The sequence below is a fragment of the Anabrus simplex genome, chromosome X (assembly GCF_040414725.1).
Source record: "Anabrus simplex isolate iqAnaSimp1 chromosome X, ASM4041472v1, whole genome shotgun sequence".
NCBI classification, from domain to species: domain Eukaryota; kingdom Metazoa; phylum Arthropoda; class Insecta; order Orthoptera; family Tettigoniidae; genus Anabrus; species Anabrus simplex.
This window is the reverse complement of record NC_090279.1, coordinates 83,680,951-83,753,039: the sequence shown is the minus strand read 5'-3', so window position 1 is coordinate 83,753,039 and position 72,089 is coordinate 83,680,951. Positions and strand designations below refer to the sequence as shown.

The 72,089-nt window shown below is 40.3% G+C and overlaps 1 protein-coding gene across 1 annotated transcript; it reads right to left on the bottom strand.

Moving 5' to 3' along the window:
• Positions 1-47,874: 47,874 nt before the first annotated feature.
• On the bottom strand, positions 47,875-65,890 carry LOC136886220 (zinc finger protein OZF). The gene is made up of 5 exons (XM_067158960.2): positions 65,820-65,890; positions 62,461-62,590; positions 60,521-60,616; positions 58,766-58,848; positions 47,875-49,807 (listed from the first exon to the last, which is right to left on the bottom strand). The coding sequence occupies exons 2-5, from the start codon at positions 62,524-62,526 to the stop codon at positions 49,072-49,074; spliced, it is 981 nt and encodes a 326-aa protein (XP_067015061.2). The 5' UTR covers positions 62,527-62,590; positions 65,820-65,890; the 3' UTR covers positions 47,875-49,071.
• Between the last annotated feature and the right edge of the window lie 6,199 nt (positions 65,891-72,089).

The window sequence follows — 72,089 nt, the reverse complement described above, 5'->3', positions numbered from 1 at the left end:
TGATTCGAACTCTAACAATTTTCTTAGTTGCTGGAATTTTTGAGTTTTTCAAAATTGTTCTGTCATCATGCCCGGCCCTCGCGATGTTCTCCTCCTTAACTACTTGCGCAAAGAGGAGTTGATATATGAGTTAACTATCAGAAACGTTCAATCTGGAGGCACGGTTGCAATAGACACTAACAAGCTTAGAGAGTCCCTTGATTTGCCCATTTCCATCCCCAATTTGGGAGAGAAAGAAATTGACGACTCTCTTTCCACGATTGTCGAGAATATTACTGGGCTAGCATCGGTAGTCAGCTTTTTTGATGAAAACGATCCATCTCCTAATCAAATTAAGCGTGTGCAAGGCAGGCTGTATCACTTTGCAAATAGAGTTAATGATCTATTGTCTCTAAAGGTGAATGACGTTCAGAGGAAGCAAGCTAATACGCTCCTTGAAACTATTTCTGAATTGTCTAATAAGGTCACTCAATTGCTAACCGGCGAAGCTCCTCCCAAAACTGATCAACCCGCCACGGTGAATGTAGGTAACGAGGAAGAGCCTCCTCAGGGAGAAGTCAATAGGATAACCGTTGCTGCTCAAACTATCTCTGCCCCATCGAACAACGAATCTGAACGCCGTGCGTCATTGAGTAACATCCGCTCTGAATTAACTTCCTTGCCCTTGAAACCTTTAACGACTATGACACCTGGGTTCAGCAGCTTGCCTCATCCATTGGCAATGTTGCTTAGAGGTATCTCTAAGTTTTCCGTCAACACCACCAGTGACGTAATTTCATTTTTAAGATTTCTAGTGGAATTTCAGGATCATGCCCTTGTGTTTTCTCTTTCCCCATGTCAAATTTTGCAAATTATCTATCCTTATGCTATTGGTGTTCTATCTGACAAAATAGTTAGAGCCATTGCCGAGCAATCCTCTATTGAGGATTTCCACGCCCATTTGCTAGCTAACTTCATCCCGGCTAGGGCCAGGTCCTCCCTTATTCAGAAATACTATTATCGGGTACAGCGCTTGGATGAAAACCTGGCAGACTTCATCCAAGATATTAAGTTTTATACTAGGGTGTTTGCTCTCCACTTCCCTGAGGATCAGATCGTGCAAGCTATTGTTGAAGGGATTTCACCACCCTACAGGTCATATTTGTGTTTCGCGGCGTGCCCGCAAACCTTCTCTGAACTGGAAGCATTAGCCGTCTCTGCGGAAGGAGTTAGGTATGCCGATTCCTTGCGTGTGGCGAAAGAACCCCCGCCTTCCTTTAGTAACACTCGGCCTCCACCTCGCCGACCAGTCAATCCCCGTAAATGTTATGCTTGTGGGTCGCCTGACCATCTGCGGAATAAGTGTCCTCTGATCAAGTCAAGTGGGACAAGGAATGGAGTAGGGTCATCACAAGGCTGTTTTAAGTGTGGGGCCTTCTCACATATCGCCAAGAATTGCCCAAACTCAAATAGCACCCCCTCCTGCTCAACTTCTGGTGCAAATTCCAGCTATTCCAATAATAAAAAGTGACTAGTGGCGTCGGCTGAGCCGACTAATCCATCTTCCCGAGACTTAGCCCCTAGTAAACAGGTTGTAAATGCAGAGAACGACCAGCCTTCAAATTCATCTTTTGAATGCCCTAAAGAGTGTCTTAGGATTGCGGCGGATACCCCCGCACCTGTTCCTTTTCTTAAGATTGAGTTAAATAACGAGCCTATAACAGCTCTCTTAGATTCAGGCAGTGTTTGTTCCATTATTTCGGCTGATTGGTATTCTAAATTGAAATCTGTTTGTAAACTCCCTGACTATGTCTCTTCTCCTGTTCAATATGTTTCGGCGAATTCATCTCCATTAGAAATTCTAGGTTCCATACATGTCAAAATTCGGGTTTTTAAGTTTACATGGAAGATCAAATTGTTTGTGGCCAAGCGTTTGTCTTGCCCCATCATATTGGGAGCGGACTTCATTTCTCACACTGGTCTTGTGCTCGATCTCCAGAGTAGGTCGTGCATATTCAAATTTGCGTCCAATTGTAGAATTCCCTTGTTAAAGTGTAATTCTGTATCATGTTCATCTATTTCGCCTACCCAGGATGAGATGTTGTTAGACCTTAGACATCTACCTGAGGAGCAGGCTGATAGTATTCGGAAACTGTGTCAGTCGTTTCCCGAGGTGTTCTCTGATACTCTTGGTGTTACTGACCTTATTGAATACAAAATTGAGGTCACGGATTCAATTCCTGTCCGTTTTCCACCGTATAGGCTATCTCCACCTAAAATGAAGGCTCTGAAAGAAATCATCGATCAGATGTTGAAGGATGGTATTATTAGGCCCTCTAAGTCAGCGTATTCTTCGCCTATTTTTCTAGTCCCGAAACCCCAAGGAGGCTTCAGGCCTGTCATTGATTACAGGGCTCTCAATCGGAAGGTGGTGTTGCAATCTGTGCCCCTTCCCGACCTTCATTCTTGCTTTTCATGGTTTCGTAAGGCCAAGTTCTTCACCATCTTGGACTTGAATCAGGCCTATAATCAAATTCCCCTTGCCGAAGAGTCTAAACATCTTACAGCGTTTGCCACGGACTGGAATTTATATGAATACAACCGCGTGCCTTTCGGGCTCCCCACGGGGGCAGCTGTGCTCACTAGGCTACTAGATAGGGTCTTTTCCGACATCAAATTTGAGTACTTATATCACTACTTGGATGATGTCGTCGTATTTTCCGAAACCTTTGAAGAACATCTAGATCATTTGCGAGAAGTTCTCAATCGCCTTCGTAAGGCTGGGTTAACTGTTAAGTTGTCCAAGGTTGCCTTTGCTAAGCCCTCTATGTCATTCCTAGGGCATATTGTGTCACCTGATGGTGTAGCAGTCGATCATTCTAGAACACAGGCCATCCGTGATTTTAAACCTCCTAAGGACATCAAAGGTATCGCTAGATTCATTGGTATGGTGAATTTCTTCAGGAAGTTTATTCCTAACTTCGCTAATAGAGCGGCGCCCTTAAACCTTCTTCGTAGGAAAGGCATCAAATTCGAGTGGGGACCTTCTCAACAAGCCGCTTTCGAAGATCTTAAATTAGCTCTCTGTAATGCCCCTGTACTTGCTATGCCTGATTTCTCGAAGAAATTCATCGTCCAAACGGACGCGTCGTCGTCAGCTGTAGCTGCAGTCCTTCTTCAAGAGACTGAACTAGGGAGGCGTCCCATCGCCTATGCATCTAGGACTCTATCGGTTCAAGAAGCCAAGTATTCCATCTATGAGCTCGAAGGGTTGGCAGTCTTATTCGCCTTAGAAAAGTTCCGTCTCTATCTGGAACATGTCAAATTCGACCTGGAGACAGATAATCAAGCCTTAAGCTGGGTCTTAGGTAGGCCGCGTCGTACTGGTCGTATAGCCCGTTGGGCCATCCGTATTTCTGCCTTCCAATTTGATGTACGACATATCAGAGGTACCGAAAATGTTGTTGCTGATGGACTCAGCCGTATGTTTCATAACGACGTCGAGACCCACGAACCGGTCGATAGTTCATCACCTTCCGAGTCCATACTATCTGGTGTTAATGCCATCTTAACAGATGCTCCCATGCTTTTTAGGGATATTGAGAAATACCAACGTGAAGATCCGACGCTGGCTCCTATAATGGAAACCCTTTCTTCTGGGGAACATGTTGTCCCTTATGTTCTGAGGAATGGTGTTCTATGTTGCCCTTCGAGGCATGATAAGTTGATGAAAGTTGTTGTTCCAGCGGTTCTTGTACCTATGATCTTCAAATACTATCATGAGACCCCATTGGGGGGGCATCTTGGAATCTTTAAAACTCGTGAAAAGATTCGTGAAATGTTCATATGGAAAGGTATGGACGGTGAAATTCGAGAACTTGTAAAAGCTTGTAAATCTTGTTTGATCAGTAAACCCACCATGTCCACTAAAGTAGGCCTTTTGTCTTCTCATCAAGCGTCGCGCCCCATGGAACGCCTGTATATCGATTATGTGGGACCCTTCCCCCAGTCAAAGGGTAATGCCAACAAGTTCATCTTTGTGTGTGTAGATGGTTTTACAAGATTTTCCTGGTTATTTCCGACTAAGCTGGCTACCGCTCAGTCCACCATTACTTGCCTAAATTCTATTTTTGCTTCTTTTGGTCCGTGCCAATACATTGTATCTGATAATGCTAAAGCTTTTACATCAAATCTGTTTCGTAAATTCTGTTTTGACTTGTCCATCTCTCATGTAACTACATCTGCTTATTACCCTCAACCATCTCTGGCTGAACGGGTTAACCGCAATCTCAGGTCCGCACTTATTGCCTATCATCATGAAGATCATTCTAGGTGGGACACGTCCCTGCATTGGTTAGCTTTTGCTTTGAATTCGGCGGTTCATGAATCTCACAAATTTACTCCAGCTTCTTTGATGTTTAAGTTCGTTCCCAACACGCCGCTCTCTAACCTCTGGTCTCTGAATGACATTCTGCCCGAGACAATAGATCCGGACAACATTAAAGATCTTTGGAAGAAGGCTAAAGCTAATCTTAAAGTGTCTCATGAAAAGGTTAGGGAAAGGTATGATCGTGGACGGAGACCCACCACTTTGAAGGTAGGTGACCAGGTTATGGTCAAAAATTTTGTTCCCGCGGGCAAGCTTGCCCCCAGATTTCATGGGCCTTGTATCATTCTCGATTTTCTTACGCCGGTTACCTTATTGCTAAGTAATCCAGCCACCGAGAGGATATTTAGAGTTCACCTGTCCCAGGTGAAACCGGTGTAATTTCTGTGTTAACTTGCTCCATATTATTTTGAAAGGATATGAAGGTTATATTTTTTTTGAGTTTCACTTTTATGGCATTCTGCCCCTTCTGTAATATTTTGGTTTTAGATGTAAGCCTTATGTAAAACCTGCCCCGACCCGTTAAACTGCCATCCTGTTCTTGCCACGGCCATTACCACGCTCCCGTCTCCTGCTCCACTCTACACAGTGGCTTAATGAATACCATGAATATCTGCACGCCGCTGGCCCCTCACTCTCTCTACAAGCCTGTACCCTCAAAGAAAATAATTGTCCAACACAATTCTGCCGCCTAGCTTTAATGTTTCAGCGCCCCCGCAGCCGCGCAGCGCCGTGCAGCGACTGGGGAGGGGGATGGGCCCCCTCCTCTCCAGCGAGGACGACATGTGCACGGCGAGCCGGAGCTCACCTCCCGGCCAAGGCTGATGTGCGGCGCACGACCTGCTACATGCCCGCAGCCTGTATCTGTTCACCGCGGGCGCGGCGTACTTCAACACCTCTGCTCCCCTCATAGTGCGGGCGAGCGGTATCTCAGGGTACTTGAGGGGTCCGAGCGGCCTCCGTTGGACGCAAGCTGCAACGGCCGGTCTGGCCATCCGACTCAATCTACATCAACTACATGGACAGTCACCATAAGCAATAATTACATTTGGGAATTTAACAACAATATTTGGTGGACATTGCAAAATTTTTCTTCACCTTTAAGTATTAAAAGTTTATCTTCAGAAATACAAATTCTACAAACATAAAAACTTTACTGCACCGGCAACAACAAAATTTTGAAATTGCAACCAACCAAATTACTAAAATCTTATAAATGCTTCCGCAATTAATCTTAATATCAACATCAAAACTTGGACCTTATTTTGGAAACAAAGCTTATGTTCTTCTGTGTTACCCCTTGGAGGAACTTTTGGGGGGGGAGGTCTGTACCGGGCGGTACACCTCTACTCTGTTTATTTAAAAGTTGCGCCAGTTGAAACTCCTCTTCTGGAGGAAGGTTGAACTTTATCTATTCTATTAATTCTCTACTTTCTCAGAAGATGTCACCACGTGGAAAATTTTGAGTTTTTGAACTGTGTCACTTTTGATGTGTTCTTGTTTCGCTTGAAGTAAGAAGTGTGAACTTTCTCTTCTAGAGGACACTACTGAAGATCAACAATAGTGCGACCTAGTGCGGAGTTAAAGAACTATTTTGTTGGAGAAATTTTTATTTCAAAAGTTTGTTTCTTGTTAAATTTCTTTCTGTTATTGTTTAAGTTGGCTGTATACCCCTCTTTTTCCCCTTAGTTTGGATCTAGCCAATCCCGAATTTCTTTAATTAATTTTCCACCAATAATGTGTTTCTTTTTCCTCTATGTAGGGGTTTCTTTTCCCGAACCAATAAAGATTTTGTGGGAGGGTGTTTTATTTCCCCTAACGCCTAGAATCTTCCGCGAGAGGATATAAACTGCTGATTTTGGGGTCTCCGGGCCACTTCTGTTCCATCTTTCAGTGTATTAAGTACATAGCAGGAGGCGGGAAGCGCCTCTTTCCTCGGCAGCGATCTACTACCAGGTAATGGCCTATTAATATCTTCTTTTCTTGCTAGGTCGGCAGTTTAACTCTCGCGGCGGGTTCGAAGCGTTTTCCATCATGTAACCTTTTCCTAAAATGTAACTACTCTTTTCTTCTTTTTCTTGTAAAGTCACATATTGGGATAGAGAGAGCTAACCCTCTCGAGCTCCCACTCACATTTGTTTTGAGGTGAACTTATTTTCTCAAACTTTTCTTCGTTTATGTAATGTAAAGTGTTCTTCTCTAAGTCACCTCTGTAGTATGGGATTAGCCCTTGCGTTAGTGGCCCAGAGCCAGATTAGGTTTTAAAAGCAAAGTGTATTAGGAGTGCAAGTTCGCCTCCTCTCAAGTTGTATTTTAGAGGTCATGTATTAATCTTTTCTCACCTAATAGACCTCAGTAGGTTGGGTATTTTACCCCTGTGTATATGTCCTTTGAGGACAACTTGAAAGTTGAGTTTGGTGTGGCCTGGGAGAGGCTTAACTTTAAGAGCGAGTGGCTCTTTTCTAAAACTGAGAGTTGTATGCCTCGAGGAGGCTTTGCTGTGTAATTTGGAGCAAAGGCTCCAGGGTTTGAGTGGGGTCTTCTGCCCCTTTTGTTAAAATTGGTATATCGTAAAGTTGAGCTAGTTGCTCAAGAATTGTGTTTTCAGGGCTCGAAGCCCAAATTCTTTAATCCCTGTAATTGTACATTTCAAGTTGTATTTCGGCTACTAAGTACCTGTTCTATTTGTTGTTACCTAATTTTGAAAAGAAAATATAACCTTGTTAAATTTTAAAAATTTAATTTCTCTTTAGTAGCTTGAGACCTATTCACCACCCAGCACCTTCTTTCATGCTTAACTACCACAAAAACTCGGTAACAATAATAATAACAACAACAACAACAACAACAACAAGAGTATTCAATAAAGATCAATATAGGTAATTTACAACATCAAGAGCCATTCCATAGTCACTGAATTACAAAGCAGGGAGTATGAATAAACAAACATAATAAACATGTATTTTGAAAGCATAAAGCAAAATCATGTCCGCCATTGGAAGAGTGATAGGTAAAGGCTTCCACTATCCATAACTTGGCACTTGGTGGGATAGAGTGGTTAGTTCTACATTCATCATGAACATTGGAACTTGCTCCCTGACTTGAAGCTCGCTGACCCCAAGTTCTTCCCGCCAGGTGACATTGAGTTTTAATAGCCGCAGAACATTTCTTTTCATTATTGAAACTTGGTCACAGAACTCGATCACCAGATTATCCTACTCTTTAAGACACTGAACTATGATGGATTATTGCTGGACACTATCATCAGAGGGAAGAGAATAGTGTTTTACTCTAATCACATGTTCCTTGAAGTCACAGGACAGGTTAGACACCCAGCTACAGCAGTTCTGGAAAGTAGAGGAGCTTATGTCCCCAGTCATGACAAGAGAAGAGAGAGCCACAGAAAGGCACTTTACAGAGAATACCACTAGGGATGCTTTAGGTAGATACCCCTCAAGCAGAAACCTGAGGTTCTGGGAAACTCCTTCAATCGTGAAGACTAACTCAACTAGAACGATTTTTCAGATGGGAGCCCTCACTTCAGCACGAGTACTGTAACCTTCTTCACGGGTATGAGGCCATGGAGCATATGGTTAACGACAGGGAATGAAGTTGGAAGCTTTTATCTACCCCATCATCCAGTTTTAAGCTTAGTAGCTGAACTACAAAAGCGAGGGTTGTATATAATGCGCATGTTAAACCTTCTAACAATATTTCATTGAATGATATATTAATGGTGGGAACGACAAAACAAGATGATATTTACACTATTATTCTATGATTTATAATGCATACCTTTGCCTTCACTGCAGATATTACTGATATGTAGCGGTAAGTCATGGTTCATGCAGATGATAGGAAGGTTCAGCGGATTATCCTGAGGGAATCTCCTAGACCCCACACTCTAACTACGAACTGACAACTGTAACATATGGTATAGCAGCGGCAGCAGCCTTCCTAGCTACCAGATCTCAGAAGCAGCTTGCTGAAGTAAGCGGCTGTGACAATATACAGGGTGCTCTTCAGTTGCAATCTGAAACTATTGATTTACAAGAGAGTGGAAGATTTCACCACTGGAAATGGTGTGCAAACCACCCATCATTACTGGAAGCATTTAGGACAGTCGCCCAGGTGGCAGATGTTACCCAATAAACACAACAGGAATCTAAATGAAACCTCACTGTAATAATACACATGGGAAAATATATTACATGCATATATGCCGTAAGTCAATAAGAATACAAAAGACATTTTTAGGTTAGGTTAGGTTCATAACGAAATATTTTCCTTTTTCAAATGATTCTCATTATCAGAAAATTACCATAAAAATAAAAATAAAATTAAAATTAACACCTGCCCCAGTTAATTGTGAAACTCCTGTCATAAGGTCCACATCACTACGTGTGACAACTCACCGCCTTCCTCCTTCAATACCCCGTAGCAATGTCCGAAGTAAATTTTTTGATCGAGGTAATGTTGCTTTCATTTCGCAGGAGTTCTTGATGACATTTCGTTCTCTTTAGACATCCTAATTGAATTCTGTACGTAAGCATTGGACGAAATAAAACTAAAATTAAAAAATGCTGCGTTCACACAAACTACGTTATCAAATGCCACCTGGTATTGGCCAAACAGATTTAAAATTAAACCCGCAAATGTAAGACTGGTGACTGCAGTGGCAATACGTAATTCTGACAATTCAGGAAATAAATCATGACGTGTAGTGCCAACGTGCCACACGTCGTATCGGAAAGTAGGGTCCCTAAACTGTATGGTTAGCGACACTGAATAGTTAGTCATTCAACAGTTAGATGAAAGTGAAGAAGTGAATGACAACAGGGAAACGATTCAGATTATCTGGCTGTGTAAGTGGGAAGCTCAAGTGGAAAAGATGTTAATGTTTCCATCATGTTTCTCGCCAGAGAAATGCTGTTCTCAGGTTCAAAACAGCGCAAAGGGAAAATCTTATACCATTTCATAGCCAGACTAATGTAACCACTTAGAGACTGTCGAGCAAAGTGTAAAGAGAGACTCGTGAAACCGTACGAGAATGATTATTGAAGGAATATTGGTCTCTTGGCAGCAGAGGTAAGAGAACATCACATGTTGGTAATAAACAGGTGATCCTGATAATGGGACGTTTAAAATGGTGTCATATGTTTCATATCTTAAGACAGATGGGGTATGAGTAAAAGTGTGCAGGGATGTTTTATGAACACATTGGCAATAATGAGCACATGTGCTTCTACATCTGGCATAACGCAAGAAGAAAACAGAGGAATATCCACAGTTCTGGGCCTTCAGGCAAGCAACTCGATGCTGAAATCATCCCAGAAATATGACGTACGAATTTTAAGTAAATAAAATATCACAACAAACTATGAGAATATATTCTATATTTATTTCTACAAACAGCAGCGCTTTGTTTAATCATCGTTATCCGGTCGATTAGATTAGCAGTTTGCCTTTTGCTACCACTACGAGCGCTAATGTGAGTCTATGCAGAGTTTAACTTAAGCCTTCGGTGGGGATATTTTTCAAAAAGCAAGAAAATCTCTGAGGGTATTGAACCAAGGAACACATTACAGAAAGAATATTACGGCTAGGATTTGAATAAGAAGGAAAACGCGTAATGAACTCTTCAACTGTGTCTGCAGTAATATAGTGACGTCATCAGCATAGGCTGCAACCGTAAACAGGCTCTGAGGGTTGGGAATCGTGCACATTACAAAGTGGACTTCCCAAATAAAGGGGTCAACACTTAAAGCAAAATGAGTCATTGATAGGGGACATCCTTGTTTTAATTGGAATTTGTCTGGAAAAGTGTCCATTACGAAGTATTCGAGAATGCGCCGAACTATAAAGGGTTCGAATAAGATTGCATATTGCGGTTGGGAGACGCAAGCGTTGCAGCACTGTTAACAAGTACCCATGATGCATTCTGTCGAAAGCTTTTCAGAAGTCCAGGTTTAATATCGCGGCCATTTCAGTTGGTTCTGCTTCAAAATGTAACACTGCATTTCCTACTGCTTGTAGGAAGTGGTTTCTTTTCCTGTCTGGAATAGCACATGTTTGCCCTACTTTCATGATGTTATTAAGGTAGGGTCGTATTCTTTTCGTCAGTGTTTCCATGAAGAGTTTGTAATCGGTGTTGAGGAGTATTATCGGGCGGAAATCCGATACAGTTCGTGGTGCGGAGTCTTTGTGTATAATGATTATAATTCCTTCATTAGCGCCTGTGCAATCTTGTAGATTAGCGAACAATATTTGCATCAGTGTTAAAAGCGTTCTTTTCGTGATGATCCAGTACTTTTTGTAGAAAAAAATAAGTCAGACTATCAGGGCCTGGAGCTGATGTGTTACTGGCCATTCGTAGTGTCTCGAATAGTTCAATTTCTTCAGTTGGACGGAGGATCTGCTGCCTTTCATTATCATTGAGTTGTTGTTCGCAGAAAGACAGAATGGTCGTTTGAACTAGCGGGGATTTCACACAGTCCCGGAACGTTTCTCTAAAGTATTTCTCAGTTTCATTTAGACAGTCTTTAGTAGGTAAAAGTCGTCTGTTGTCATCTGTATGAAGAGTAGATATTATTTTGCTCTCCCCGTTTCTTTTTTATATGGGCTATATGAAAAAGCTGAGCTTTTCTTATGCTAAGGGTGAATTAGAACACGAACGAACTAAAGAACCGTGTAGGATGTTCTCCTGAATGCCTGTTGTTCTTCGTTTAACTGCGGCTATGTGACAGTTTACGTTGTAACCTGCTTGTTGACGCACCATAAGGACAGTTAGTATAGTGTAGTAAGACTGCAGAGTTTTCCGTCTGTTGCTTGTTCTCTGCTGCATGTTTCTTAAAGAAGGTTTGAATCGCCAGTTTAAGCTTATGCAACAATTTGTGTACAGTTAAAGCACCCTGTTGGATGAGACGACTGAGCATATTCGACCACATCCGTTGAAAGTTCTGTTTCACTTGCTCGTCATCAAGGAACGTATTAATTAGTTTCCATATCACTTCCCGATATCAGGTTTTCTCCTAGTGGTACGAATTTTCAGTAGGACAGCGTGATGATCACTGAAGAGTATTATTTAGCACTGATGTCATGTACGTGCGGTGCTAGGTCTCTGTTTACGTAAAATCTGTCAATTCTAGAAGCCGATGCTCCTCGGAAAAATGTAAATTGTAAGAAATTGTCGTGTTTACTTTCCCATCCATCACGAAGCTCTAAGTCCTGACATATCATTTCAAGCGCTGGAGGAGGGCTGAATTCTTCTCTCTGGTCTTTTGCCCGTAAAACACAAATAAAATCTCCACCGAAAATTAACTCTTTGGAGTTATGTCGTAAAAAGAATGGTAGTTGTGTGGTCAGAAATTCCTCTCGCTCGTGACGACGATGTGTTCCAGAGTGCAGGTAGATGTTTATATACAGTGTGCTATCTTCTGTTAATATCGATGTGATCCTCCTACTAGAGTGTTTTTCACAAAGTTTCATGTGTAATCCAGATCAGTAAATAATTGCTGTACCTCTCGAGTCTTCCCCAGCATTGGCAATATATTGGTAATTGTTCCTAAGGTAAGGCAAAATAAAGACCTTAACTTCTTGTAGGAAAGTAGTATAATTGGATGGTTCGGACGCCGCCTCCGCCTCAGGGCTCCCAGGGGCCCCTCCGCCTCCGCCTCACGGGAGGCCCTCCCAGAGGCCTCCTCCGCCTCCGCCTCCCGAGGGGCCTTCCCAGAGGCCTCCTCCGCCTCCCACGGGAAATTTGAATTGGTAAACAAAGCCACGTGCTTTTTGACAGCTGTCATCGACAACAACGCATCGCTAACCTTACTGCTGCCATCTTGACGGGCCTAAACCTCAGTGGTACCAACTTAACCTAACTAGCGCGAGGTAAACAAAGCCACGTGTTTTTGACAGCCACGTGCTTTTTGACAGACAACAACGCATCGCTAACCTCACTGCTGCCATCTTGACGGGCCTAAACCTCAGTTGTACCAACTTAACCTCACAAGCGCGAGATAAACAAAGCCACGTGCGTTTTGACAGCCACGTGCTTTTTTGACAGCTGTCATCCGCCATCTTTAAACTACAGAGTACCGTGCTGCCCTCTTTATCGAAGTAGCCGCAAATTCGTCACCTGTCATCGGCAGTGCTGGTATCTTGGCGGGCCTAAACCTTAGTGCTACCAACTTAACCTCACTAGCGTGAGAATAAACAAAGCCACGTGAATTTTTGACAGCTGTCACCAGCCATCTTTAATCTATAGAGCGCAGTGCTGCCCTCTTTAGCTACTTACCTTTGAAATGTGGTGGCGGATAATTTGAAAAATGCTTTTTTGACAGCAGCCATCTTTAAGCACCGTGCTGCCCTCTTTAGCTACTTACCTTTGAAATGTGGTGGCGGTAAATTCCACGTGCTTTACAAACCTATATGCTTTTCTGAGAGCTGTCATCCGCCATCTTTAATCCAGAGAGAACCGTGCTGCAATCTTTAGTTGAAATGTGGTGGCGGCAAATTCCACGTGCTCTTGTTTGGAAACAAATCAACGTGCTTTTTTGACAGCTGTCATCCGCCATCTTTATTCAACAGAGCACCGTGCTGCCCTCTTTAGCTACTTACCTTTGAAATGTGGTGGTGGTAAATTCTACGCACTCTTGTTTGGAAACAAACCCATGTGCTTTTCTGACAGCTGTCAACCGCCATCTTGAATCCAGAGAGAACAGTGCTGCACTCTTTAGTTGAAATGTGGTGGCAGCAAATTCCACGTGCTCTTGTTTGGAAACCAACCCATGTGCTTTATGACAGCTGTCATCCGCCATCTTTAATCAAGAGAGCACAGTGCTGCCCTCTTTAGCTACTTACCTTTGAAATGTGGTGGCGGCAAATTCCATGTTCTCTTGTTTGGAAACAAAGCTACGTGCTTTTTTGACAGCTGTCATCCGCCATCTTTAATCTAGAGAGCACCGTGCTGCCCTCTTCAATCAAGAGAGCACAGTGTTGCACCCTTTAGCTAGATACCTTTGAAATGTGGTGGCGGCAATTTAAAATTGTATCCAGCAGCCATCTTTAATCAACAGATCACCGTGCTGCTATCTTTATCGTAGTAGCGGGAAAACAGCAGCCAGCACTCTTGTACCCGCAATCATTCTCGCTACTTCCGGAGATAGCAGGTTCGAACTCCTACTGTCGGAAGCCGTAAAAAGTAGCAAATGCTAGGCGAGGGACCTGCACGATCGTCATAACGTGTAATTACATGATCTAGACGGATGCCCTTCCTGACGGCATAAGTTGCCAGGATTTGAATCGCGGTATCCATCATTGTATCTGACTTGCGCGTATGCAAGCTCACGCGTATTTTTTTTTCTGAGATATCATGCTACTTCCGTTCGCCAGCTATAGCGGAAACTCGCAGTACTGCGTCTATTTCGTCTTACAACTTGGAGGAGACAACATGTGTACATATAATTTATGATCTTTCATCCCCCCTATTTTTTTAAAAAACATGTAAGTATGTAGTATCTCGCAACATTCTTATCCGTGTGTGTGTGTGTTTCGAGAAAAAAAAGAGTAACGTGTATCAGTGTTCTAGTCGTGTTGCAATTACTAAGCGAGTGACCGAGCGAGTTGGCTACGCAGTGTGCTTTCTTCATTTTCGTATGACGTATATCAGTGTATTTGCAATTACTAAGCGTCTTAGCAGTGCGGTGAACGAGTTAGCTACGCGGTATATATTTTTTATTTTCGCACTAAGCAAATCATTTGAAGTGTTGCCGAGTTAGCTATGCGATATGTGCACAGTGTGTTTTTGATTTTCGTACTAGGCAAGTGATAGGCGAGATAGCTATGCGATATGTGCACAGTGTGTGTTTTTGATTTTTACACTAGGTAAATCATTGAAGTTGTACTTTTGCTCTGAACACATCAAACAATGTTCTAATCACATGCTGTATCGAGTACAGTGTTCGATTCTAGTCTTGCTATGTTTCAATCTAATGTTCTCAGAACAAAGGTATCCCCTAACATGTTGTATCGGATCACATGTTAAGGTTAACGACATCGAGTGTAGTGTTCGATTCTAGTCTTGTTAAGTTTCAATCTAATTTTCTTAGAACAAAGGTATCCCCTGACATGTTGTACAGTGTTCGGTTCTACTTGTTTAGTGATCTGAACACATCAATCAATGTTCTGATCACATGTTAAGGTTAACGACATCGAGTGCAGTGTTCGATTCTAGTCTTGTTATGTTTCAATCTAATTTTCTTAGAACAAAGGTATCCCTAACATGTTTTATCGAGTACAGTGTTCGGTTCTAGTCTTGTTATGTTTCAAATTATTTTCTTAGAACAAAGGTATCCCCTGACATGTTGTATCGAGTACAGTGTTCGGTTCTACTTGTTTAGTGACCTGAACACATCAATCAATGTTCTGATCACATGTTAACGTTAACGACGTCGAGTGCAGTGTTCGATTCTAGTCTTGTTATGTTTCAATCTAATTTTCTTAGAACAAAGTGAAAGATATCCCCTAACATGTTGTATCGAGTACAGTGTTCGGGTCTAGTCTTGTTATGTTTCAGTCTAATTTTCTTAGAACAAAGGTATCCCCTAACATGTTGTATCGAGTACAGTGTTCGGTTCTACTTGTTTAGTGATCTGAACACATCAATCAATGTTCTGATCACATGTTAAGGTTAACGACATTGAGTGCAGTTTTCAATTCTAGTCTTGTTATGTTTCAATCTGATCTTCTTAGAACAATTCGGTTCTACTTGTTTAGTGATCTGAACACATCAATCAATGTTCTGATCACATGTTAAGGTTAACGACATCGAGTGCAGTGTTCAATTCTAGTCTTGTTATGTTTCAATCTGATCTTCTTAGAACAAAGGTATGCCCTAACATGTTGTATTAAGAACAGCGTTCGATTCTAGTCTTGATCACTTATGTAGTGTTCTGAACACACCAGACAATGTTTTAATCACATGTTGAAGTTAACGACATCGAGTACAGTGTTCGATTCAAGTCTTGTTATGTTTCCTTCGTAATCCGCAAGTCTAAACATGCATAGTAATGTTATCGCTGCACACTCTTGCCTTCGCGATGCGTGTTCGATAAAGCTATGCCTTGACAGAGGAGGAGGAGGAGGCGGAGGTGGTAGGGGGAGGAGGAGGAGGAGGAGGAGGAAGAGCAGGAGGTAGAGGAGGTGTCGAATAGTCTCCTTCAAGATAGTAGATGAGAGGTTAGGTTAGCGAATGCACTAATGTTTAATGATGATAGCTAACGGAATTTCAAATTATCCGTCACCACAATTCAAAGGGATAGCAGCACGGTGCTCTGTTGATTAAAGATGGCATCTAGATAGAATTTCAAATTGCCGCCACCACATGTAAAATGTATGTAGCTAGAGATAGAAGCACGATGCTCTGTTGAATAAAGATGGCGGATGATAGCTAACGGAAGTTTTTTTCAAATTATCCGCCTCCACATGTTAAATGTATGTAGCTAAAGATAGCAGTACGATGCTTTGTTGATTAAAGATGACGGATGACAAGTAACAGAACTTTTCAAATTGCCCGCTACTACAGAGAGCAGCACGTTGCTCTGTGGATAAAAGATGGCGGATGACAGCTGTCAAAAAAGCATGTAGATTTTAAATTTCTCACCGCCGCCACCACGATAAGGTTTAGTACCGTAAAGATAGCAGCACTGAGGTAAGCGATGCAAGATGGCAGATAACAGCTGACGGAATTTTTCAAATTATCCACTACCACGTGTTAAATGTATCTACCTAAAGAGTACAGCACGATGCTCTGTTGATTAAAGATGACAACTTGTCAAATAGAATTTTTAAAATTGCCGCCACCACATTTCAAAGGTAAGTAGGTAAAGAGGGCAGCACGATGCTCTGTAGATTAAAGATGACAGCTTGTCAAATAGAATTGTTCGAATAGCCCTCCTCAAAGGTATGTAGCTAAAGAGGGCAGCACGGTGCTCTGTAGATTAAAGATGGCTGCTGTTTTCCCGCTACTACGATAAAGATAGCAGCACGGTGATTAAAGATGGCTGCTGGATACAATTTTAAATTGCCGCCACCACATTTCAAAGGTATCTAGCTAAAGGGTGCAGCACTGTGCTCTCTTGATTGAAGAGGGCAGCACGGTGCTCTCTAGATTAAAGATGGCGGATGACAGCTGTCAAAAAAGCACGTAGCTTTGTTTCCAAACAAGAGAACGTGGAATTTGCTGCCACCACATTTCAACTAAAGAGTGCAGCACTGTTCTCTCTGGATTCAAGATGGCGGTCGACAGCTGTCAGAAAAGCACATGGGTTTGTTTCCAAACAAGAGCGCGTAGAATTTACCACCACCACATTTCAAAGGTAAGTAGCTAAAGAGGGCAGCACGGTGCTCTGCTGATTAAAGATGGCGGATGACGGCTGTCAAAAAAGCGCGTGAGTTTGTTTCCAAACAAGAACATGTAGAATTTTTCAAATTGCCGCCACCACATAGAGGGAAGCACGGTGCTCTCTTGATTAAAGATGGCTGCGGTCATGTGGAATTGCCTGCCACCACATTTCAAAGGTATCTAGCTAAAGAGGGCAGCACTGTGCTCTATAGATTAAAGATGGCGGATGACAGCTGTCAAAAAAGCACGTGGATTTGTTTACCGATTCAAATCTCGCGCTGGTGAGGTTAAGTTGGTAGCACTAAGGTTTAGGCCCGTTAAGATGGCAGCACTGCGGATGACAGGTGACGAATTTGCAGCTACTGCGATAAAGAGGGCAGTGCTCTGTGGTTTAAAGATGGCGGATGACAGCTGTCAAAAAAGCACGTGGATTTGTTTACCTATTCAAATCTCGCGCCAGTTAGGTTAAGTTGGTACTACTGAGGTTTAGGCCCGTCAAGATGGCAGCAGTGAGTTTAGCGATGCGTTGTTGTCTGTCAAAAAGCACGTGGCTGTCAAAAAACACGTGGCTTTGTTTACCTCGCGCTAGTTAGGTTAAGTTGGTACCACTGAGGTTTAGGCCCGTCAAGATGGCAGCAGTGAGATAAGCGATGCGTTGTTGTCGATGACAGCTGTCAAAAAGCACATGGCTTTGTTTACCAATTCAAATTTCCCGCGGGAGGCGGAGGAGGCCTCTGGGAAGGACCCTCGGGAGGCGGAGGCGGAGGCGGAGGAGGCCTCTGGGAGGGCCTCCCGTGAGGCGGAGGCGGAGGGGCCCCTGGGAGCCCTGAGGCGGAGGCGGCGCCCGAACCATCCAATTATACTACTTAGGAAAAAGATATCGATGTCATAATCTCTAATAAATTATTGTAATGGTACCTGTTTGCCATGACTTCTCAGGCAATTTACATTAAGTGATGCTACGTAATGAAGAAATAGAATGGTAAAGGAAAATAACACAGCGCCAATCGTAATAATTAGTTTGCATATGGAGACGAGTGCTGAAGTTATTTATTTGTAACATGTTTGGCAATGTTGGTACCTTTCCTTTTGCCAGTACATCTACCGGCCGCTTTAACCCAGGATCCCTGTGCCTAACTTGAGGTAGTTTTGTTTCCGTAATTTCCATTTCTTCTACCGACGGGCGTCTCTCGTTTTCGAAGGTCGGTGATATATATTATGCTCTTCCCTATTTGCATGTTTCTGGTGTCAACACATATCCGCCCACTGTTTCCATATTCTGATTTATTGGAGGTTGTAACTGATAATGATTTGCCTCTTGGGGTAGTTGTGCTGGCAATAATGCATCTGACACGATCGTAGGTAGCCTTTCCGGTTGCGGTATTTGATTATTATTATCACAATTGTCGTTCTCAATTATCTGATCCCCCACCTTTTGACCTAACATCTCTGTCTCCCTATGCGTCGCAAAAGTGGCCGGCATAGTGTACAGGTGATCATTATGTGTTTTCTGTGTGGCTTCGTGTAATTCACTAGGTGTCGAACTGTGTGAGTTGTCTTCAGAAGTCAACTGCGTAACTTGCAGTGGAATGCGCTGTGCCGGCAGTTTCACACTCGCCAAGGTCGCGCAGGTGGGACTAGCAGGATGTTCGGTTTGCTGGACAGGTTGTTTACGTCGTGGACATTAACCCCGTAAGTGGCCCACTGCATTACATGACGAACAAGTAGTAGGCTGATTTTCGTAACTGATCAGGGCTTTATGCCCACCAATAGACGATATATGTTGCTTTAACATTAATCGAATTGCTCGTTCACCATTATGAACCTTGTACCGGAAACATGAGGTCCATGTTTCATCCTGAATCTAAAACATGGGCCAATATTTACTAATTTGTTCTACAATTATTCTATGTGGTACCTTCATCGGAACATTAAAAATTCGCACCAACTTTGTACCAAGACCCGCAGAATCAATATTCACTTTGCTACGAAATCCATTACTGTGTAAGAAAGAGTGCTCACCTGCATAATACTGTAGCAGTTTTTTAGTTGTTTCCTGCTTCTTGCATTTTATGTATATTTGCTGCGATGTAGAATTAAGCTGGATCATCTTGGTGTCACTTTCTTGTAGATGCAAGGTGTCGAAAATCCAGTCATGCACTTGGTATGGGGCTGGTCTTGGCGTGTCTCTTTCGGTGAAGTTTATCACAATCGTGTTTTTCCTTTCAACTATCATGATCTTTTAACTACGAACACATTGATGTCTTGAACAACCCAGTCTGTCACCACTATCAGGTAGTCACACACAAGTAATAACAGACTCGTTAGGCCGTACACACAGTTTGAGAGCTCTCTAGCTGCCCTGACTTGCACGCACGCTGGTCCAAGCAGAACTGTCTAGCAGGGAATAGTACTCTTCCGTGATGAGAGGAAGTGTGTACTCTCTGGCTGCATGCAATGGCATTACTGAGGATGAAAATCTCATATCAAAATATTAATGAAAGTGCTAGTCGCTTAGCAACCTGCTGACTGCGGAGTGTATTGCGGGTTAGGGTAAGTCTCCCCCTGCAGTTACTGGAGTGATCATTTAATGATTTGGTTTTATGATCACCCATAGTTGGTTGATATTAGAAACCCATCAACGTCTCATGATTATCCGGCAAGTAATTCCGGAAAGAATACAACAAACATGCAGCAAATGGGTCCAGTCTGTTTTTAGTGAACTCTTTCAATATATAGTTAGCAATTTTGCCTTGTCAAGTTATTATGTGCTTTACGTCGTAGCAACACAAATGGGTTTTTGGCGACGCTGGGATAGGAAAGGCCTAGGCTTGAGAAGGAAATAGCCGTAGCTTTAATTCAGGTACAGACTCTGTATTAGCCTTATATGAAAAGGGGAGTCACGCAAAATAAACCCATCTTCATGGCTGCCGACAGTGGGGTTCGAACACACTACCTCCCGCGACTCTAAACGGACAGTTAACACGCCGCAATAGTTTAGTTCGGCATGGAAGCGTCAAGCTCATGTTGAAAACAGTTTTTTTTGTCAATTTTGTCACGCAAGATTACGAGCTAGCCTCGTTCTGGTCTGCTGTTATTTGCTCAGCAAAGTGTAAATATCAAAGATTTAAAAAAGGAAAGGTCATGGAATGAAATAAAACTTCCAATTTTAAAGTTTTAAATCAATCTTTCGATTTTCTTATATCCACCAATTCATACCCGCACCTTCTTTCAGCTCTGTAAACTACGATGTCCCCGTAACAGTTACTAAAACTCTCATCACCAAACGGTTCAATCAACACACTTTCAATGTATTCATGAATAAATGCCTGACGGTAGGGTTAGGATGTACTCGTCGTAGTAGAACTTGTTTTTGCCATGTCCCACGTTATAGATGTTATTGTAGCTTTCAGATGATACTAGCCCAAGACTATGTAGGCGATGATTGAGTTCAATCGGTGGTTTAAAATAGTCAGTTGTTGAAAGTCCTTCTCCACGTACAGTAAACGTTCTTGCAACGATTATCATCATGTGCACACTAATGCCTTTCGTCTTCAGTCTGGGTTTAATACGAGAACATTGGACTTTATCGCACACACATGCGTGTATTGAATTTTTGCACACGCCTTTATTGTAAACAATGTCTGCACTGCTTCCGAAATATTGTATGAGCTCAGATGGAGCGGGTAAGTCTCCATTACTATCGAAATACCACAATTTAGAGTTATGTTTCACGAAGGCAACCTAATGAGTTCCGGGCCCACGACTGTCGTCTAAGTTGATTACAGCAATCTCAAGGTTCCGTTAGGGCATGCTGATAGCTGATCTCGCATATACACACAGCGAAAATCGTGAATTCCTTGTTGATTAGCATACGTAGCACCTACTTCTTGGGACTGAGCTCGATGTGGCAGTGCATTCAGTAGGCGTTATATGGCGATATGTAGATACCAACATCTCTCCTGTACGGCGCTAGCGTATGTGTAAACCTTTACCTCGCATTGCAATGGCTTCTATCTTCTTATTATGACGGTCACATTCTTTCAATTTCTGCCTCACGTCTTTCACAGCCTTAACAGATCTTGCTATAGCACTGGCACCACCTAGCAGGGATCCTAAAGCCACCAGTCCAGAAAACAGCCCTGGAAGGAATTCGCCTCGTTTCGGTACAGGAATAATTCGAGCGCGATTGCTAAACATTGCTTTACTCTTACGAGAATTTCTCGCTCTAGCAGCATGCAGTGCTTTATTAATACGAACTCGTGGATTGTATTCTCCTCGAGTAGATTTTCCCGCAGCCTTTACAACTTATTTCCATCCAACATTCTCAGTTTTATTCTTCATAATATCAGGATACCTTTGTTTCACCATTCTCGGCACGACTTCTCTTGCCAACAGCGATTTATGAGCTGATAGTTACTTGTTGTTACGTCATTCGTGATGTATTCTTGTGATATGCCACTTCTTTATTCAGTCAGCATGAAGATTATAAAGCAGCAAGACACATTACCGTATCTGTCAGTGACATAGTGTCACATCTCGTACCGAGTTCGGCTACAACTACGCAAAGTCGTCATGGAGCATTATTTCCTTCTACAGTTCGATGTTCATAACTGCGCCATCAGGATTCTGCAAGACAAATGCTTTACTTACACTTATTACCTCTTCAAACAACATTTAATTTACATTAACATTTTCGCAAAATCACTCTATCAACCATTGTTTACTGCTCTACAACTTATTATGCAAGATCTCGTAAAAGCTAGTTTGAGATATTATGAATTAAATGCGTGTGAGCAAGTATTGATACCACATGATGTGCTACCAAATTCCCTTATGATCTTTGACGATGTCACTAGAGAACGGCAGGATGTTTTTGGTGTATACATTAGTAAAAGACGTCATAAATATGTAGATTGTTTTTATTTATGTCAAACCTATTCTCGTGTACCTAAACAGTTGATACGTGACAACGCTCATATTATTGTGCTTTTATCGACAAGATGAACTCACCATGCGACATCATGTGTATGACGATCATGTTAACACTGATGTTACATTCAATGACTTTAAACGACTGTGCGCTACATGTTGGTCATCGCAACGTTACGGCTTGTTAGTTATTGATAAAGAGAGTAATAATCATCGCGGACGGTATCGCATGGACTTTTATCATTTTATAAACATCAAGACAGCGGCTACACACTGCACTTGATCTAAAACCGACATCCTGTCCATACCAAGTTAAGAGATTACTCAGCCTATTATCCATGCGCCAAACAATATTCGACGTAAATTTAAAGAGCTTAAACGTATTCAAGCAGACACTGATTTCATTCTAAAAACGCAATTCCGTGCAACACTAAAAGTAGTTTTTAATTCTGCGTCATCGTCTCAGTCTGAATCAAGTTGTGGTACTATGCAAATATCTAAAAACAACGAGAAGCCAGACGAGAAGCCTGAAGACTAAGAAGAAAAAGAAAAAAGAAGAGAAGCAAGATGAGGATGAAGAGAAGCAGGGTAAGAATGAGGAAGAGGAGGACGAAGATGATGATCTTGACGTCTCTTTACCACGCAAGCGAGTTAAGTTTTAACTACAGACGTTGTTGCTGAAACACCTAATACATCAAAACACGACTTACCTTCCTTGTGTGAGGTGCTAATCACACCGGAGTATCATAATCAGTTGGTGACTTCTATTCAAAACACCTACTGCTCACCTTTTGCACCTAATACAAAAATAATTCCTTACAGGGCAAACCGACAAAACCTACGGTATTTGCTATGAAAACGACTGTTTTCGGAAAGGTAATGCAAATGTGAAAATTAATGCTAACACTTTCATTGTAAATTGTGTAACTTATAAAACTACTAGAGGTCTTTTAGAACTCCTGTTTTCCTCGGATACCTGACAAAAATATAATTTTGCAAGATTATCTAAATGCTTTTTGCTACCAACACTACTCGACGTAATTAAATGGGGACATAAGCTGTAAATGCAAATAAGAGTTGCAAGTTTCGCGATTTTATATCTAAGCCGTTTCTTTCGAATCAACTGTGTGCACATGGTCCTAATGTTGACTACAAGCCTCTGTTACCCCATGTAGACCTAATTTACTGGAACACCCTAACTTACTCGTACAACCTATGCAACTTCTCAAGATGCCGGTCACACAGGTCATGAACTAGAGATTCAAGAAGTAGAAGAGGAATTACGTCATGCTGGTATTATCGAGTAATGGCTCCTCAAAGCAAGACCTCGCCTGTAAAAACTAAGTATCGCACACGAGTTACATAAATCAGCTCGTCGCGCCTACCGTCGCAGACGTGTCTTCACAAGTGGAAAGGATGACTTAGTAGAAATGATTCCGTATGCCTCTAGCAATAAACAGTTTAAGTATCTACCTACTGGCATCGATGTTTACTCTGAGCTCGCTTTCATACAACCGGTGCGTTCTAAGACAGCAGCTCAAGTCAAAGACGCCTTTCAACGTATGGTTCAACAATCAAAATGCTGCCCACGGCTTCTCCAAGCTGACCATGGTAAAGAGTTTTACAGCAACGTTTCTTCTACTTATCTCAAGTCAATCGGCATTCATCACAATTATACGTACAACAATCTCAAAGCTAGCCTTGTGGAGCGCTTTAACCGGACGCTGAAGACTGTGATGTGGCGAGAATTTCCACCTCAAGGCTCTTATCGATGGATTGATCTCCTACCTAGACATATATCTACTTACAACGATACGCCTCATCGCACAATCAGCACAAAGCCACGTCTTGTTACCAACAATACACAACGGTTAAACTCTATTCATCTCATAATCAAAACAGCTGATCCACATCGCCATCGCTATCAAAAAAGGTGATTATGTTCCCATCAGCAAACATAAGTAAGTTTTCGCAAAAGCATACACCCATAACTGGAGCACAGAAAATGTTCAAATATGCAGAGTTAAGCTTACTAATCCAGTGGCCTATTAACCTCACGATCTTTCACGACAGCCTACCAAAGGAGGATTCTACATAGATGAGCTTCAGGAAACGAAACATCCTAATTATTATTTAATAGAACGTGTTATTCGTTGTCGCGGTAATAAACTGTATGTCTAATAGCTTGAATTTAATAACACACTCAATTAGTGGATTAATAAAGAGGATGCATTTTAAAACGTTAGTTTAATATTCTTTTTTTCTCTAGAACCTCTCCCTCTCCTCCCTACTATTTCATAAACTTATTAGTTAACATTACTACTACTAGTTAAGATTGCATAAACTCGTTTGTCAACACTACTACTACTAGTTAAGTTAGGATTTGGAATAGTGCTGGACAAGAGGGAAGTTAAAAGAGTAATCAAGCAACACGTGCACAATGTGTTACAAATGTTACTTATTTCAGCGTGTATGTACAATTTCTTCATTCACCAAAGTAAACCTGTTTAGTCCTTAGATATTTCTCTGCCGTTTTTGTCTTTTAAGACCAACACCCTGCAACAGTTTCCCTTTCATTGCCACGGCAATGACAAGTGCTGCTATCTTCTCAGAAACTGTAGCATTAGGTGACGTCACACGCTCCATAATTTTACGAAGCAGATTTTCAGCAGTTACATGTCTTATTTCATGTTTATTTTGACGATAAGCAATGCCATGCTCTTTGCAGGCAGCATCTAACATATTAGTACCAGGATCACCGCGTGGTAAGGAGACGTCAAGTCGAGTTTGGGGGCCACAGTATGGTAACTAGGAAAATGAAGCTCAAAAGTGAGGAGATCAATCACCTTATTTTGAGTCCATGTCCAGCATGCTTCCTCAAATTTTTCCCAGCACGTTTCTTCACCTTTGCTTGCAATTATGAGAAGTGTTTACAAGCGAAGTCAAGTCGTTTGTTTTAACATGTACGGCACTGTCTCACTGAAAGTCTCGCATATTCGTGATGTAAACTACACTTTTGAATCTCTAACAAAACAGGATCTTGAGTTCACTTAGAAGCACCTTATCCCAGATCTTCTTTACAGTATTCGCAGCTACATTGAAAAAAAAGGAATTTGGTAATGCATTCAACACTTCTTCAGTAAAAGTGTTTAGTTTCCTTCTGCTAGCACAAAGCTTTACGGTTCCCTTTCCAACTTCGTTACACTTAGTATCAGATAGAAATGACAGAATGTCTTTACTCCTCAAATGTTTATTTCACACTGTTGTCATTTCGACACTGCTGTTTACAGATGTTGTTCACCTCCGCGAATGCACTGCGACACAACCAATCGAAAGCATGCACACATGTCGTGAAGACTGTTTAAATGTTTCTCCACTATGCTCCTTGACAAGAGTTTAAAATGGTGGACATCCTAATTCATACATGAAGATCAATTCCCTCACGCAACCATTCCTTCTTTTCACAAACAGTAGAAAAAAAGAAATCGTCTCTTTTGACAAATAACCGTTCATTATCATAGGTAGAAAGCGCTATGGAATTACTTCTTCTTCCCACCGAAGTCCTAAATGTTTTTTCACCCATAGGGTTTGCCTTTTATCTTCATCCATCTGCAAGCAGTAAGAAGATGTTGGGCTAAATACTAAACTCACGACTCTTGGTGCCCACAACACAGTGCAGACAAACACAGCCATCTCTCTGAACACGAATTTGTTTCCGTTCACTTTAAAGCCTTGAACATCAACTGCCAATGTCCTTGTCATGATGAACTTCAAAGCGATCAACTCTATGTTACAGTATCTTGTCGACTTAATAAAACAATGTCTACTGATAGCACATACAAAGACATGAATTTGCAAGAGAGAGGGCCTAATAGCGAACAAGTCTAAAGATGCATATCCATGACCACGTGATCACTGCGTGTCAACAACCGTATGGCCTTATTATGTTACATGCTCAGCCCAGTTAGGTTAAGCTTGCACTCAGGAGGAAGACGAGAAGATAGTCATACGCTATTCTGTGGTGATGATGAGCAGGAGGAGTAGGAAGTCTAAGTCTATGAGGAGGATGAGGAGGATGTCTATGTCTATGAGGAGGAGGTGGTTATATCTATGAGAAGGAGGGGAGATAGTCATACGCTATTAAATCTATGATGAGAAGGAGGAGGTTGAGGATGTCTAAAACTATGAGGAGGAAGTCTAAGTATATGAGGAGGAGGAATAATTATACAGTTGCTCAGCTTCGAGCCCCAAAGGTGTTCCCCGTTGTTACACCCACTATCAATAAAGTACATGTATTAAATATTACACAATCCCCCTAGTCCATGTGCAGCTGCCGTCTTGTTCTTAGTTCAGATCTGAGCCCCGAAGTAACCTTCCGATATTACGCCCCTATGAATTATACAAATTTATTGAGCCTTAGAGCCACCAAAATTTTCGAAGTTCAGATCCAAGCAACACTGAATCACTTTCCGGTGTTACGCCTCCTATGTATAAAGCACATACATTAAGTCTTATGGCCGCCATCCAGTTCCAAATTCAGCTCAAAGCTCCACTAAATTACTTTCCAATGTTACGCCCCCTATGTATAAAACACATGCATTAAGTCTTATAGCCGCCATCTAGTTCCACGTTCAGTTTCAAGTTCTGGGACGTTAAGTTAGTTTAACGCGTGGTCAGCGTAACCTTAAGCCTGCAGTTAGCCCGGGTATCGAACTTGAAGTCTGTTAGGTTAATCTTATTCTCTTATGCGGATAGCGCGTGTGTTGAGCTTTGAGTCTCTTATTTTAAAGCTTGTACTCTTAGGCATCGAACTAGGCTCTGTACGGTTAACGCCCTTAGGTCTGGAGTCGAACCAGGGATCTGCGAGTTTAAGTCTAGACACGTCATGCCTGTTAGGTTAAGCTCCCCTCTTAACCATAATCACAGTGGCTGTTAGGTTAATCTTGCACCTTTTTGCATCGAACTTGGGTCTTAGGCCATTAAGCCCAGGGTCGAGAACGAGGTTTGTAAGGTCAAGCCCCTCTAGTGAGGTCATGTGAGGTTAAGTCAGCACAGTCAATGAGATGGAGGCCTCGTACAGTGGGCCGGAGGTGGTGGTGGTGGCGTCAGAACTCCCAAATTTACACTACTGCAGACATCTACACAAGCTCTGGAAGCTGACATGAAAGCTCAGGTAGTATAGGTGGCATGACATAGAGTCCGCTCAAGAGAATGAACAGAAAGAATGAACGTATTGAGGGAAAGGATCAGTCTACGTACCCATGCATAGGGAAAGACAGGAAAATAAAGTTCAAGAAGTGAGTCAATTTGTCATCATCTACGAGTTGCGATGATTTTGATATCGAACATTTCATTAAAAAAATCATTTTGTAGCGTCTTCATACCAGGAAAACAAAATCGAGGGACTTATTACCAAATAAACAGCATCAGAATTACCGTATTCTCAACAAGTAAAATATTTCTGTAACAAAACAATGTGTCAGATACAACAAAGAGCGATCGTTGCTGAGAAACGGAAGAGTGTAAATGGAAGAAAAATGAAGCGAAAACTTGATGGTGAAGGAGTTGGTGAGTACATGTTATCTTGTGTTCTAGAGCTGATCCCTCTGTAGATGGGGCTAGGTATCCCTTGCCAGCGCCATTGCTACTCTTAGACCCACATGATGCATCCCCCTTCTTATGGACTACGGGTCAGGATATAAAAATGACGTATTCATATGGACTTTAGAAATATTTTGTTATGGTTTATTATTACTACTATATTTATCATTTACAGAATAAAATTGCTAATCTACACCGTTAAATATCATGCATACGTTTCTACAAATATAGTGTCACACTGCATCTGCAATTTAGTCTCTCACACTTTTCACTCCTAGGGACATCAGATAACAGTAAATATCATTGAGAACAAGGTAAAGAGTGAAACGATTTCAGAATTGTTACTGTGAAAAGAAAAATGGCGTATAGCTTTTAGTGCCGGGAGTGTGCGAGGACAAGTTCGGCTCGCCAGATGCAGGTCTTTTCATTCGACACCCGTAGGCGACCTGCGCGTCGTGATGAGGATGAAATGATGATGAAGACGACACATACACCCAGCCCCCGTGCCAGCGAAATTAATCAATTAAGGTTAAAATTCCCGACCCTGCCTGGAATCGAAACCGGGACCCCTGTGGACAAAGGCCAGCACGCTAACCGTTTAGCCATGGAGCCGGACATTGTTACTGCAGGCGCTCTCTACAAATGACTTTGCAGACATGTGAACTTCTTGCATTTAACATATGAGAGCTGAGACTTACTGTCCGTACACCAATAGCAAGTGCTTACCACTTTCTCCTTTTCGCGTTCTTCCAGCTCCCTTCCTTGTTGTTGTGTTTGTTGTCAGCTCTCTTCTGCAAATGGTTCCTGAAAAGTTCCTTTTCGAGAGACTTTAGAATGTTTATGTATTTCTGGTTGTTAGATTTACATATCATCAGGCTACTGATGGCGGCAAGAACAAGTGTCCTCGCTACTGCGACATATTAAGTCCATCTTGACGTTGTCCTGGTCCTACACATATTAATTAACCTTGATGTAAACACTAAAGAAAATGCACACCTTGAATGTCGCGCACTGTAACATAAGTAATGTTTAAGGCAAATTACAAAAATAATATTAAAAACCCTACATTTCACATCAGAAAACTGGCATGAAAATGCCTGGAATTGTTTTTTCATATTCGTGGACACTACACACAAAACACTACGTAACTCACCACATTTATGTAGTTCACATAATCGGGTGAGCAGTCTATTTCAGCCTCACTGTCATAACCACGGCCTTATATGACCTCACTACCCCGGTATTTACCTTGAAAGACTGGGGGAATCCATGGGAATACCCCAGCCAGGGCACTTGGTCATCTCTATCGGACACTTGGAGATGTGCTACACATAAATGTCGCGCGTGAAGCTAATTGTGCCGACACACACAGTTTCTTGAATAAGTTAAGGTATTTCTTGCTACAGATGGAAGGTAGCACTTTGTCATTAGCTGGGTCCCAAGATCCCAATGACCCAACTAAGATGGTATTTACCTCCTCCGATATAAAACGTGTACGAAGAGCCGTCGCCAAGATCGCGTATTCCTCTCTTTTGGCCTGTCTGGCATATTCGAAAGCAGATTTCCTGTACTCAAATGGAAATGAAATGTCCAGCGATATCCTTGGGAATAACCAAGTCTGGGCGTAGGTTGTCATGCACGACTTGGTTATCGCTGTAGATACTGTATCTTGTAGCAGCTGTCCTTCTGACCCTGGAGACTACAACACTGTGTCTCCGCAGATAAAATGCAGAGTATCTCATGCAATGATTAGCTACATGAGGCAGAGTCTCATTCCCGTGGCCGCATCTCGTACACTTCGTGTTGCCATCAGATGCAGAACGGCGACTCCCATTGAGCGGTAGTAAATTCAGTCAAGCTCGGTGGATAAATCTCCAGTCTGCAAATCTGGTAAACGGACCGGTTCTCGAGAAGTGGGAATTAGCTGTGTCTGCGACTACGCATTCCATTACTTTACCTTCATTGGGCAGGCTGATCAATCTATTAAGGTGCTTAGACTGAAGGTTTATTCTGAGTGCCTTTAGCGCCTTATGGCGATCATTGCTCAACATGGTCTTTTCATAGATGGTAACCGATTGTACGAAGTCCTCCATTTTCCATATAATCTGGTTTCTTCTCGAGGCCTTGCGAGCTTGAGTCCAGACAGATTGTAATGGATTCGAGTTCTATCTGAACTCGCCCTCGTTATGGCCATTCAGGAAAGCTGATACGTCTTCATGAGGGACAGGTCTTCCAACTCTCTTCTGGACTAAGATCTTCAGGTCCTCAATAGCAAGCCCTGCAGTACAGATGAAAGTTGAAGTCAGGACCTTGAAGGCATTATCGATCAGGTGATAGTCTGAATCGTTCTCTGCAACAGGTAATCCAAGATAACCTGCCTTTCTAGGACCATATAAATAGTCGTTAGAGGCCTCATGGGATAGGTATAGGGTCTTCTTAACCTTGTCCTTTATATTATAACTGTAACTTGGAATTTAAGATCTTCTGTGCCATGAAGATGAGGTCAGCTAGTTTTTTCGTGTCGGATGAGATGCTGAATCCAACAGTCTTCCCAAGGAACTTCTCAAACACCCCATCTTTCAAAGACTTTATCTTCATTGTCAATTTTAAAAATGGAGTTTCTCGTCCCTACAGGGGTCTCAACAGACAGATGTAGGCTGAAGAACTTTGGAGCTGTAAGACTTATGTTGATCTTCTTTGACATAGTATTGATGACAATCTTGTTTTGTAGCTTTATCGAGTCGTCGGATAATAGTACGATGTCATCAGCATAGGCGAGAATCTGATGGTCTGTATTCCCGCTCTGAACAGCTCTAACTGCGGGGTCAATAACAGGGTTAAAGAGACAACCTTGCCTTACTCCTCATTCGATGTAAATACCGTCTGTGACCCGATTTCCAGTCTGTATATGGGTGGAAGAACCCGTATACATATTTTTAATTATCTTCTTTAGTTTAGTGCCAGCTCCACTTCTTTCAAGGGCCGCAAAGATAGCGTCATGCGACACGTAGCCGAAGGCATTAAACAAATTCAGCCAAGCTGCTAGGAATTGGCCTTTCTCACATCTTGCCTTACCAGATTTCATTTTAAGTGTGAAGTTATGCTCAAAAACTCCGTAATGTGGCAGAAAACCTTTCTGCGCTGGTGCTAAAATATTGTTGTCTATCATCCAGGTGGTTATTCTCTTGGCTAACACACCTGAGTGTAGCTTATAAATGGTCCGCATGATGGCAATGGGTCACCAGTTAGTGATGCCATGTGGATCACCTTTCTTGAATAATAAGATTGTGACTGGCTGCTTCCAATCCCTGGGTATCTTCTCGTACTTCAGACAGATGTAAAATATTCTGGCCGGCAGTATACAGGCAGGATCGACCACCTTCCAGTGTTTGTAAGCAAGGCAGTCGTCCCCTGGAGCTGTGTTTTCACATCTTTGTAAGCGACTTTGTACTTCATTTGGCGTGATTCTGGTGGTATTCACGCATGGGGTACTCTCTGGTGGTCGAGAATTGAAATCAGGTAAGTTGCTTGTTTTTCCCTCAGCAGTCTCTTTAAAGTGCTGAGTCACAGTCTCAATATCTATGTTACACCTCGATCCTTCGTCTCCCAGGAGAAGCCGCATGGCTTTCCTTCTGTTGTTCCTATATAAAGATAGTAGTATAAGTCACGGGTTCGGCCGCCTCCACCTCCACCAGCCCTCCGCAGAGGCCTCCACCACCACCACCTCCACACGTTCTCGGGAGAGGCCTCCTCCTCACGCTGGCTAAGAGCACGATCCTAACCTCACATCCGCCATCTTGGAGGGGCTTTACCTAACTTTTTATGCGTAAGAGAGCTAGCCTAACCTCATGGCAGGGCCTAACCTGAGTTTTACAACCGGATGCCCTTCCTGACGCCTAAGAGCGCGACCCTAACGTCACATTAGCTATCTTGGAGGGGCTTAACCTAACCTTTTATGCGTAAATGAGCTAGACTAACCTCACGGAAGGATCTAACCTCAGTTTTACGTCCGGATGCCCTTCCCGACTCCTTATGAGACACCTTCAGGGTGCTTGCGCAATAACTTTTGACATGCAAGACAGCAAGCTCATAGAAGGACCTAACCTCCGTTTTATGGTCGGATGCCCTTCCCGACGTCAATTGCACAAGATGGCGACTATACATGACTCCTTATGAGACGCCTCAAGGGTGCTTGCGCAAGATGGCTGCTATGCATAGACTCTTATGAGACTCCCTTGGGATGCTTGCGCAAGATTGCGGCTACAAGATGGCGGCTATACATGGCTCCTTATGAGACGCCTTAAGGGTGCTTGCGCAAGATGGCGGCTGCTCTTATGAGACTCCTTAAGGGTGCTTGCGCAAGATGGCTGCTGCTCGTATCAAGAAAGTTAGCTTAGTGGCTAACGTGCCGTGCTGGTTCGATTCATTAAATTTAGGGCTTAAACGCAAAATGTTAAATATCTCGAAAACGGTGAGTCGTAGAGCAAAACGAACAACATTTTTCAGCCAAATACCCAGGTTCGCAGTATCAGGTACATGATGGCATAAGAAAAAATAGTCTCATGATGAGATCAACGGTTCGGTTCCTACTTGGGCCCTTTGGCATTTGGTCTGTTTTAGCTTGTATTGAAGCAAGTTTTCGTAACTTGGTCAGGTCTTGCTATGGTAGAGAGTATAACGTACCGTGCTGGTTAGATTTATTAAATTTTGGGCTTAAATGCAAAATGTTCAATATCTCGAAAACGGTGCGTTGTAGAGCGAGACGAACAAAATTTTTCTGCCTAATATTCAGGTTTGCAGTGTCAGGAACACGAGAGCATAAGAAAAAGTAGTCTAATGGTGAGATCAACGGTTCGGTTCCTACTTAGGCCCTTGGGCATTGACAGCTATGTAATTCTACAAGATGGCGGCTACTCTTATGAGACTGTTTAAGGGCTCTTGCACAAGATGGCTGCTGCTTTTATGAGACTCCCTAGAGATGTTTGAGCAAGATGGCGACTGATAGATGGCAGCTGTCATTAAAAGTGAGGTTAGGGTCCGTCAAGATGACAGCTGTCAGAAACGCGCGTGCCTTTGTTTAAAACAAGAGCACGTGGTCTTGTGCCACGGTCACGTGGTATGCTGCGTCAGCATGCGACGTTTAAAATCCACGCCTACGTGGTTAAAACTCTGCTTTCACAAGATTTTTACACATAGCTATTCTTTATGCTTTAAATTCCTTCACATAGGTTATGCTAAGATAGCAGTACACACATGCGAACGTTGTACATTCTAGTGGAATAAGTTTAGTACGATAGTCGATGCATGCATTATTGATAGGTGATATGTACACTCTTTTAAACATTGGTATTCTTTGTGCTTTAAGTTCGTGCGCATAGGTTATGCTAAGATAACAGCACCCACACACACACATGCGATCGTTGTACATTCTAGTGGAATAAGTTTAGTATGAGAGTCGATGCATGCATCATCGATATGTGATGTGTACACGCTTTTAAACATAGCTATTCCTTGTGCTTTAAGTTCGTGCACATAGGTTATGCTAAGAGCAGTACACACATGCGAACGTTCTACACTCTACGGAAGAAGTTTAATATGATGGTCGATGCATGCAAAATCGATAGGTGATGTGTACACGCTCTAGCACTTGAAAATAAAAACTTACTACTGCTATGTTCACAAGATTTTTAAACATAACTTTTTTTAATGCTGCTCTTCACGACATAGAGCATAGAATTGAAAATCGTTATGCTTTTGACGAGTTCTAAATACGTGGGCGTGGATTTTGAACGTCGCACGCTGACGCAGCATACCACGTGACCGTGACGTCACGACCACGTGCTCTTGTTTGTAAACAAAGCGATGTGCGTTTCTGACAGCTGTCATCTTGACGGACCCTAACCTCACTTTTAAGGACAATACAGCATCGCTAACCTCACTGCTGCCATCTTCACGGCACTAAACCTCGAGGCTGGTAACTTATGCCTGTCGTAGCGTGGAATTTAAAATCCAACAACAGCACATCGCTAACCTCACTGCTGCTATCTTGACTGTGTTAAACCTCACTGTTGCTACCTTGGTTATACGCTTTTGTGTTAATTTAGTGATAATCGCTAAGCTGTTCGCATCATAGAAGTAGCGCGTAACATGTGTCTAGCAGATTTAAAGAATCTGTTAGCAGAAGATAAAAGTCCGTCATGGAAAAACCTATTTCTAGGTATATTTGCAAAGAGTGTGGAAAAACATTTTCCCTAAGCTATCACAAGAGACGTCATGAAATATCATGTAGGACAATTCTTCAATGCAAACATTGTAGAAGAGAGTTCAAGAACGCATACAACGCTCAACGTCATGAAGCCGCGTGTAATGTAGCTTCATCGAGAAGAAAATACAAAGAGCTCAACCGTAGTCAAGCGAACACTAATTTAATTTTAAGAAGTACACCTCTGCGAGAGATTTTTAATTCTCCCTTGTTGTCTAGGCCTGCTGCAAGTTCTATTACTAAGCACAAATTTCAAGATAAAGAGAGGCAAAATCATGATTATGATAATAAGGGTAATGATGTTGATCGAAACAGTAGTAAAGGGAAAGTAGTAGAAGAAGGAAACGAAGATCTTAATGTTTCATTGCCATTACAACTTGATGATTTTCCTTCATTTTCTAAGCCTACTACACGTTCTGTCGCAGTGCAAACATCTCAAGAAGAGATGCAAGAAGAAGAAGAAGAAGGAAATGTCAACGCTTCATTGCTATCGCACAAGTTAAGTTTGTACCTAGAAACGCTACTGCTGAAGCACGTATTACATCAAAACAAGTCCCTACACATCAACCATCTGCATATAGGCTCAAAGTTCACAACAAGCCTCTGTTACCCTATGTAGACATAAGATACTGTAAAGACCTCAACGTACTCGTAAAACGTTTGCAACTTCTAAGAGCCTATCATGATGCTGGTTACACAGAGTACAAAGCAGATACTTTTAAATAGAGCAAGAATTACGTCGTGTCGGTATTATTAAGTAATAGCTCTCTCTCGACAGTACAACAGCTTAAACACCTTCCTACAATCCCAGAGCTTACCCTCACCTAAGTCATCCTTCTGTAGTATATAGTCGATTGAGTAGCTATATTTGTATACATTATTTTCCAACATTCTCCCTTCCTTAGGATGTTAACTCCGCCTCTAGGTGTAGAGCCGGTGTCAAGACCGGATAAAGAGAGGAGAGGCACCCTAGCCCATTAGGCCTTTAGCTCATTAGCCATTTAGCGTGTGGCGGCCTCGAGTATTAATATATGTGTATAAACTCATATGTTTATAAACTCCTTGAACTTTGTTTATGTTTTGAAGACTTCTATATATTGATGTTCTGTGCTTCTAATGTTATCTATATTCTCTCTGATAATTATTTTACGTTCATCCCCACGATAGTTGGAGTGTTAATTAAACATCTAAATACACCATCCCTTTTCTATTATTCATTTAAGTACATAAACGTCATTCAATAACTACATTGGTGACTCCCGACGTGACATTAAAATACGCGCGGAACAGATTCTGTGGTTAGTCAAGTGTGAAAATGACCGATGCCAGTAACGAAGCAAATCGACCGCCAACAACAGTATGGAACGAAGCGGGTATTGCTCGCATTTCAGTGAGGAATCCGCCCATCTGGAAGAAAAACATAAAGGTATGGTTTCTTCAAGTTGAAACACAGTTTACTATGTTTGGTATCACTAATGAAACCACGAAATTTAATCATATTGTTGCGTCATTAGAAGCGGATATTTTGAAATTAATTTCCGACTCTTTATCTCGACCATTATCTACCACTCCGTTCACAGAGCTTAAAGCAAGACTAATTCAGGAATTTGAAGAGTCAGAGAACAGAAAAGTGACGAAATTATTAACAGAATTAGAATTAGGTGATAGAAAGCCAACTCAGCTCTTGCGTGAGATGCGAACCTTAGCCGGTATGCAAGTCAAGGACGATTTTTTGGAAACCATATTTATGCAGCGGCTTCCTGTTACCGCACGTTCTATATTAGCTACGAGTAAAGATGATCTGGACACCATAACTACTATGGCTGACAAAATTGTTGAAATTTCACAACCGGGGTTAAATGTTTGTGCTCAAACCGTGCAGGCATCATCCATCATTTCAGTCAATAAAATAAATTATGTCAGTAACGATCCTATCTCAAGACTAGAAATGCAGATCACTGAATTAACACTGGCAATCAATGAACTGAAAACGTTGTCAAGTTCTTCAAGAAGTAGCTCACGATCATCTCGTTCTTCACCAAGAAGATCACGAGACAGGTCCCGGTCAGCCCAGTCTTTTAATTCTAATGGAGCACTATGTTGGTATCACTTTAAATATCGCAGCAGGGCAAAGAAATGTCAGAGCCCATGCTCATATCAACCACCTTCCGCTAGAATTCCAACAAGCAGTCAAACTAAAACACTCCACACTAGAGGCGGCAGGTGATCGGAGTCATTTTTCACGCCACCTAATTCTCACAGACAGAAGTAGCGGAAGTCGTTTCCCAGTCGATACCGGAGCTGACATTTCTGTGATTCCGCCTTCGTATAGTTATCGCCCAAAAAACAGATCGTAGACTTTATGCAGCCAACGGCACTGGTTTCAATATTTACGGAGAACGTCTGTTAGTACTCAGTTTGGGCTTACGACGCAATTTCACATGGAATTTCGTAATTGCAGATGTGAAATCACCGATTATCGGAGCCGACTTCGTTCACCATTATAACCTTATCGTAGATCTAAAGAACAGGCGACTCATTGACCCATTAACATCAGCAGAGACACCTGGCACATTGATTAAAGTCTCGGGCATAGAAACAGTTCATGTAATGCCACCAGATCAAAAACATGCCGAGATTCTAAAGAAATTTCCCAACTTTCTCCATGAAAACGTCCATTTCGACATCCCAGATACCTCTGGTTTTCATACCATTGTCACAGAAGGACATCCTGTAGCAGCAAGGCACGATGACTACCACCAGATAAACTCAAAGCAGCTAAAGCAGAGTTCCAACAAATGATCGATAAGAAAATCTGCTAGCCGTCAATGAGCGCCTGGGCAAGTCCCCTCCACTTAGTTCCCAAGAAAGACGGAATCTGGAGACCTTGCGGAGACTACCGTGCTCTCATCAACATCACCAAGCCAGACAGATATCCTATTCCTAACCTTCAAGATTTTAACAGCCAACTACATGGAGAACGAATATTTTCAAATATAGATCTGATCAGAGCTTATCATCACATCCCTGTACATCCGGACGATGTACCTAAGACAGCAGTGATAACTCCATTTGGTTTATTTGAATTTTTGAGATTCTCATTTGGACTCCGTAATGCGGCTCAAACTTTTCAAAGATATATCGACAGTATACTCAGAGACCTCGATTTCGTGTACTGTTATATAGATGACATCCTAGTGGCATCACAAGATGAAGAAGAGCACAAGAAGCATTTTCAAATGCTTTTCGAACGCCGCAGCAAGTTCAACATCTGAATCAATCTGAGCAAATTCATTTTCAGTTCAACAGAAGCACCTTTCCTGGGATAAATGATAACCGAGGAAGGAATCAGACCACTACCAGAGCGAGTACAAACCATTGTTGACAACACAATAAACGAACTGCGCCGGTTTCTTGGCCTCATTAAATTTTACCGAAGAGCACTGCTAAATTCAGCCAGTAAACAAGCAGAGCTTTTGAACCTTCTCCAAGGGACTAAGAAAAATGACAACAGAAAAATTAATTGGACAAAAAATCTTCGACAAGCCTTTAATGACCTAAAAAAAAAAAAGCTTGGCCGATTCAGCACTTCTATCTCATCCATCTTCGAATTTACGCCTAATTATATGGTAGATTCTTGCAACAAATCAAAGACAGTAATCTGCAACCATTAGCATTCCTCTCCAAGAAACTGACAAATGCAGAGAGGAATTACTCAACCTACGACAGAGAACACCTCGTTGTCTACTCAGCTGTGAAGCACTTTCAGTACATGCATGAAGGACGTGATTTTCCGATTTACACCGACCACAAGCCACTCACCTTCATGTTCAAGCAACGTTCAGACAAAACTTCTCCACGTCAGATCCGACACATTAGTTTCATCGGACAGTTCACCACAGACATAAGTTACGCTACTGATAAGGAGAACATCGCAGCTGATGCTCGTTCACGAATTGCTTCAATCACTATACCTCCAACTGTTACCATGGAAGAAATAGCAGAAAGCCAACAATGGGACGAAGAACTTCTACACATTAAGAATACGTCACTTGCACTTCGAACAATAATGTTGCCCAATGGTAAAGAACTCGTTTGCGACATGACTGAAGATATGATTCGCATAAATTTACCTCAACAACTACGACAAGCAATTTTCAACTCGCTACACAATCTAGCTCACCCTGGGATTCAAGCAACCATTAATTTAGTAAAAATGCACTTCATTTGGCCATCACTAAGAAAGGACGTAAAGGCCTGGACATCCGCATGTATTCCTTGCCAACGAAGTAAAGTCTGGAGACACACCAACAGTGCAGTGGGACATTATCCTCCAACGGCAGCAAGATTCAGTCACATTAACATGGACGTAGTTGGACCACTACCTCCATCACAAGCATATCGCTATTTAATAACAATTATTGATCGTTTCTCCTGATGGCCAGAAGCAGTTCCATTAGCTGACATCACAGCAGAAGCAGTTTCATTTGCCATAGTCTCAACATGGATATCTCATTTGGCGTGCCTCATATCATAACTACTGACCGCGGAAGGCAGTTTGAATGTCAACTTCTCAAATGCCTCACAAGCGCACTGAGCATCGTCCACATTAAAACGACAGCATATCATCCGGCAGCAAATGGAAAAATTGAACGCTGGCACCGTCAACTAAAATCTGCTTTGAAGGCACAGATGTGTGGTGATTGGGTTTCGAAGCTTCCTCTGGTCTTGTTAGGACTTCGTTCCTACATAATTCCTCAAGTCAATACGTCGCCAGTGGAAATGACTTACGGCTCAACAATTAGGTTACCAGGAGCATTTCTCAACGAACAGAAATTAGTAACAGACATCCCAACCTTCGTTTTCAAATTGATGGAACAGTTGCGGAACCTAAGACCAGTTACAACAGAACATCACGACCACAAAAAGATATTTGTTCACCCACGGCTAATGACGAGCAAGTTCGTTTTCGTTCGGCATGATGCGGCCAGAACACCTCTTCAATCACCATATGACGGGCCATACCCAGTCCTGCCTAGCAGTGACAAACACATCGAGGTGGATATGCCAACAGGGAAACACACTATTAGCATTGACAGATTGAAACCCTCCTTCCTCCTGGCAGACCTATCATTGGACAACAAGGAAGACACATCTGGAGAAACCACTTTGGACATTCCATTCCAAAGACTGTCAACCTTCAGAAGACGACAGGCAGCAATCAACCCAATACACCTGCACCACGGATCGCCAGATCAGGTCGAAGGGTCACCTTCCCTCGAAAATACATGGACGCTGTCACTGCGGAGGGAGTGTGTGGTGGACTCGAGTATTAATATGTGTATATAAACTCCTTGAATTTTGTTTATGTTTTGATGTAGTTCTAATGTTATCTCTCTGACAATTATTCATGTTTTACGTTCGTCCCCACGATGCTTTAAGTGCTCATTAAACACATAATACATCACTCCTTTCCAATTACTGTATTTGTTTTCTATAAACATCATCAATAACTACAACATAAATAATAATAATAATAATAATAACAATAAAACATTAAGTAAGAAAGAAAAAGGGGAAAATATGGTGATTACGCTGCGCACAGGTAAACACAAGGTCATTAAGGAGTCGAAACAAACGTAATGAAATCGAATAAACCAGAAATGAACGACAAATGAAAACTAGCAAGAATACGGGGCAAGGATAACGATATCAACAAAACACATGATAATAAAATAGCGAAAACACACGCACTAACGAAATAAAACATGGTATCACGATAAGCGAGCAGAAAAATTTTTAATCAGAGAGGGAAAATCAAATTTGGAAAAGCAAAATAAATTCACATTTCCCGGTCAACAATTTGCATATCAGTTGAATGGCACCAACATGGCGGTAAACGGCGTACAGAAAAGAGAATACCAATAGAAAAATCTCACCACAAGGAGCACACCAGAAAATAAAACGAAGAATTAAATTAATATTACATGACCCAAAGAAATTTTTTAAGACGTAGTACTTACATGAGTAGCGAGATATCCATAGCAACTTACCGGTATCAACTTATGCACAAAGGAAACGTTTAAACAAATTAAAGTATTACATACTAATGTCACATTAGCACATTGAATAAAACAAGATAAATTTAGCCCAAAACGGGATATTATACTCCATTTGGGTAGTCTTTCATTTTAGCAGAGTAAAGTGGAGACATGGCCTCCAGCGTCAGGTGTCGGTCAGTGTCCACGGTAGACAGCAGCTTTCTGAAGTAGCCCGCACTAGTGGTAGTGTGTGGCGGTAGTTGCACGCTCTAGTGATTGGTAATTGAGCTCACAGACAGATGGCGCAGGAGTTCGCTCGTCCATCGCACACACAGTACATACGGCTACACGATAGAATGTTTCTCAGTAACTCGATGACGATATGCCAACACCGTAACATAAGAAATGAGTTAAGAAAACGTTGACAATGTCCAATGCATATCAGCATTTAAGTCTAGCCGTACAGACACGTAATTTAAAAGGAAACAACGTCAATAATAATAATAATAATTGGTAGGGCATTTCGTGGCTCACAGAGGGATGAGAAGCGTGTGGGTTGAATGGCTGGAGCATAACTTAACACAATAAATTTTGAAATTGCATTTCTCTGTGTTTTCTCATTTAAAAATTTAGAAATAGAAAATCAGAACAACATTAATGACCTCGTCAGCACTAACAATAACAGGGACTTAGAAGTCCGGTACAAAACGTGCTTTAATTAACAGCGTTACTGCTGTTGACTGGTACAAATATTCAATAAGAGCAGGATTTGCTCCCAGGAGTCTGGGCACTATACCATAGTCTAGCCTCGCGGATGGCGCACCTCACATTAAAGTGTTCATGCACAGTTGCCCAATTGTAGGCTTATCCATTTCACAATAGTCACTGTTCCCAAATAGAACTAATACACGGAAAATTTTACAGTCTGAGAAGAATATTCAGGGGCAAAATAACCCATACTAGTTGTAAGAAAAACAGGTTGCACATGACCGGCCATAAAAAACGGGCAAGGAGGCGAAACTCTTGTACTCGTTCAAGAATTTGTTAAGAACCCTAAGTGGACTTACGGCCCAGTGATACAGAGGCTAACACCGGGGTGCCCAAATGAGAAACATTACTGCTAAAAGGATTTACGAAATTCTGAGGTTTTGAAAACTTTAGTCACCCTATGCAAGGTTGAATGCGATATGGCAGAGGGTTGATTCTCTATCTTAAGAAATTCTGGTTTGTAACTGTCACTAATTAACACCTGGAAAAGTCTCAACACATTATATCACAAGGTCATGACCATAAATGATGGACACTTCAAACCACCTCTCTTCACTAGATTAAAATACATCATCATTTCCCTGTCACTATCCACAAGCAATTCCTTTTCAGAATACAACATTTTAAAGCAGACATATATTTATATCACTTGCAAACTGGTGTAGCTAGCAATGCAGTTCAAAATCCACAGTATTCAAGGAGAACTGTGATGTGAACTAATTCTTCTAATGCAGGCTCTAACACATCTGAATGATCAATAATTTCGTCATGGCTATTGATATAGACGTTATGAGCGAAGTCCTTAAAAATAAAATTCACCAAGTTTTGCAGACCGCATCAGACGTGCGCGCGCTACTTGTACGTATGTATGAGCACCACCCAGAATTAGACTCAAGAATTCATTCCAGAAAAACATTATAAATGCAACCATTCAATCTCCTGTAGACACCAAATCTTCCCTCTGAACTGTCTGTCTGAAATTTTGTAGTAAGCACATAAGACCAGTGGTACTTATTGAAAATATATTTACACAGTTCTATTACTGTGGTTAGTATGTGGCAGCCATCTTGTCACGTGTCGATATATGATTAATGTCTGATAATATTGTAGTTGGTTTTGGTTCATACTTTAAGAGAAATTGACAATCATTTCCAACATACGATAAGTCAAGGACGCTAGAGTTTGGTTGCTTGAGATTGCCGACAACGTGAAGAGGCTGGGTGGTGCGCATGCAGACGTAGATGTATCGCACGACTGAATTTCCTTAAAAGTGTTTCTTATTTCTAAAATAAGAAGCAAAATAATAAATGTAAGATATCCGTCCGACTCCTTGGCTGAAAGGTCAGCGTTAAGGTCTTCAGTTCGGAGAGTCCCGGGTTCCAATCCCGGCAAGATCACGATTTTAATTGCTTCTGGCTCGGGGACTGGGTGTTTGTGATTATCCCAACACTTTCCTCTTCATATTTATGCAACACTAACAACACGCAATAGTGATTACATCCCATCACGTGGGCTTGGCGTCGGGATGGGCATCAGATCGTAAAACAGTCAAATCAACATGTGAGACTCATCTTGCACCCACTACTGTGGGAAAAGCGGTAGAATATAACAGATCCATGCCTTGGCTACAATTGACTTATTATAACTTATCGCTAAGAAGCACCCGCAGCCTACGAATTTGTAAAGAGAATACACGATTATGTAACGTGCGTCACGCGCTGTTGGTGCGATCTCAAACCTGACCCTCTTCCCCTCTCCTTATCAGGACGACGACGAAGTATTGAGACTGCACGTGTGAATTGGACTTAGCTATGAAGCTATGGTTATATTCCATCACGCCGTCGAGAAACACTGTTTCTCTTGCATTCCGAGACGGAAATGCGCTGTGTGTCGACACACTGCTGTGCCGCATCGAATGTTTCGTAACAGTCAGCAGTGACATTTAGCCCATATCTACGGTTAAAACTGTATTTAAATCTACACGAGGAATAATTCAGGCTTATCGCATTCTACGTTGTACAGATATAATCATAAAACCAGCAACGATTCTTCTTCTTCTACAATATCCTCATCGCATGTCGGCTGTCATCACGGCGATCTGACTTGTTCTCAGCAAGTCGGAAAAGTGTGGGGGAACATAGTCCATATCATTCTCGTAGATTACGTATGCAAGATTTTATCCTTCTCTTCCTACTCCTCTTTCCTTAAATGCCATATATAAGATAAACTGAAGTTGGTCACTTATTTATTTGAGCCAGTCCCATAATACAGTAAAAATTACAAGAAAGATGATACATATTACAGTGGTGCTGCCTAGTGCCAGATACTAGCATTAGTATCAGGTGGATGTTCTTCTTTGCGTTGTCTTCAGACCTCCCAATTCGCAGTCTGTTTGAAGACTTCCATGTCGTCCAGGATTCTTCGTAGTCACAGAGCAGCTTCTATTCAATTTTCTCACGTTCCAAGCGATCTGGGGATTTACGGTTCCTGGCCCTAACATGATTTACTTTGGATCTGCAACTAGAGCAGGTGATATCTACAGAGAGGGTGTTCAACCACTAAACGCATGCCCTTGATTTTTAGATGGCGGAGATTCAAGTCTCGATGAATATCCTGAATGAATATTGTTAGTGTGTGGAGAAAATTGCGACGGTATATACTTTGTGTTCTTTTTCAGATTCTTAGAATTAAGTCAATAATAGAAATAAAATAATCAAAATGCCGGATATTATGATGCAAACTTGCGTATAAAATTAACCAGTAAATCCATACATACATACATACATACATACATACAGAGGACGACGATGAGCAGAAAATTGGAGCTGGTAAGAGATAAATAATGTCTGTGTGTTCCAGTGACATCTACAAAGTAGTCCAGTGTATTTTGCTATGTGTAGGGCTGATCTGACCTTGTATTATTTTAGTGGAAGTTTATCACAGCATCAACTATTTATTTTTGTGCTGAGAAGACATGAGGCGAAATTTACGATGCTTGCGTGCGTTAGAACTGTCACTGTGTTATAACAGAATTTTCGTCATATTTTTCTTCAGGATGGGACGTTAAATTTAGTGCATTTCTCATCGAATTTGATCAGACGTAATGAGGAACATGTTTGCAGTAGAACAGTGAAATTTAGAGGAATTTTAACCCTGCAGTACCCACGTCAAGAAAGGAAACGTGAGTTACCACATGGGGTGTTGGCAGACCCCCATCCTTTTCTGCTATTTAAGAATTTTAAATGAAACATAGACTTGTGCAAATATATTCTATTATCATTGTCACTTACATTGTACTACAATATTTAAAACATTCAGTTACCACCTCACAGTACTAGTACCACACAATACAGTTCAGAAAAACGCACATTCATTCCCTATCACTTTCCATATCAAGGCTGCCTTTCAAACAATCATCAACTATAGTTTTCTGTAACATTTGCAACAATACATCTTGGTGTTCAAGTCTTTCATTCTTGGGCAAACAAATCATCTTGCTTTAGAAATATTTCTTTTGTTGAAGAGATGGATGTCACAGGTACACTTCACTCGTGTACCAATTTACAATTAATATCTGATTCAGAATGAGAAGACTCATCATAATCAACCATTTTTCCTCTTCAAATTAGTTTTCAAGCATAGGTCATATTCTTATTACATCTATGCCATCTATCGTACTCCAACAAGAAATCGGTTATCAGATAAAGAAATGAATTACAAAAAAACATGCGGTACTAAGTGTAAGCTGATATAACAGTGTTTAGAAACAGAGTCTAATTGAAATGACACATGAAATGGTATCTTGTAAAGCAGAATCAATAAGTAATATAACTTCAGTATGTAACATGGTTTCTTACCTAATAGTAATATGATGTGCTGAGTGAGAAGTTTTGCATCTCTTACTATGTGGGGATGCACCGGACAGCCTGCTGGAATTTATTTCCAGTGCGCTATGAACACGTAAAGACTAGGTAATAACAAGTCAAGGAATGTGGAGTAACGATATTTCAGGAAGCTTTAGTCACAGCGTTATTGTCAAAGTTTGAACGATAATACACAATCATTTGTAAGCGTGGGGGTGAGTGAGACCCGCGCGTGGTCACTGCAGGGTTAAATATGTTAATTTGCGGTATTTAATATCCACAGACGTAGAATCAGTTGCGTACGTAAATTGGAAAGTTTTAGTCAAGTTGGAATTTGTAAATGTCAATAATTACAATAATTAGTATTCATTAATTTATTTGGCATATAGATACATCACTACAACCATTAATATTTACAATAATTATCTCATACTAATAATCATAATAATAACAATGAAAATTGATTCCATCAAGCTAGCAAATTGAAGACAGGGGAGAGTTCAATTTAAATCTATCTCAGCAGTATAACCAAGGTATTTAGCATTAGAGGTTGCCTCGAGGCATTTTATTGCAAGCCAGTTAATGATAAAATTCATATAAAATGTTTGGCCTTCACATATGGTTTAGTTATTCTATGCAACAATAGGCAAGAATGAATCCAGTCCCTTGAAACACTTCATACAATTGCATCTAAAATGAATACAAATCTCATATCAGATAACCCGATACATAGAATGATCTACTCGATACTTACACAAACAAAATCTGGTAACACAGTTTGGCAAAATTCCACACATATATAATATCAAATACTTGGGGAATTCATCCAACTCTCAGCATTAAATCATAAAGAGAAGAGAGAGAGATTTGTATATTAAAAGTAGGCCATAGAATCACGTGGAAAAGGTACAACAACAAAATCTCAGAACGTTAAATTAAAACATTATAACACCGTAAATAAGCCTGAAGCATAACACACGTCAGAAACCTTGATCATTGTAGAAAGATCACTACATAAAATTATCAAAAAACAAGAGAAGTCCTCCAGGAAATCTTTGGCCCAGTATACATACAAGAAGTGTAGATGAACACGAAGTCTCCAGAATTATACCAATATACTGAGAAACTATGAGATACAATTGGAAAAAGCCGATTGAAATCTGATGGCCATATTCAAAGAATGGATGATGAAAGACTCACTAACAAGATATTTAATTGTGCCTCCTCACTAAAAGTTAAGAATAATTTGATAAAAGAAATTGAAAAAGAATTTTGAGAAATCAGAACACCAGATGAAATTATATGGGACACACCTAATTTTAGAACAATGGTGAACACACACCATTTTGCTAAAAACTCAAGATGAGAACACCACTGCATGGATGGAGGAAGGGATGAAAAACACAGCGAAGGAAGAAGGGAATCTGGGAAAATAGGAAAGCACACTCATCTACAAAATAAGTAGAGTCACGCTCCTTAGTTGGGCAGAACATTTGGAAATAAGAATAATGGAATGAGTAATAGTTATTATCCGACTGGTATGCTTTGTTTCATGGAAGGTCAGGCTGCAATACATTTGTCAGGAGGTGATAGCACGGGACAAAATTTTTTGAAATATGGTAAGGTCTATGGTTTGACCATTGAATAGTATCCTATATCCAGAGGGATCCTTTGTTCATCTAGTAACTCCACTAACACCAGTGAAATGTGTATCATATTCCATTAGACTTGAGCTCATTAGTGATGGCAATAATATTGACCGATAAATTTTCTGATAATACGTACAAGGGTTTGGGCGAAGATTTGTGCTTTAGTAAAAGGCCATCCGTGGTGAGATTTGTTTGCTCACTTGTAAGCCAGTTGAGAGCAGTAAGGATAAACCTGTTTGACGAGATAACAGGTGGTCATGTTTATATGAAGCGGACCCTGTTCGGAAACTGAAGTGCATGTTACAACATAATTGATGTTAAAATAACTGGGGAGTTATTTGAATTTCAATTCTATTGCATGGGCAAATAACAGAGTTGATTCTCAGTAACAGTTTGGAATATTCGACTTTCTTTTCCAGTATGGATGTTTCAATAACACAGTCATAGTTCGTATTCCCAGTAAGCATTTAAATAATTATTTTGGTGTCAGAAGGATGTCCTTACATATTTAGGATTTCCATTTCTGATATATTCCTAGTGCAGCTAGGCATTACGGATTGCTGATGGCTTGTCCTCCACTGGAAAGTAGGATGGTGGTTGCAGTGCATGGAAGGGATTCTTGGGATTGCTCGGTCATGCTAGGACCATAAAATGTTGTAGAAAGCAAACTGCTCCTAGATGAGAGGCGAGTATACTAGTTTGACAAAGAGTCGGTACCACATGGTATTCCATAAGATGTAGAAGCACTGTGCCATTAGACCATGTGCTGTCAATTATTTATGCCCAAGTTGTTCATAAAGGAGTTGTAATATTTTCAGTGTTTATATTTTAGTAGGACTATATAAGATGTAGTTAAACTCTGTGACCAATAACATTTAAGCAATACCCATGAGTCGAGTTTATTTTGGGGTTTGATTTAACGTTATATCAGAATTATAACAGGATTTCTTTTCAGAGGTTTTCATGGATTTATTCCAATTACCGACTTCAACCTGTTGTTCTGGTTTGTGAAATAGCATTTAATATAAATAATACTATTTTATGTTGTGCGATATTTTGCTATTAATTCACTGGCACATGAAGTCCTCTTGTTTGGAGGGTCACTTTGGTCATCATGCGCGTTCAATTAACTTCAGTGAAGGGTCACTTTGGTCATCAGTCACGTCCAATTAACTTAACTTCAATAAGAGGTCACTTTGGCCATCAGGCACGTTTCCTTAACCTAAAACATTAATTTTGTTGGATGACCATTATAGCTCAGTGATGTGAACTGGAGGTTACTCAAATACAATTGAGGGTCCAGGTAACTCGTCCTATGCTGATGGTCAGTTAGTGAACAGCCTAAATAAAAAAAAAGGCCTGGAGATCATTGCCTGATATTTAGACGTTCGAGAAATCGCAAGCATAACACACAGTTGTTTATGGAGCCGAGCAGATTGAATCTCATGTTGTTTTTTACTTAACCAAAAAGTGGTTTTCGGTAAATAGCCCTTCAAGCTTTCTTTTGTGGTGTATATTAATTTCAAACGTCCAGCCGCAGCATTATATTAAGGCCATTGACCACAGCCAGCAGTTTATGGCCATATTTGTAATCACACCCGCCATTACATTTCATTGTTTTTGACTGAATAAACATAGTCAGATTATGTATGCTTTTAATTTAAGTAGGACTTGATAACCGATAGTCATGTCTGGAAGTGACAAAGAGCCAGTAACACCCCCTGAAACACAAGAGTTAACAATTAATGTTGAAGACCTGGAACAGGCAAATATCACTCTGACACGGGGAAAAGGATTCAACACTTTGTATGTATCTTGCAACACTTGCTCGTTGAGATATAAGAGATTTTAGTGACTTTTTGTGGTTTCATTACAGAAAAGCGAGTGGCCAATTCTCTGCCACCAGGTAAAAATGGACAAACTTAAGCGCGATTATTCAGCAGCTTTCGACATACGAGTCCTTACTTACAGGTGCCTCTTCGAGAACTACGTGATCTTCATGAATAGCTATGGGCACTGATGTTGAACTTAAAAATTGCATACCCTATTTTTTCTATTTGCTTTACGTCGCACCATCTTATGGCGACGATGGGATAGGAAAGGCCTAGGACTTGGAAGGAAGTGGCCGTGGCATTAATTAAGGTAGAGCCCCAGCATATGCCTGGTGTGAAAATGGGAAACCACGGAAAAAAATCTTCAGGGTTGCTGACAGTGGGGCTAGAACCAACTATCACCCGATTACTGGTTACTGGCCGCACTTCAGCGACTGCAGCTATCGAGCTCGGTACATACCCTATTATAACTTGATTCGGCACTTACATATTCTCTTGAATTGTTTATTCAAACGTTTTAATTTTTTTTCCTGCGCTTCTAGTCTTTTACAACTTGTCTTAGTCGTAAGATTTTTCTGCGTTCATCCGGATTATTTCTTATCCTCGCAACTGGACGGCTCCTCAATGGGTGTTACTGAGCACACTTCTACCGAAGTCCGAAAACAGAAAAAGGGTCGTCCAAGGCTGAGAACAAGCGGTTGTCATATATCTGTGATTGATGAGGAGATAACTCACGAAATGTCCTTTGATCCTTTCACACACGGACCTGACATTATGTTACCCTGAAAAATGTATCTCAGATAAAATGGAACAAAGGGGTGGACCGCAATCCTGTATACATCATGGGGTGTGCGGAGAAGGTGCCAGTCTGCCTGAAGAACTTAGTATTCCTCTGCTGTGTGTTATGGCATGTGCCTGGATACATCTTCAGAATTGGAGAAGGTTTTGTGGAACTCCGAACTCTCGTGCAGTAGTTAGTGGGACGTAAAGAAATATAACATTAAAATAAAATCACGTGCGGCTCCATCCCGGCTTAACGTAACACTCGTTCGCCGTCTCGCCCGTGTGCACCGACAACGTGGTGCTGCGTGCGGACGATTTGCCACAAAACACGAAGGAGTGCGGCATTCCTCTAGTGTGGTGCACTTGTGCCTGATTAAGTTACATGACTCTCTTAACATTTTATAGCATTACTGAGCACTCCTGTACCTATCTGAGCTGTTAGATTGATTTTCTGGCTGAAGACTTGCCACACACAGTCTGTAAGCGTTTCATAAGTGCGATTCTACCGGCGAAGTGTTTTCTAGAGATACAGTAAGTTGTAGCCATTCGCCCTTGTGAGTCCGCATGTGTCTTGCTACGATGCATTTATGGATGAAGTGAGCTCGCGGACTGCGTGTGTCTTCATGTGACGTGCTACGTCGGGTTTCCTGCTGAATAACTTGCCACAGATTTCGCAACAGTACGACTTCTCGCTTGTATGAATACGCATATGTTGCGAGATGGCCCTTTTCTCAGTGAAGAACTTCCTACAGATACTACAACAGTAATGTTTCTTCCTTTTGTGAGACCGCATGTGACGTTCTAGGTGGAATTTCCTGCTGAATGACTTGCCACACACAAGGCAGGCAAATGGCTTCTCGCCTGTGTGTGTCGACATGTGTCTTGTTAGGATACCTTTCTGAATGAAGGATTTGCCACAAACATTACACCAGTACGGATTCCCGCCTCTGTGAGTGCCCATTTCAACTGCTAGGGTAGATTTGATGTTGAATGATTTGCCACAATTTGACTTACTTCCTTTATGAGACCGGATGTGCTCTGTCAGCATGTTCCGCTTTGGAAAGCATTTATGGCAAAATTCGCAAACTAGAGGCGGGTGGATCGTTAGGTGTTCCGACAAGGACCTTCCGCCACCGAACAGCTTACGACAGTGATCGGTCTTGAAGGGACGATTATACTTGTGTCCCTTCAGATGTCGCAAGAGGCCCAACTTACCGGCCAGGATTTTACCGCACACACTGCACCTACAACAAGGTTCACCGCCATCCGTAGGTTGATGATCTGCGTAGCTCACCTTGGAGGATCTCGATCTACAGAGACAAATTAAAACCACGTGACCAATAGTTCCAACAGCCAACTCCACTACAACTCTCACACAAAGGGATTCCTCCTGAACATTCCACTGACTGATACCCCATGCAGAGAGCTCGTTACTCATGATCATCATATCTAAACTCAAACTCAGAGTGTAGACTTAAATTTCAAAAGTTTTTCCTTGTTACGAGGATGTGTTGCGTCTTTTCTCCAGAATTAATATCATGCGCAAGAAAATTCTGACGATTTAGGAATGTACGAGTTAACAGACAAACTCGTTTAAAGAATGTATGAGAAGTTGTCAGACCAAAAGGTGTAATACAAGCTCTTTAATCCGTCACACATTTATCTATTGAAATCCGAATATGTCTGTTGTCCTACGCAAAGGTTGGTGTATGCTTTGGAGTTTTGATATTGTTCAAACACTCTGCACTTTGTGGCAGGCAAGTAATAATTTATGTAAAAGCCCTTGTTGTTGAGACTGTCTGGGAGAATCTCAATGTTGCAGATATTAATGTATTTGAGAACAATGTTTGCCGACAGTCAGCAAGATTTGCTAAACCATGGCTAGCATTTTATGAATGTTATTTAATGTCATGCAAATATATATATAGTACTTGTACATTGTTATCATATCAGTGTAACATGCTATTACATCACAGTGTGGTTATTTCTAATTATGTAGATTTGATGTGCATTCAAAAACAGCCAACCTACATATAGGACGGTGGGTTTATCCAAGGAAATTCATACGTACTACCATGTATTACATCAGCCTATGACTTAAATGCTGTCTTTAAAAGAGGCCGTATGCAACATGGAAACAACTAATCCTGATGAAATCCCTGAAAAGGTGAAATATAAGAAGCAGATAATAGCTCTCTCCATAACACCGACACTTTCTGTTCTCCTCCAGACACTGCTGTCATAGACATTGTGAAAGTGACATAGAATATGGCTTTGGTAGTAGTGTTTTATTACAATGTCCTGATATCCTGAATTCGAACCCAATGCAAGCTATCATGTCCTTGAATAATCTTACAAGTGTCCCTTAAACACTACGGTTAGAAGGAGCATGAAAATCAAGGTGTTGAGCCAAAACTCAATATATTGGGACAATGAATTGCTGCTATGTAACTGAAGGAATGAGATTACTTTTATTTCAAAATATCAATTACAACGTGATTATTTTAGTGCATTGATAACATAGTTGGATAGCATGCAAGTCCATGCCTGTCTCCCCATCGCCAAATGGTTCTAGATATTCTAGGAAAGAAGAGAGAGTAATACAAATTTCTTGGTTAAAGGTGAGATCTGCTTACAACAGGCAGATGGGAACTGTCAATCACGCAGACCAAAATATATTGTAAAATGAATTGGTACTTGCCATTTCATGCTGTACGCACTGAATTCACATGGCCCAGTCGAATGCATAATTTACTCACAAGCAAAGTAATGGGAGGCTTGACCAGGTGTTGCTACTGCATTCTGAGGAGAAAATAATTGGGCAACAAAAAAGGGGGACATTGGTTCCAGATACGACAGGCCAGACATCTTGATTTTCACACAAGATATATATGTTGACAACACTAGACAACATGGGGCAGAAAATACAACACTGGAGTATATGTCATACGTTTTGTGGCATATCACGCCAAGCAAAAGGTGCAAAATTCAGTGGCCATTCTTCTTTGCGTGATTACGTGATTTTTGTGATAAGAGATTTATCAGGATCACAATTAGTTTTTCAGTAAAATGGTACTTTATTTTGCATTGATAAATATTCCCCATGAAGCAACTATATTGCTGTAACACGTAGCGCATCCCAGGTAACGAATACAGGTTCCCCAGTGGCATGCCGGCAGACTTGAACAAAATAAATTAGCTCTCGCGGACCAAACACCCACAAAGTCTTTAATGGCAATTTTGGTGGAGAGGGAGACCTTCGGTACGAAGCAGTTGCCAGGAGGGGTACTCTACCTTTCTGGAAGTCAATGCACAAAGGAACGTAGTGTTTTATCTCTAGAGAAGCGGCTGAAAAAGGGAGCTGTTCCCCATGTCCGGAGCGGCGTAACGACCTGGTGTCATGAGCTCCAAAATGCTTCAAGACAAGCCTGCCGTAAAATAATTCCGTCACATGATTACGGAAATATGTCTCATGGAATCCAAACCAAGGTTAGGGCTCCTCGGGAAGGGAAGCGTGCTGGCAGGGCCGAGTCAACATTAAAAGATGCAAGGGTTGCCGTCGCACGGGCTGTGAGGGCTAAGCAAGCGAGTACCCCCATTCTGTATCGCATCAGTGAACTATGTCAGGATGAAGTAGCAAATTACCCACAGCACTTCAGAGAAGGCATATAGGCATCTGTGATGTGCAGGAAAAGAGATGGTGTGGAGACAAGTCATGCAAAAATTGGGTGCGGTTACTAATAATGTACAATGGAAGCCGAAGAAAAACTAATGGTGTTGGCACTGTTATATCAGCATAATTTGACGTTTCGGTCTCCGAGGTGCAAAAGTACAACAATCGCTTGATGTAACTCGCACACATTGGGGGAGAGAAGTAAATGCTACTTTTTCAGTGGAACGTTCCACAAACTGGTCTGGGCACTGCCTGACAAAAAGACCGTTGACTATATCGTTGCCGGTGATCTGAATGGACGTGTCGGACGGAGGAAAGAAGAACACACAGTCCATGGAAGAACGACGATGGCCAACAAATTCCCGATTATGCAGAAACTGATCATTGCGAACACATGGTTCAAAAAGCGTGATATTCACCTAGTCACGTACTACAGTGGCTCCCATCCTGATTACATCCTTTTGAGACAAAGGAATTTCACAGAGATGTCCTAAAGACAACAGTTGTTCATTACGAGACCGTTGCGACGCAACATCGACCAGTCATCTGTATGCTGCGGATAAAGCCACCAAGAGCTCAATACTTCACAGGAAATGGACCAAATGGGATCAAATCGGGAGCCTGAAGTAGGCCAACATTGTTGCCAAAGTTACAATGACACAAATCACCATATTTGAAGTGAGCCGGATTAAACTGGAAGAAGCCGCAAGCTCTGTTCTTGGAACAACTACGTCAGGGCGATGACAACGAAGGATTAACTATGACATGTGGCTTCGGGATGACGATGTTAAGTATGCAATATGGTTGAAGAAACAGGTGTACCACGAGTTTCTTGCTCGTTGGAATGCCTACCAAGCAGCCACTAGTAAAGTGAAGGAGGTCATTGCTGTAACAAAAGGAAACCGGAAAGCAGGTCTATATGTAAAACTTGCCACGGACGAAAATGAGCGGAATATTTAACGGCTAGGCAAACTGATGCATCGCAAACCGGAAGAAGTCCATCGTTTTTACGGCATCAATGAGGAAAGAGACAATATGCTACTTGACTGGCAGGAAGCGCGAGGATGCTGGCAGAATTATTTTGACAAAAATTCAATCTTGGAATTTCCGTTCCACAAACTGGCCTGGGCACCTCTGCTGTTGACGGCCCAATGTAGGAAATTGACGACACCGAAGTCCAGGCTATGCTGAAAAAAATGAAAGTAGGAGAAGTCATCTCTCCACATTATTTTGTGGCATAGATTTGTTTCTCTCAATGGGGTATGTAGCACCGTTGCTAAAGCAAGCTTTCGAATCAGAACAACAAAGAAGGTCCAAAGGCAACAGACTGGCAATGCAGTATCAATTCCAAAATAAGGAAAGCCCAACCGATTTTTCTAATTACCACCCGATCATACTTCTGAGCCACACAATGAGATATTTCGAAAAAATCATCGACAAAAGGATTACCGATTTATCCAAACCTACAAGCCAAGCCGGATTTGTAAAAAAAAAGTGGCGCAACAGTAGCAACCCACGCTGCGGGCTGTTACTTGAGAGACATTGTGTAAAGAATAAGAAGCTTCATCATGACTTTCTGGACCTTGAGAAGGCCTTCCATTGGGTACCTCATAACATAATTAGTTAGCTCTACAAGAACGTCACATTCCAGAGTACCTTGTTGCGAGGGTATAATTGCTCTACAAAGAACCAAAGAGTTATGTTCAAGCAGGAGCAGGAGCATCTAATAAATTCCGCATAACTTTATGAGTCCATCAAGGCCCTGCCCTATCACCACTGCTGTTCATTCTTGTGATGGGCACCATAACATCAGACCTGCACAGACCAATACCATGGACATTTCCCTTTGCAAATGATGTCACTTTGGCTGCAGAGAATAAGCTTGATCTCCAGCTTCAAACACAAGACTGGAACAATCGACTAGCGAAATAGGTCACGCGCCTCAACAAAAAGAAGACAGAAACCGGACATTACATGGTCGAAAAGTTGGAGCCATGCATGTTGACGGTGAAGTTATAGCATGAGTAGAGAAATTTAAGTATCATGGCTCCACAATCTCTGATGATGGCTAAGTTGCTGATGAATTCAACTTAAGGATATACTAAGCCTGGCTGAACTGGAGAACGGACAACGGGTCTCCTTGCGAAAGTCAGCGCATACACAGAAAGTCAGGGAAGAGAGGCACAAGCGACGAACAAGACAGCATAGGGCAGATAAATTACCCAACGAACTGAAACCTGTAAGACTACACACAGACATGGCCCAAGACCGAAATAACTGGAGACAATGAATCACAACACCGATCCCTGCCACCAGGCAGGATAAACACTAACGAAGCAGAATAACAAGAAGCAGATTGATGAATATTTTGTTATAAAAATGAGATATAATGAATAATTTTCACATCCTATCATTAAACTTAGTATGTCCAAATTCTCCCCCTAAAGCCTATGTCCAATACCTATAAGGATTTATTTTCACAAAATAGTGTTTGAATGGAAGAACACTTCTGGATTTCGTGTTTATGTGACTCCTAAATGCATTATAAAGAAAAATATATAACTCAACAAAATAAAAATTTCAGGATTATCTGTATTATTTGGGAGTGACAGTTTGAGTATCTGGTGAAATTCTACGAGTACCACCAAGAGGGCCGTCCGTCAGTGTATACTAGCCTGAAGGGAATTTTGCAATTCATATTTCTGCTTACATCCGTCATAGATAGCAGACGATCAGAATTATCAATTAGATAGTTTTACCCCGATCATTCCTATAAATATCAGGAAAATGGAGGTGTGGCATAAAGTGGTCAGCTCAGGACTGTAAGGCACTCGACATTCTACAAGTGGAAGGAAACCCCATCACTAAGTGATTAATTTAGGACCATGTGTGTCTACACAAACGCAAGTTAGCCTCATCACTAATTGTTTAGCTCAGGGCGATGTGTCTCTCAACAAATAGAAGGTAATACCATCACTAATTGGTAAGCTCAGAAATATGTGCCTTTCCACAAGTCAGCATTTAGGGAATTTTACAAATCTCAAAAACCTGTTCTTATGGAATTAAGTACCAAACTGACATGGCAAATCATTCATACATTTTAAAAGAATTCAATAAAGTCGCTGCATGATATTTGTAGACTTCTGAAATGAGAGTCAGTACGACATAGCACCTGAGGTGAGATATAAAACAAAGTGGGAAGCAATAGATTAAGATCCGGCTGACTGAATCCTTCAGAAGCATCTAAAATCTGTGATATATAATGGACTAAGCTACGTAGACAATAGACAGATCCCTGCCTTATATAGAGTACCAAGGAAAAAAAATAGACATTAATGGCTTGTCGCTTTGCTGGTTCGAGAGTGGCTCTGCACAAGATATGTTTAGGAGGAAGAAAGCCAATTTAAACTCCATACAAAAATAGAAATATGCATTTTGTGTATGAAAAACATTCATAAGAAACATTGTTATTGGTGGTCATAATATATTACTGTCCTCTAACGTAGCGTATCATGTCCTCTTACACATGAATTACGAAGAAACAGCAGAATTAGAATCCCAAAGAGTTGACGTATTTGGGTGATTTTCAGTTGTGTGCATGGTACTACTCTTACTAATGAGAGTGTGTAATCTGTTACTGGGCAGTTCTGAGGACTGAAATGAATATTTCTTGCTACTAGTTGTGAATGTAGAGTAGGAACAAGTCAATGCGTCACATGACAGTCGAAAAGACTCCAACCACCCACAAAAAAAAATAAACCTTCCAGAATAATAGTTTTCATCACTAATCTGGTTTAAAGTCAAACCTCAGGCTATGACTAGCCATTGCAGGAACTACCGATACAAGGGCTCGGTTAATAGCACCAAATGGAAATTCTAAGTTCCCATGGAGGGAATTAGATATTTTTCTACCAATTCCATTGTGGAGTTTTATCTCCCATATACAGTTGTCAGACTGTGCCTCTTAAATAGGCTTTTGATAAGTTCACCTTCATACACCCCAGGGTCAGTGGGTAGGGTCTGACACATCCAAATCTGAAGAGTCTAGTGTCAGACCTAAGACGAAACGCTGGTTACTAGAGCAAACGCCGGAAAAGCCATACATATAATTTATCTGACGTTGATATGCTCTATTGGTGAAAAAATATCTAATGCCCTCCATGGGAACATAGAATTTCCATTCAGAATTGCTAGGGGGGCATCAATTCCATTGTGGAGTTTTATCTCCTGCATGCAGTTGTCGGACTGTGCCTCTTAAATGGGCTTCTGATAAGTTCACCTGCATACACCTGAGTGTCAGTTGGTAGGGTCTGACACATCCCACTCTGAAGAGTCTAGTGTCAGACCTAAAACGAAACGCTGGTTAATAGAGCAAACGCCGAAAAAGCCATACATATCATTTTTTATCTGATGTTGATATGCTCTATTGGTGGAAAAATATCTAATGCCCTACATGGGAACGTAGAATTTCCATTCGGAATTGCTAGGGGGGCATCAATTCCATTGTGGAGTTTTATCTCCCACATGAAGTTGTCGGACTGTACCTCTTAAATGGGCTTCTCATAAGTTCACCTGCATACACCCGAGCGTCAGTTGGTAGGGTCTGACGCATCCAACTCTGAAGAGTCTAGTGTCAGGCCTAAAACGAAACGCTGGTTAATAGAGCAAACACCGAAAAAGCCATACATATAATTTTTTATCTGACGTTGATATGCTCTATTGGTGGAAAAATATCTAATTCCCTCCATGGGAACTTAGAATTTCCATTCGGAATTGCTAGACGGGCATTAATTCCATTGTGAAGTTTTATCTCCCGTATGCAGTTGTCAGACTGTGCCTCTTAAATGGGCTTCTGATAAGTTCACCTGCATACACCCCAGCGTCAGTGGGTAGGGTCTGACACATCCCACTCTGAAGAGTCTAGTGTCAGACCTAAGACGATACGCTGATTAATAGAGCAAACGCCGGAATTGCCCTACATATAATATTTATCTGATTTTTGATATGCTGTATTGGTAGATAAATATCTAATTCCCTCCATGGGAACTTAAAATTTCCATTCGGAATTGTTAGGCGGGCATTAATTCCATTGTGGAATTTTATCTCCCGTATGCAGTTGTCAGACTGTGCCCCTTAAATGGGCTTCTGATAAGTTCACCTGCATACACCCCAGCGTCAGTGGGTAGGGTCTGACACACCCCACTCTGAAAAGTCTAGTGTCAGACCCAAGACGAAACGCTCGTTAATAGAGCAAACGCTGGAAAAGCCATACATCTAATTTTTTATCTGATAATAGCACCAATCCGAGATTATACAAGCATTTCCCAGGGATTATCGAAGATCGTTTCACACAGTAACCAACAAAGGCATGGCAGCCAAAAATTAATTAGCAAGTAGTCCAATGGCACACCTACACTTCAAAAGTAACTACTGCATTAAATGTTTGAAAACATGATACACACTTGTGCGACTTTGTAATGTCAGTGATAAAAATTACACTTTTGAAATAATAATATTATTATATCATTACATTATTATTTACCTTACTTTTACGAGTTTATAAATTCACTTACTTGAGGAATCCTGAAATTTTTTTAGACAACCTGCAAGACTTGAAAACTTCACTTGTAGCTGTCCATTTTATTAGTTTATACTAATTGTGTAAATGTGCTTACAATTAACACATTACAAGCAATTAACTGACAATGAGCACTAAAATGAAAAGTGGGAATTGGCAACAATCATCAAGTGTGACCACAAAACTGGAACAAACATAAGTTCAATACCATGATTTTTTTTAAGCTTACAACAATGAGAAAGTTTTATTTGAAGACTGTGATATCTAAGATGTAGCACTACTTATCTGAACATTTCATTTCTACAGCACATTATCTGGTTTGGCGTCCAAAAATAGACAAATCTGACTTAACACAAAAGAGAACAGAAAAATCATTAAAAATAGGAATCTAACCAAATAAATAATTTAAATATAACATTCTTTGAGCTATTGCACTATTGAAGTCAGCCAACATATTATTGATTAATGAACCTAATTATGTTATTTTGAAATTATTATATTGTTTACAATGTACATAAAACTTAAAAATTTCGAATTTTTAGATTAATTTCATAATCTACAAACATGGCTTTTTCTGCATGTCACTGTTGGTACGAATGTACAAAATTACCGAGAATATCTGGAGGTAATAGTTTCACATGGCATTTCAGATGATAAGAATGTGAAGAGCAAATGATGCAGTGACCGTTAAAGAAAGAACACAGTTTTCATGGTTCCTTAAATGTATTGTAAATCAATACACTTCAAAAATGTCTATCTTTACCAGAGATTCCTTTTGTAGATATATATTCAATACAACTACATGACAGAACATTAAATATGATCTTAAAGTTCCTGAATTTGTAGATAATTTTAAATAACAGAATTTTAAGATATTATTGTTTAAATGTAACCTTGTAAAGAAAGGATTAAACTGATGAAAAAGGCCAGTTTTTGGAGATAAACCAACCACTACTTAACACAACTGTGAATAGTTAAAACATATTCCATATTTTAAAGGCTTTATAGTGTACATACTTCATTTCTTCTTTGATGTATGCCAACAGCTGATCATCGGTATGTTCTTCTATGAATATCTCCTCCTTAATATCTTTAGAAGGCTATAAGCAAGAAATAAGAAAAGTAGAATTAAGATGTAAGGGAACAAAAATATATAGGCCTAAACAAGAAATAGCTGAGAAAAATTTCATAGTGGCAGAAAAAGAGTATAATTAGTTTATCTCCCATTTTAAAAATATAAGAATGGAAAGGAACAATCATATCAAAATCACTTTAAATGCAAAAGAGGAGTCTACTTTGGCGGCAAATGGTACATAACAATACATTATTATCAAGCACTAAATATTAAATGTACAGAGAAGAAGACCATTTCGTAAAATATATACAATATAAAATATATACAATTTATACCGAATTTTTTCTATCACACAAAAAGCTCATCCTTAGTGAATTTATATTATTTATAAAATTCTACTCACAATATCTTCTGTATATACAAACATATTCAACTCATATACAACATGTGGAATTACTAAAAATTATACTACACAACCCCTATTAGAATAAAATTTACACAGCATTTTTTTAACCTAACTTGCATAATGACCTGCTGCATCTTAACCCTAGTCCCTTTCCACTGCTTTTCGGATAACTGATAAGAGAGATAAGAACATGAAAAGGAACACACTGTAGGATAGCAGTACACAAGGGAGCAATAAAAAAGGAGGAACATTCGTAAATATAAAAATTAACAATTACCTACACTTGTGTGAATATTCAGCAGAGCATATGTACAAATACATGTGGGGATGGAGGCACTTCCGTCTATGTGTATATGTACAATATAAGGAAAATAAATAAATACATAAATAATCATAATAATAATAATAATAATAATTGCTATCTCCAAATCATTACCCAATACCATTTCATGCTTCTCTTTTTCTTTCTGTTGATTCCTATTTCCACAATGACTAGCAATTTTCTTTATCCTCTTACATTCACATTCCCCTGTTCCCTTCTTTCTACACATGACTTGACTTGTCACCTCTTTGTTCATTTCCATGTTCCTATATACTTTTTTTTCACAAAACACTTCACTGTAATATCAAATAATCACACATTATTGCTACCACTTTCTCATTAAGAGGACAACGCTTAAATCATAACCATAGAAATAATCCATCGTCCCTCTCTGTACATCACATTAAGACAAAAACATCAATCAATCAATCAATCAATCAATCAATCAATCAACAGCATTTAGGGCTTTGGTTGTTTATGTAGCAAAAGATTGTGGATATGTATGAAACAACTCCCTTGGTAAATTATTTCAATCACTAAATCATCTTCCCATAAGTGAACATTTGCCAAAATTTGTCCCCTTGAATTCCTACTTATCTTCATGTTGTGACCTTTCCTACATTTAAAGAACACAACTTAAATGTATTAATCCAATAGTGCCATACCATGTCATCTCTCCAATGACATCTCAGAATATACTGCTTAACTGAACAACTAGTCTCCTTTCTCCTCATCTTCCCAGTCAAAACTTTGCAACATCTCTGTAACACAACTCTTTTGCCAGAAAACACCTACAAGAAATGGAGCTGTTTCTGTGAATTATTTCCTGTTCTCTAATCAAGTAATAATGGTGACGGTCTCATACTCTCATAGTGTCACTGAAATGAAGGATCAAACCCTGGTATGTGTTGAGCCATTTTATAAACATTTCCATTACCTGACGATGGCTTATCAAATTATGTACATTACCTCAAGATAGTTTTCCTGCAATGACCCTGGCTCTGCTAACTCTGATTTAACTTCTTCTTTCAGAGCTATCACTTCTGATACATGTTCAAAATTTTCCTGTGAAAAATAAGATATATTAGGTATGCTCATAACACACATCTACAAATATAGCCACAAAAAAATGAGCATGTTCATTCTTTAATTTCCAGTATTACAATTATTTTCAGATATTTCACTAATGTTTAAGGAAGATTTCTACCAGCACAGGATTGTTATAACCAAAGGCTGTACTGAGAATGGTGTTACAATTCTTGCTCACTCCTTACATCACAGAAATAATGAGACTGAGAACAAAACAAAATATAACATGCAAAAACATTTTCTAGCCATATCAGAAGATATACTACAAGGGATGGAATTGGGGCCATCTCGTGCAGAATTTGGAAGGAAGCAACTATAGGCATAAACACTAAATTGTATGAACTGTTTTCATATGTACAATCATATAAATCAAATCTTAAAAGTTCTTTGAACCAATTAGAAGTGTTACAACTGTTCTAAATAATTTTTTGTTCTCAGCATAGTTTGTTTATATACAGATAAAAATAACGTGAAATAATGGAATCACATTCTCTACTCTGGTTTTGCTGAAATCACAGGGACTACATAAAGCATTAGGACAGTTAAGTGTAAAATAAAAAACATAAATATGAAAGAAGAAGGCTTTTTTCAGTCATATACCAGCAAAAGATGTGATGTAGCCCAAAGTCAAACCAACCACAAATGAAATATTTTACTACTACAAACATGTTATGAAGTGTTTTTAGAAGAACTGTGGGGATAAGAACACTGTCAGTGGAGAGTCAGCAGTGTTGGAGTGTACATCTGCAGTTTCAGAAGATCTTTTATGATATACTATGAGACATTTAAATTTCTCACTTGGATTCATAAAAACTTGCCAGCACTAAAGGGTTGGGGAGAAGGACTGTGACCAAAAGCTTATATTCTAATATAAGTTAACTTACTAATGAATGTGAATTAATATATCAAGTTCTACAATATACTGACTTAACCCATTCAATGACAATAATGACAAACAGAAAAGAAAAAAAAAATGTTTAATATGCCGTAAGTCCTTAAAGTGTCAGAGCCCAATAAGAAGGGACATATTAAAGAAATTATTCTCAGAAATCATGCATTCTAAGAGCCTTTAGGCATGTTTCTCTATTTAACATAGAATCTTACCTGTATCTGAGGAATAAAATGAGCTAATCACTATTCTGCCTTTCTAAATGAATTCAACGTCTTGAGCAAAATACTTACTTTGAGAGAACGTACATTCAGATTTTGAGCTATTTTATCCCTTGTATGCCATAGACAAATCTTCTCTTTCCTTAACACACATAATATCTACCAGCACATTGTGGATGTGAGGATAACACAGAATAGTCACACCTGTGTTGACATTTTGTTTAGCAGACTGGTGCATCCAGTCTCAAAAACACTAACAAAAGATTTGTAATTTAACTTCTTCTACATGAATTATGGTAGTAGTAATAATTTTTAACATGTGGTGCTAATGGTGGTGCAGCAAGAGTTAGAGGATTTTAGTTTTTTTTTAAATACAATGGGCCAACCATCCTCTATTATAATCAGAGAGGAAAAATAGAAGAGGTGCAACCCCTAAAACAAAGTAATTTTGATACTGACAGTAAAAAGTACAGACTAATCCATCCCCAACCTTAAGTTCCTAAGAGTTGGCAGCTTTGTGTAGAGTGCTGTGGAGTATTCTCAGACAAAGAAATCAAACAGTCATACTATGCCTAAATGCTCATTCAGAAATTGATGACTGCTGGTGTTAATAATCAGGAAGCACACAGAAAATTATGCCCCCTCCAAACTTATTCAGCTATTAAGGTTTAATTTCTGACCTCTATAAAGTTATCTGGAATGAGACTTACAACCGATGCAGTTGTTATTCCTTCAAGCCAGGCTGGTTCCTCTTTGATCTTTACTTCCAGGTCCATTTCGCACTCCAACTGAAGTAGTTACAATGTACTGAGGTCTTTGATTACTTCCAATGACCTTACACTGAAACATAAGCCAGAAAATTATACTACATTATTGATGTCATTGCTAGTTATGTTGTTTTTCAACAGAGTAAGCACCAAGTTTTACATGCAATTTTACATGACCATCAATATTAATCATACCGAAAAACTCAAAACTTTACATGGCTCCATATTGTGATCATACCTATAGGACCTCAGTTTTCTATGACTGATACTTCGATCAACGCTAAAGACCTCCAGTTTTGCATGACTTCTACAACAGTGATCACTTCCATAGGAAATATAAGTTAACATATCTGTCGATATCAAGATCATAGTTAAAGGACCCCTAATATTACATGACACATTATATCATATAAATAGCTATATAACATACAGCTTTATATGGAACTGAAACCACAACAAGATGACCTTTCTTGTTAAAAATCCAACGTACATCGTTTGTGATCGAAATGCACAACACTTCTTGAAATTCCAGTGACTATTCCATTGGTATACCACTCTGATCACCTGTGTTTATAACTTGGAATCTTCCTACTAATTTTATCCTTTGCAATTAGCTTCAAAACTAACCTAACAAGTTCACAGTTCTTTCCAATTTGTTCTATAAAGATTTTCATTCCCGGGATCAAATTCTCTCAAACCATTCTCCTCTCATCAAGCTGATTCACTACCTCTTTATTTGAGACATATATTATCAATCTGATTTTCAAGAACTTCTGATAACATGGCCTTCAAATATTCAACGCTGTTTTCTCGGCACCAGTTAATGTTTATGTTTCACTTCCATATGGCGTCGTACTCCGTACTCAGTGTAAATATTATTTCTAAATTTTTCAATCCGTTGAATCTATAGAACATGATGGAGAACAGATGGGAATTTAGGCTGGATTCAGTTATGATATTTATCGATATTGAGAAGGCATATATCAGTGTAGCATGGCAAGTGGTCTTGGATGCATTGATAAAAAAGAAGGCAGGGAGAGCAGAAGAACCAATTATGAAAGCCATGAACGATAAGAGGGTGTTATGAATACTATGACAGGACAAACAAACTGGTTCAAAGTAGAAACAGGAGTTCAAAAAGGATGTGTTTTATCCCCGCCAATCTTCATTATGGTCGTGGATGAAATCCACAAAACTATACAAGAAAAAATGGCAACCAAGGAGGCATCTCAGATGAGACAGTAATATGTGGAAAAGATGAAATGGAAGTACAAGAACAAGATACTGTATGGAATCAGGAGACAGAGGAATATGGAATGAAAATAAGTGTGGAAAAGTGTATGATAGTAGTGGTGATGCGAGGTAATAGAGAAGAAAGTGGGAATATTGAAGTAAAGGAAGACAACTATAAGTTGTGGAATGCTTCAAGTATTCGGGGAGAATAATTGCAGAAGATGGGAAAATAAATTAAAAAATTGGAAAGAGAATTGAACAAGCCAATGAGTTTTACCAATGTGTGAGATGTATAGTCTGTAACTGGGATGTCCAAACGGAATGCAAGAAAATTTTGCACCCAATGTATTACACAACAATTTTGACATATGCATCAGGCACATGGACAACAAGAAAATATAATGAAAGCAGAATGCAAGAGGCCAAGGTGAAATTCCTTACAGAAATAATAGGGAGGGCATGAAGATATCAAGTCAGAAACATAGAAATCAGGGAGAGAATTGGATTCCCTGAACTGAAAGGCAAGATAGAGACCCGTAAGCTAAAATAGTATGGAAACATGATGAAAATGGATGGGGATAGAGTTCCAAAATAAGTATATACAGGGAAAGTCATAGGAGAAAGACATCAGAGAATGCCCAGAAAGGGGTGAATGGATACGGTAAGGAGAGTAGAGAGAAGAGTGTAGTAAAAGTAGAAAAAATATTCGAGGAAGTAAGGGGGTGGTTGAGAGAGAAAAACTGAAGAGGTTGTTGATTCACATTTCAAACCAGTAAACTGGAAATGGAAAATGAAGAAAATTCTGTTGAAATGTAGACAAAAATTTAACCAATGCTGCTATAGCTCATTTGATCGAACAATGCCACCAACATTAATTTAAGTGTCCTTTCTTTTTTTTTTTCTTTGCATGTCATATCTAATGACACAACCGAGTGGTGTTTACGAGAGTTTCCCTTGTAGGGAGTTCCATGTCAAACAACTGGTTTAAATGTTTAGCAGTTTTTATTGTTCCCCAGGTGGTACAAAAATTGTCTATGTTGAATACCTTGAGTAGTGCCTCAGAGAATCCATTTCAACCAATAGCGGTGTTCATTAGCCACTTTGTAATATTTTACTGTAAATGTAATCATACTGCACTAACAATTAATACTACAATTTCTTCTACAGGTAATACAAGCTTCGTACCGTGGCTAATTGAGTCAATCCTTACTGTCGTGTGCCATGTTTACTTGTTCTGGCCATCACAGGTTATTCTATCAATATGTTATTTGCTTTACTTTCAAGCAACTACCTTTTACAGTTTCCACAGCCAGAATTTCTTCCTGAAGATTGTTCTTCCATTCCTGCTAGCACTTTAATATTGCACTAATAACTCCAAGGGAAAGGGATAAGTTTAGGTACGCATCAGCATTAATTAACGTTAATTAATGATAAAATGGGGAAACCACGGAAACGTCTTTCAAGGCTGCAGATCCTAGGATTCGATCCCATGCAAACTAACCGCCTCTCGCCCCTGAAAATCTTTTACAAAACCAATAAATCAGAGAGGTAGGCAAATAAATACCGGATATAGCTGCTGTGGGGTAACGATGTGATACAGAAGAATCTCCATAACAACACTGATATAACAAGATACATATATCCTAAATGAAAACATCTCAAGATTTTGAACCGTACCACCATATGTCGCAGCATACAGTGTAAAGAACAACTTAACATTCACAGCTTCACTATAAAATTGCACACAGAGGTAAATAACACAGCAAAACAATAATTAAAATTCATCTGCGTTGCTCTTCAGAAAAAAATCCTCATTCCAGTAAATTAAGATATACGATATATTGCTACTAGACACAACTTGCAGGCACTTTCAACGCATAGGCTGGGAGTTTTCTAACAAGCAAGCTAGTTATATGCACATTCATTTTTAATGCTTAATTAAAAATACAATTTACGAAAATTAAAAATATGTAGAATGCTGACACTGAGAAAGCTTAATATTAACCTCTAATATTCTCAATTGAGATCAATAAATTTAGCAACAGTAAATTATTGAACTTGAACATTACCGACAAAAGGTTAGAGGTTGTGGACACAGCGTAAAATGATAGAAATCACAAATTCCTCAATGAAGTAAATCCGTAACTCACTTAACGGAATAAGCTGTAGGATTGGCTAAAACGCATCTTTCATAACAACATACAAGCCACTTCGAAACCAAACCGGATATTTGAATGTTGTTTAATCACTTAAAACAACCTTTAACAAACTCTTGAAGAACACATTTCATTTGTAACAGTCGGTAGAATAGTCTGAATTTAGGAAGGGTGTATTACTAGTGACAACTACAGAGTATGAGACACTTACTGAAGAGAGAAATTTATCTTTATGTTTGTGCTTAGTAGTGACGTATGGTACCGGTATTGTAATTAGGATGCGCCTGAACGTAGTTTAAAATTATTGTAGTGTACTGTACAGTAGTATACGAGTAATATTTTATTAGAAATAGTCGTGTTTACTTTATTATTGTAGAATGTTTGTGTAGTATAGTAGAGGTATCTGTAGAAACTCTCTTACTAAAATTCTGTGGTAATTAGGAGAGGCTTAACTGCAGTATAGAATTGTGTAATTTTTCGTGGATTCCTTTCGGTATTCAGTAATTAACAGTAGTTTTTTCCTGTTAGGGTGTTGTGGGATAAACATAGAATACGACTAAGTAGTATTATAGTGTAGTAGTATATTAATTACCTAATTGTCGTGTGATATTTGAGTACTATCGTAGACAATATTTCTTTTCGTTCATTTTTTTTTGCACAAAACAAGTTATTTTATTTTTCCTTTTCTTTTCATTTTTTGTAAAGAATGGATACAGGGGCGTAGCCAGGGGGGGGTTACTGGGGGTTAGAACCCCCCGCCATGGAACTTTGATAAAAAGAAAATAAATATAAACTGACAGTTAACAATAAACTAAATAAACATTGCTTAAAATAGATAGATAATAGATAATAGAAAATAGATAATGTCTATTAACTGTTGGAATATGCAAAGTCAGTATGGAGGTGTCTGCATGACTGCCGCGCCGGCTCTTTGGTCGTAGTGTGTGTGTGTGTTTCGAAACACCGCCGGCTCAATCAGCTGTCTCGATGCCTCGACACCACAACGTTTCATGTACCGTGTGTTGCGTGAACAGAAGCTCAGTCCTTCCGTACATGTCAGCTACATCGATGCTTTGAAACAGAAAAGATTTTTGAAACGGTGACGGTGGTTTGTTTATCTTCTCGCCTCAATAGAAACACTCCGCTTGACATTGTCCTGAAGTTGAACTGACACTCGTTAATAGACGCTTCATATTCCGCACCGCAAGTCAAGTTACTAAAAGAACAATGTACTCCGCATTGTAAGGTAATTGTTGTACATAGAAAAATGACATTATTGTTCTCAAAGCAGGGTCATACTATGCTCCCATTTGTCAAGTGCAAACGTTTCGAAAATTATGTTTTTAAACTTCAAATTGAACTAGATTTTAAAACTGGATTAGGCCAAATCTGTTACTGTACGACCAACCAGATGAAGTAGACAGAGAAAAGAAGTATATCTACCTGCCTACAGAGCCATATAACAACAATAAATACGAGCTTGACGACGTAGAAGTGGGGGGTCTCATGATCGGTGCAAGAGGGACAATCCCTAAGAAGACGAGTTTCAACATCAGTACCAAGGACCTCAAAGCGCTCAGGGATTCTCTTCTGACACTCATTCAGACACCACTTATATTCGCCAGACAAAGATCATGGATTTATCATTTACAAAAAAAATCCTTATATTTAACGAAGTTGTTATAGTGTATTCTTTGTCTTTACGCAGCCGCCAAGTGGATTTTGAAAATAAAATAAAAATAATACCGATATTCGACTCTTCTTAGATGAATTACTCATTTTATAATCATTCAAATTAGTTTACTTAGTTGTTAACTATCTTACCATGCTTTCGTAACTACATGGTTACATGTACGTAAAACCGAGCGAGTTGGCCGTACAGTTAGGTGTGATCTTGCATTCGGGAGATAGTGGGTTTGAACCCCACTGTCGGCAGCTCTGAAAATGGTTTTCCGTGGTTTCCCATTTTCACACCAGGCAAATACTGAGGCTGTACCTTAATTAAGGCCATGGTTGCTTCCCTGTCCCATCTACGTATCTACCTATCTACGTCGGTGCGACGAAAAGTAAATTGTAAGAAGAACATGAAAAAGGAAATTGAAGACAACAGAAAGAAGATTATTCCTATTATCGAAACTATCATTTTGTGTGGCCGCCAAGGTTTACCCCTTAGAGGACATAGAGACGATGGACCCATTATATTGAATGATGAAGAGCCTACTGAAAATGATGGAAATTTTAGTACTTTCCTTCATTTTCTTGCAAGAAATGGGGATGAGGATTTAAAAACTCATTTGCTTACAAGCAGCCGCAATGCTATGTACATTAGCCCACAAACTCAAAACGAGATCATTCACGTATGCAATTACTTTATTGTTGAAAACATCGTGCGCAGAGTGAACAGATCACAGTGTTCCACTATAATGGCCGATGAGACAAGTGATATTTCTGGAATGGAACAAATGTCACGTTGTGTTCGATATGTCAACCCTGACTCTCAGACACTCAGGGAGGACTTCCTTCAGATTGTACCGATCACTGACGCCTCTGGAAGAGGTTTGGCTGCCAAAATAATTGATGTGCTTAAGAAGATAGGAGTCAACTTAAATTATTTAAGAGGACAAGGATATGATGGAACTAACGCTATGAGTAGGCAGTTTAATGGCGTCCAAGCGATAATAAGGGAGACCTACCCGTTGGCTTTGTACGTGCACTGCAGTTCACATGTTCTCAATCTTGCTATAACCCACGCATGCTCAATCCAAGGAATCAGAAACTGTTTGGGTACTGTGGGGAATATTTGTTCATTTCTTAGTTTTCCTAAAAGGTTAAATGCATTTAAAGAATCGATAGATGCCACTGTTCCTGAAAGTGACAAAACGAGGCTTAAAGCATTGTGTCTAACAAGATGGGTGGAGCGCCATGACTCAATTGCAGTATTTCTAGAACTGTTTGATGCCGTCGTTGCAGTTCTTGAAAATATAGTACAATGGAGTAATAAAGAAGCCTGCACTAATGCTCTACATATACTAAATCAAGTATTTAATGTAAGTGCTCTTCTTAGCAGATTTTTTCAAAGTGAAGAGTTGGACATTGCAAAAGCATTTTCATATGCTAATGTTGTGGAGGACAGAATTATCAAGATCAGAGGAAACGCAGAAGAGGAGTTCATAAACATATTTATGCAAGCAAGCAAGAAAGCTTCTCAATTGGACACACAAATTACCATTCCTCGTATAGCAAAGCGCCAAAGGTAATGAAGGTATCGGCCAAAGGAACACAAGGGCCACGAAGGGTGTGAAAATGAAAAACTCCCTAGCCCTCGCAAACCTAATAGCGTTGGGGTCGGAAAAGAACAAGAGTTGACCAAGAGAGGTCGGATAGGATAGATGAAAGTGAGAAGCCTGGCACAAGTAAGTGGAAGCAATGCCAGGACTCAGCTAAGGGCCCTGTGGTCGCCAACCCACGCTCCAAAGTTCAGAGCCCTTGGGGCGTATCCTTATGACAGTCATACATGCGCGTACCAGACACGCACAAGCAGTTTCATTATGTTATATCTTAATTTTGTAACTGTAACCCCCCCCATTGGGCGATCCTGGCTACGCTACTGAATGGATAAATAGTACAAGTGTAGGAACTCTGTGTGTGGCGTGGCATTGAGGGGTATGAGGGAGGAGTTGGAGAGTTTGATGCAGATAATTAGGATTCTCACAGAAGACAGGAAGGAAGATAGGACTCCATCAAACAACGTACAGGTTATAGTAAGTGTACAAGAGGGAGGGGAAGGAAAGGAGGGAACTGCAGAAGACAGGTGGTCTAATGTTCTAAGGGGAGGAGATTGCAGACTAAGGGCTCTATTCAGGATCAGAACTCAGGACAGGTATCTATGAGAAATAGGTACAAGCCACTCCAGGTAGAGCAACAGACGGAAGATGAGGAACATGGAACTGTTGCTGAGATGTGTGGAAGTAGGAGGAAGGGAAAAATTAGAAAAGGAAAATGTAGGGTAGAGAATGGGAAAAAACAGGTGGAACAGGGTCATGGGAGGGAGAAAAGGGAGGAGGAAGTAGCTTTTGTGGCTATCAGAAAAGATAGGGCTGACCAAGAGGGGAGTGGGTCAGTGGAGGTGGGTAGGGTTGAGGCTCTGGTCATGGGGGATTCCATCGTTAAACACGTGGGGAAAGTGCGTGGAGGAAAGGGAACCAGGGTAGAGTGTTATACAGAAATTAGGTTAAAGCAGATGCTGAGAAAAGTAGAAGAGAAGGAGGAGAGGAAGGAGAAGGTGGTAGTTTTTCGGTTTGGTACCAACAAAGTAAGGCAAGCTAATATAACTACCAACATAGTTGGGGATGTGTGGGACCTGGTAAATGCAGCACAGGTGAAGTTTAAGAAAGTAGAGATTGTTATCAGTGGAATACTGTGTAGTAGGGATACTGACTGGAGGGTGATTGGGGATTTAAATGAGACTATGGAGTGGGTATGTGGGAAACTGGGAGTGAAATTTCTAGATCCTAATGGGTGGGCAGGAGATAGGGACCTGCACTCTGATGGCCTTCACTTAAATCGCAGTGGTACGTATAAGTTAGGAAATTTGCTTAGAAGGATAACAGGGAGGTACATTCAGGAAAAACGGTGTTGTCTAAGCAGTGGTGATGAGGGTACAGAGATCTGGAAGTCAATTAGGGATAACATAAAAATGTTAGTGTTGAACTGTAGAAGTATTGTAAAGAAAGGTATAGAATTAAGTAACTTGATAGATATATATTTACCTGATATTGTAATAGGAGTTGAATCATGGCTGAGAAATGATATAATGAATGTAGAAAATTTCTCACAGAACTTGAGTGTGTATCATAGGGATGGGATAGGAATGGTGGGACGGGGAGTATTCTTTCTGGTGAAGGAAGAATTTGTAAGCTACAAAAAAGTTAAAGATGAGAAACATGAAATTCTAGGTCTAAGGCTTATTTCTAAAGATAATAGGCAACTTGATATCTTTGGAGTGTACAGACCAAGGAAGGGGAGTGCTGACATGGATTCAGAATTATTTGATAAGGTAATCAGCTATGTGGGAAACAACATGGAAAGGAATGTGATTGTAGCGGGAGATCATAATTAACCACATGTCAATTGGGAAGGAAATGTGAATGATACGAAGCATGACCAACAAATGGCAAATAAGCTAATATGGGAAGGACAGCTGATTCAGAAAGAGGCGGTACCAACTAGAGGGAAAAATATCCTGGACGTGGTGCTGATTAAACCAGATGAGCTCTATAGAAAAACCGAAGTAATATATGGTATTAGCGATCATGAAGCTCTTTTTGTCGTAGTTAAAAATAAATGTGATAGAAAGGAAAGTTTTAAAAGTATGACTATTAGGCAGTACCATGTGGCTGATAAAGCAGGCATGAGGCAGTTTTTAAAAAGTAATTATGATCGGTGGAAAACGGTAAATAAGAATGTAAACAGATTCTGGAATGGGTTTAAAGAAATTGTTGAGGAATGTGAAAACAGGTTTGTTCCTTTAAAGGTGGTAAGGAATGGTAAAGACCCACCTTATTATATTAGAGAAATAAAGTGACTTAGAAAGAGGTGCAGATTGGAAAGAAAAAGAGTCAGAAATGGCTGTGGAAGTAAGGACAAGTTGAAGGAACTTACTAGGAAATTGAATCTAGCAAAGAGTGCAGCTAAGGATAATTGGCATAAGCATAAGCATAATTGGCAGTCATATAAATTTTAGTGAAAAATAGAATGGTATGTGTAGGTAAGTTATATTAAGGCAGAAACAGGTTCCAAGAAGGACATTCCAGGAATAATTAATAAACAAGGAGAGTGAGTATGTGAGGATCTTCAAAAGGCAGACGTATTCAGTCAGCAGTATGTAAAGATTGTTGTTTACAAAGAAAATTTCCAGATAGAGGAGGTGACTAATACTAAAGAAGTATTAAAATTTACATATGATAAAAATTATATTTACAATATGATACAAAAGTTGAAAACTAGCAAAGTGACTGGAATTGATAAGATTTCTTGGGATATACTTAAGACAATGGGTTGGGATATAGTACCATATCTGAAGTACTTATTTGATTATTGTTTGGTTGAATGAGCTATACCAAATGAATGGAGAGTTGTTGTAGTAAGGAAAGGGTGATAGACAAAAACCTGAAAATTACAGGC

Excerpts from the sequence above, each read along its gene's own strand:
- LOC136886220 (XM_067158960.2), bottom strand. The coding sequence starts at position 62,526 with ATGGACCTGGAAGTAAAGATCAAAGAGGAACCAGCCTGGCTTGAAGGA. Across the intron at positions 60,617-62,460 it reads GAATAACAACTGCATCGGTT|GAAAATTTTGAACATGTATC; the intron begins GTAAGTCTCATT and ends TATTTTTCACAG. Across the intron at positions 49,808-58,765 it reads TACATCAAAGAAGAAATGAA|ATCGAGATCCTCCAAGGTGA; the intron begins GTATGTACACTA and ends TTGTCTCTGTAG.